The sequence below is a fragment of the Magallana gigas genome, chromosome 1, assembly GCF_963853765.1.
Source record: "Magallana gigas chromosome 1, xbMagGiga1.1, whole genome shotgun sequence".
In the NCBI taxonomy this organism is placed as follows: domain Eukaryota; kingdom Metazoa; phylum Mollusca; class Bivalvia; order Ostreida; family Ostreidae; genus Magallana; species Magallana gigas.
The window spans coordinates 9,644,324-9,716,412 of record NC_088853.1 but is presented as its reverse complement, the minus strand read 5'-3'; the positions used below and the strand labels follow the sequence as shown (position 1 = coordinate 9,716,412).

At 31.7% G+C, this 72,089-nt stretch overlaps 3 protein-coding genes and 1 long non-coding RNA gene across 5 annotated transcripts; all 4 read left to right on the top strand.

Annotated features, from left to right (window-relative positions):
* Positions 1 to 13,252: 13,252 nt before the first annotated feature.
* Positions 13,253 to 22,868, top strand: LOC136274800 (multiple epidermal growth factor-like domains protein 10). The gene is made up of 10 exons (XM_066082457.1): positions 13,253 to 13,388; positions 13,658 to 13,796; positions 13,926 to 14,066; positions 14,607 to 14,741; positions 21,037 to 21,162; positions 21,326 to 21,455; positions 21,621 to 21,724; positions 21,870 to 22,045; positions 22,156 to 22,243; positions 22,728 to 22,868. The coding sequence occupies exons 2-10, from the start codon at positions 13,664 to 13,666 to the stop codon at positions 22,820 to 22,822; spliced, it is 1,128 nt and encodes a 375-aa protein (XP_065938529.1). The 5' UTR covers positions 13,253 to 13,388; positions 13,658 to 13,663; the 3' UTR covers positions 22,823 to 22,868.
* Positions 22,869 to 23,077: 209 nt separating this feature from the next.
* Positions 23,078 to 40,109, top strand: LOC117688107 (receptor-type tyrosine-protein phosphatase alpha-like). Its single transcript, XM_066082448.1, has 13 exons — positions 23,078 to 23,110; positions 23,281 to 23,378; positions 23,786 to 23,914; positions 34,171 to 34,319; positions 34,604 to 34,739; positions 35,870 to 36,028; positions 36,214 to 36,307; positions 36,474 to 36,544; positions 36,833 to 36,967; positions 37,081 to 37,200; positions 37,645 to 37,793; positions 38,547 to 38,682; positions 38,937 to 40,109. The coding sequence occupies exons 2-13, from the start codon at positions 23,316 to 23,318 to the stop codon at positions 39,006 to 39,008; spliced, it is 1,413 nt and encodes a 470-aa protein (XP_065938520.1). The 5' UTR covers positions 23,078 to 23,110; positions 23,281 to 23,315; the 3' UTR covers positions 39,009 to 40,109.
* Positions 40,110 to 49,774: 9,665 nt separating this feature from the next.
* LOC117688045 (protein draper-like) lies at positions 49,775 to 58,346 on the top strand. 2 transcript variants are annotated; one of them, XM_066082420.1, is made up of 13 exons: positions 49,775 to 49,909; positions 51,206 to 51,424; positions 51,974 to 52,219; positions 53,028 to 53,165; positions 53,697 to 53,837; positions 54,097 to 54,237; positions 54,633 to 54,779; positions 54,953 to 55,078; positions 55,642 to 55,782; positions 55,870 to 55,995; positions 56,482 to 56,607; positions 56,718 to 56,856; positions 57,354 to 58,346. In XM_066082420.1, exons 1-13 carry the CDS (start codon positions 49,852 to 49,854, stop codon positions 57,514 to 57,516), a joined length of 1,911 nt encoding a protein of 636 aa, XP_065938492.1. In that variant the 5' UTR covers positions 49,775 to 49,851; the 3' UTR covers positions 57,517 to 58,346. The 2 variants fall into 2 exon arrangements, with proteins under 2 accessions (XP_065938492.1, XP_065938494.1); XM_066082422.1 differs by lacking the exon at positions 53,028 to 53,165.
* A 5,402-nt stretch (positions 58,347 to 63,748) lies between these two features.
* Positions 63,749 to 65,114, top strand: LOC117688115 (uncharacterized). Its single transcript, XR_010713258.1, has 3 exons — positions 63,749 to 63,879; positions 64,334 to 64,445; positions 64,641 to 65,114. It is a non-coding gene; the product is annotated as an uncharacterized lncRNA (long non-coding RNA).
* The last annotated feature ends 6,975 nt before the right edge of the window (positions 65,115 to 72,089 follow it).

Genomic DNA, 72,089 nt, shown 5'->3' with positions numbered 1-72,089 from the left:
AATGCTTAATTTGTAAAGGTTGTATATATAATAGCCTGACTGTTCTGTCTACTGTACGAAATGTGAGCTGAAATAAAGTATACAATTTTTGCATAGGCAAATATAGAAAACCATGATAAAAACTTGTCTATTTATTTATCTTTAATTTGACAAGGCACAATAAAAAACAATCGGTCACCATATTGATGTCTCAAATCACCACAAAAAAAATGTATCACTAAGTATAACAAATGAAAAAGCCATAGCTCTGCAGACAAAATACAAACAAGTGACATGGTACTAGATTTATTCGTGCGGATTGTTTTAAACAAAAAATAGTGCGATTTTTTTTTGTCCAATACAGAATCAATATCTGTAGTTAAGGTCTTCCGTTTCCAACCGATATAAACTTCATACATTTTTGTTATATTTTCGTAGTCACTTCTGGTACCGAATTTCCGGCCATTTTGTAATTTTTGACGACCCTTTTTGTGCAGCTATAAACTCAAAAACCATAAAAGATATGAATATGAAATTTTCAGGATAGGCAGACGATAGGTTGAAGGTTTGCAGCATGTAGTTGTTTAACGCCTGTTGCGCCATTTCTTGGAGCTCTCCTAGGCACGAAATTTAGGTTTGAATTTTTCATCAAAATGTTTATATTATTTGTATATTTTTATCAGTTGATATTTTGTTAAGACATATATTACAAAAGTGGTAGGTATTTAAAGTTTATTTTCCAACAAAATCAAGAATCATGGGGCTGACGCCTTTTTTAGGGGCCAAGAGACTCGTAAAGTCCATAACAAAAAAACTAAAGAATAATCAACATTTTGTAATGCATTATGGAAGCAAAGTTGTTGATCGTAACAATATCTATTTTTAAAAAAATGATTGCCCCACCCATTTATGACGTAAATCAGGATTTTTAGGGGCCAGAGTTCTCAAACTTTGACTCTATATACGTAGAGAAGTAGACATATTTTGTTAAGCATTATAGAAGAATAAATGCTTGTAATAATGATTTAAATATATTCCATTAATCACAACACCAAAGTATATCCCTATTAGGGATCTACAGAGCTGACCCCTAAAATATTCAACCATTTGTATCTCAACCAAAAAAAACAATAATTTTAGATGGGTTTAAGAACAAGAAATGTTATTATTTGTGATACCTTCCGTGTAAAATGAAGAAGAAAGGGCCGATGATTCTAATCGATTTCACTAATCAAAACACCAATGTCTGCACCCATGGATCTAGTTATTATTTTTTCCACAAATTTTGTGCACGCGATTTCTTGAAAACTGTTCGACATTTCAGCCCTTTTTTCACAGAAGATGGGACTTGATGTAAACTTAATAAATTTTAGCGATTTTTCCTTGTGTCATTTCCGGTACCAAATAATCGGCCATTTTGTACATTTTTACGACCTATTTTGTGCATAGCTGATCTCAAAAATATCAAAGATATGACTATGAAATTTTCATAATAGGTATTCTATAGTTTGAAGCTATGCACCATTATGATGCATTACACCAGCGGCGCCATTTCTTGGAGCTCGCCAAGGCACAAAAATTAGGTACGAATTTTCATTCAAAATGTCCATACGTTTTGATCTGTATCCTTTTATCAGTTGATATTTTGTTAAAACATATATGACAAAAGTGGTAGAAAATCAAAAGTTCTTTCCAATAAAAAAAGGGGACTGGCTCCTTTATCCAGGGGCCAAGACACTCGTAAAATCTATTACGAATAACTTAAACATGATAAAGATTTCGTAATGCATTTAAGAAGCAAAGTTGTTGATCCTAACAATATCTATCAAAGAAAAAAATAATTACCACACCCATTTATTACGTCATAAGAGATTTTTAACGGCCAAAGTACTTAAACTTAGACGCAATATATCTAAAGAAGGAGATACATTTTGTTAGGAAATGTAAAAGAATACATGTTTGAATGATGATTCTAAACGATTCCACTAATAAAAAGACCGATGGCTGTCCCTATTATGGATCTAGAGGGCTGCCCCCAAAATATTCAATCATTTGTATCTCAAAAAATGTACAACATTTTAGAATGGTGTAAGAACAAAAAATGTTAGTATTCTTAATGTATACGTTTATGAATGAAACAAAAATCCCACTGATGATAATGAAAAACCATCTATTGTGTCTTAAATACCTTTCATGGTAGTGCTGATTTTCTATTTTAAATAAGTAGGTCAATAACCTACTTTTTGAGATAATGGCCATTGAATAATTCGAAAATTTAAGAAAAGTCCCTTAAATTTTTTTAGTATCATTTAAGTTTTCTTAATTGTGAAAATAATACAAATTGCTAAACTCTTTAAGAAATGAAATACAGTTTATGAATGGCAATGACACTATACAGACACTAAGCATAAAGTTTTCATTCACAATTTTAATAAATATTCCAGTCCGAATTTCCTCTATCAGTTTTCAAATTCCTACCCTTTTTTGATTCAATTTTACAAAAAACTTTATGATGATAATACTAAAACATTTATAGCATTAAACTAGGTATATTGACCTAACTCTGCAGGCATAAAAATAATATGAGGTCAGTGATCAAAATTTTGAGTTATGGTGTCTTTTATCGTTCTTAAGCATTTTTCAAAATTTTTGTAGTGTGTGTTATTGGAATATCTAAATAAAAAGGTGAGATAAAACCAACAGAACATTTTCAAAATTATGTTGTCTAACAGATAGAATCTTAACTTTGAATATAACAGGTTACTACCAAAAATATTTAAAAATTGAAAATTTTAATCCGAATTTCCTCTGTTTTGCTAAAAGTCCAACTTTGTTCGAGCCTTATTCCAAAATATAATAAAAAAATCGAATGATTTGTCAATAATAATTCATTTCATGAAAACTTTTAGTCTTTAGAACAAATTTTACTCATGATATTGAACTTTTTCACAATCCAAATTTGATAACCAAAACCCTGAGTAAACAACAAGACATTTTCAAAGAAATCAAGAAATAGGGGTTGACTCCTATAATTTGGGACCAAGACACTAATAAACTCTATTTCAAATAACTTAAACATGATTAAGATTTTGTAATGCATTTAAGAAGCCCATTTATTACGTAATTAGGAAATTTTAGGGAAAAAGTACTTATACTTATAAAGACGCAATATATCTAGAGAAGGAGGCATATTTTGTTTAGCATTGAAGAAAAGAAAATGTCTGTATTGATGATTCTATTGTACTAATTAAAAATCAATGTATGTCCCCATGAAGGATCTAGAGGGCTGGTCCCTAAAATATTCAATCATTTGTATCTAAAAAAAACCCAACAATTTTAGATACGTGTTAGAACAAAAAATGTTAGTATTTGTGAGACTTTTTGAGAGAACTAAAAAATGAGGGACTGTTCCCTTAAGTTAGGGGCCAGCAGACTAGTAAAATCTTTTACACATACCTTAAAAACGTTCAAGATTTTGTAATGTATTATAAAAACAACGTTGTTGATCGTAACAATATCAGTTTGTAAAACTCCTTGCAACACCCATTGATGACGTAATCAAGGCTTTAAGGGGACTACAATCTTAAATCTTTACTGTGCTGTATGTTAAGAGGCAAAACATTTTGCTATGTATTTTAAAGGATATTGACAATCGTATACATTATCAGAAAGAAAGTGGTTGATGGTAAATTCTGAAGTTTCATTGATATTTTAATCGTATTGTTTAAAAATTGAACGAAAGACATACTCGTTACTCGTAACAAGATCGTATCTAGTTAAGGTATTCCGTTTCCAACGGAAGACCCTCTTGTTATTCTTCAGTTTCTTTTTATTATTATTATACTTTTTCTTTTTTTTCTGACTCCTTTTCGGCTTCATAACTAAAAATGTTTTTAACCGATTTTTTATGAAACTTTCAGAGATAATGTGCAATTATAATGCCTAAAAGATGTTACAAATTCTATAGCAGCGTCTCTTCCATTTTTACGTGACGTCATTTTTAAAAATTTCAAAAAGTCATTTTGTCCGCAGCTTTAAAAAAAAAACGCTTTAAGATAGAGGAAATTTTCAATGGTGATGATTTGGTCGATTTACCTCTGTAATAAGGCTGGAAATGAAAATCTGTCACTTCCAGTCGAAACCGGAAGTGAATCAAATTTTTCGAATCAAAAACGAATATGAGTTTTGTAGAGCTTTTTAAGCTAAATCTAACACTGAAAGCCGCTTAAAAATCGGACGATGCATCACAGAGATATTTTGCTTAAAAAATTGATTTTTCCGGAAATTTTGATTCCGCGTTTTTGGTTAAGAAAGTAGTATCAAGTTCTTGGTTAAATTAACTCGTACCTAAAGATTAATCGCTAAGTAGTACTTTTAACAAATTCGATTTTTTTTGTTAAGTCGTTCTTGAAATCGAAAAGAATTTTGTTAATTCGTACTTAAAATCATTCGGATTTTGTTAAGTCGTCCCAAGAATTATTCGATTTTTGTTCTTTTCGTTTCAGTTGAACTTGTTTTTGGTTTAAGAACTCTGCTTTCCCAAATTTTGTGCACGCGATTTTTCGAAAACTATTTGACAGTTTTCGACCATTTTTTCACAGATAATGGAACATTTGCTTGAATTTTATATATTTTTAAAATTTGTTGTCATCACTTCCAGTCCGGATTTACGGCCGATTTTGTAATTTTTATACGACCAAGTTTGTGCACGCATTAACTCAGAGACTATCAGAGATATAATCATGACATTTTCAGGATATCTAGACTACAGTTTGAAGTTGTTCCCATTTGCTTTTGTTTTACGCCAGTGGCGCCATTTCTTGGAGCTAGCCTACGTCCGAAAATTGGGTATCAATTTTTTTTGTTTTCTTTTCCACAAAATTTGTGCACGCCATTTCTCGAAAACTATCAAACTGATTTCAACCATTTCTTCTCAGGTAATGAGATGTATTCTGAATTTTATATGTTTTTGAAATTTTGTTGTCGTCACTTCCGGTACCGATTTATCGGCTGTTTTGTACATTTTTACGACCTATTTTGTTCCGAGTTGATCTCAGAAACTATCAAAGACATGACTATGACACGTTCAGGATAGGCAATCTATAGTTTATAGTCATGCACTATTATGTTGCTTTACACCAGTGGCGCAATTTCTTTGAGCTCGCCTAGGCACGAAAATTGGGGGAAGAATTTTGATTCAAATTTTTAAAACGTTTTGTTCTGTATCTTTTTATCAGTTGATATTTTGTTAAGACACATATAACAAAAGTGGTAGAGAATTAAAAGTTATTTCCACCAAAATCAAGAAAAAGGGGCTGGCCCCTTTATTTAGGGACCAAGACACCCGTAAACTTGATTACAAATAACTTAAAAACAAGATTTTGTAATGCATTATTGAAGCAAAGTTGTTGATCGTTACAATATCTATCAGAAAACATCATTGCCACGCCCATTTATTACGTAATTAGGGATTTTTAGGGGCCAAAGTACTGAAACTTTGACGCAATATATCTAGAGAAGGAGACATATTTTGTTAAGCATTGAAGAAGAGAAAATGACTGTATTGATTATTCTAATTGATTTCATTAATCAAAACAGCAATGTCTGTCCCCATTAAGGATCGAGATGGTTGGCCCCTAAAATATTCAAACATATGTATCTAAAAAATGATCAACAGTTTTAGATGGGTGTAAGAACAAACATTGTTAGTATTCGTGAGTCCTTTGAATTGAAATCAAGAAAAAAGGGGCTGGCTCCTTAAATTAGGGGCCAAGACACTCGTAAACTTTGTTATAGATAACTTAAAAACGATAAAGATTTTGTAATGCATTATAGAAGCAAAGTTGTTGATCGTTGCAATATCTATCAGGTAAAATCATTGCCACGCCCATTTATTGCGTAATTAGGAATTTGCAGGGGCCAACGTTTTTAAACTTTGACGCAATATATTTAGTGAAGGAGACATATTTGTTAAGCATTGTAGAAGAGAAAATGTTTGCATTGATAATTTTAATCGATTCCATTAATCAAAACACCAAAGTCTGTCCCCATTAGGGATCTAAAAGGCTGGCACCTATTCGACTGATTTCCACCATTTTTTCACAGAAGATTACACTTGATATGAACCTAATACATTTTAATAATTTTCTTGTCTTCACTTCTGGTACCGATTTATCAGCTATTTTGTTCATTTTTACGACCTATTTTGTGCACGCTAAAACTCTGAAACAATTAGAGACTTGAATATGAAATTTTCAGGATAGGTAGTCTGAAGTTTAGCCTATTGTTTTTTTATTCACGCCAGTGGGGCCATTCTTAGGAGCTCACTTTGGCTCCAAAATTGGATACGAATTTTGTTCCCCGTTTTCTGTCTACAAGATTTCTCAAAGATGGATCGATGGATTTTCTTGAAATTTGCAGGAGTAATAGAACAAAACTTAATCCTCAGAAAATTATTTCAATTTTTCCAAACTTCATTGACTGTCATCCGTTTCCTGTCCCAAAAAGCTTGTGACATTGAGGTCTCAATAATGATTAGGACTTTGGCATTCAGACTTTGTAGGATTATAGATCTGTAGTTGTAGATATCTTCAAACTATTTTGTTTCGTTCGTCATAACTTCCGGTCGTCACCGGAAGCACTTCAATTTTTTTTTAATTTTGAATTTAATTTGTTTCATATCGAATTGAAATATAATTTATAATCCTTACATATTTGATGTTTCCGATGTTAAATATAAACAAAAAACTCGACGTCCGGTGAGATATCTCAAATATCTCAGAAAGCGTTTTTAAATAAATGTTTTACCCACGAAATCTCATAAATCAAAGTGATCAATACACGAAACTTATATTGATAATAGACATTCGATAGCAAATGCGTTTACTCGCTTTCATTTTGTCAACCATCAGTTCCGGTCCTCACCGGAAAGGTTAAAGCAAATCAAGCTGTTTGAAAGTTTCACTGTTGTTTTTTTTTTGACAATTTTAGTTCAATTAAAGGGACTTGGACACGATTTGACTTAAAATTTTCAATTTTTTTTTCCATTTCCAATGTTTATATTGATAAATTTAGAAGTTTATAATGCTATGACAAAATTTGAAAGTACAATATCAAGTTATAAGCAAGATACAGAGTTCATAATTCTTTGTTTTGTAAACAAAGCTAGAATATTGTCATTTTTTACATTTGTATTGTACCTCTGTATCTCGCTTGTAACTTTACTTTAACATTCAATATATTGGTCAATCATTTAAAATGCACCAGTAAACCATTTCATACATATAAAATAGAAATAAAATTGTTGATCTAAAATCGTGTCCAAGTCCCTTTAATAAACAATAAAGTACAAGTGTCTAATGTTAAAAACATATTAAGTTTTTATTTTCACTGAGCATTTCCGTATGTCCGTTTCCTGTCAAGAGACAGAAAAACAATAACTCCACGATATCTCGAAAACATTGATCACTTGAACAACCAATCTTTGTAGGATGATAGCTCTTAGTATGTATCCATGTTTACATTATTTTGTTTGAATCGTCGTCACTTCAGGTCGTCACTGGAAGCACTTAAAAATATTTTTTTCCTTATTTTTTTTTTTACATGGAATGAATACCGGTATGTCATTACACAATCTTATATATGTTAAATAAGCAAACATATTCTTGAAATTTTATATATGTTAAATAAGCAAAAATATTCTACTCCCGGTGAGATATATCAAATATCTCAGGTACCTATCCTTTTTACAAATTTGATACCCGCGAGATTTTAATCACTGTGCGTGATTGAGACACGAACATGTATGAATGGTACACAATTGATTGAAGATGTGTTTAACGGGTTTCTTTTGTCAACCGTCACTTCCGATACTCACGAGAAGAGTTCATATAATTCATGTTTTTAACAAGTTTAACTGATTGTCTTTGGTGTTTCATCTAGGATTATAAACAGTGATGTACACTAGGCAAATGTATAATAAAAACCTAGCTTTTATTTTAATTAATTACTTCCGTTCGTCCGTTTCCGGTCTCGAGACAAAAAACCTAGTTTCACCAGAATCTCAGATTTGGCAGAGAGTATCGATATTTCATTGTATCACATAAAACAAAATCGGACGGAAGACCTACTCGTTACTCGTAACGAGATCTAGTTAAGGTCTTCCGTTTCCAACGGAAGACCTTATTGTTTTCGTACTGTTTCTTCTTATTTTTTTTCCCAACTTTTGTGCACGAGATTTCTCGAAATCTATTCGACCGATTTCGACCATTTTATCACAGATGTTTGGGGGTCTTCTAAACTTGATACATTTTTGTTATTTTTTTCGTAATTACTTTCCGTACCGAGATATCGGCCATTTTGTAAATTTTTGACGACCCATTTTGTGCAGCTATAAACTCAAAAACCATTAGAGATATGAATATGAAATTTTCAGGATAGGAAGACTAAAGTTCGAAGTTGTGCAGCATGTAGTTGTTTAAGGCCTGTTGCGCCATTTCTTGGAGCTCGTCTGGGCCCGAAAACTGGGTACGAATGTTCATACAAAAATTTCATACGTTTTGATGTGTATCTTTTTAACAGTTGATATTTTGTTAAGATATACAAATAACAAAAGTAGTAGATAATCAAAAGTTCTTTCCAACAAAATCAAGAAAAGGGGACTGGCCCCTTACATTAGCAAAAACACAAAAACAAAATTTTAAATTAAATTAAATCGTGTTAAAATGACCTCAGACTAATTTTAAAACAAGATATCTAAGTTTTGTTTACAATTTTGCGCCTGATTAAATCTTTGTCGAATTGATTGAATGAAAATTAAATTTTTAGAAAATTTTAAATTTGATTAAATCGTGTTAAATTGACCTCAGACGAATTTTAAAACATGATATCTATATTGTGTTTACAATTTTGCGTCTGATGACATGTTTTTTGAAATGATTGGATGAATTTTGAATTTAAAAAAAAAACCTGAAATTAGTTTGATCGTGTTAAAATGACCTTAGACGAATTTTAAAACATGATATCTAAGTTGCGCTTACAATTCTGCGTCTGATGACATCTTTCCTAGATTGATTGCAGGAATTTTTTTTTAAATTTTAAATTTAATGAAGTCTTGTTGAAATGACCTGAGACTAATATTAAAACATGACATCTATATTGTGCTTACAATTCTGCGTCTAATTACATTTTATTTTTAGACATTTGGATGAAGTTTAAATTTTTTAAAAATTACAAATTTAATTAAATCGTGTTAAAATGACGTAAGACTAATTTCCAAACATGATATGTATATTGTGCTTACAATTCTGCGTCTGATGACATCTTTTTTGAAACGATTGGATGAATTTTGAATTTTTTTAAAATATTTAAAATTAGTTAAATCGTGTTAAAATGACCTCAGACGAATTTTAAAACATGATATCTAAGTTGCGCTTACAATTCTGCGTCTGATGACATGTTTCTTGTATTGATTGGATGAATTTTAAATTTTTTAAAAATTTTAAATTTAATTAAATCGTGTTAAAATGACCTTAGACTAATTTAAAAAACATAATATCTAGACCCTCTTGTTTTTCTTCGGTTTCTTTTTATTATTATTTTATTTTTTATTTTTTTCTGACTCCTTCTCGGCTTTATATCTCAAAAAGTTTTGATTTAAATGAAATTTTCAGAGCTTTTGTAAAGATACCGTACCTCAACGATGTTAAAGTTTAAGCATTTACGTCATTACCGTTCAAATTTGGCGGCCATTATTAAATTTAAAAAAAGTGATTTTGTCCGGAAGAAATCTCCGTAAACTTCAAAGATATCGCTTTGAAATTTTTACTGATGATAGATGTATCAATTCTATAATGTACTGGGGGGTTTAAAATTTTGTTCATTAATTTTGCTCAAAACCGGAAGCAGTTCCAATTTTTGGAAATTTTCATTTTTTGAACAAAAAAAGACAATACTACAGTCTTATAGGACTTGCCATGGTGAATTCAAATCGGAAATCTGTTTGAAAATCCAACGATGCATTACAGAAATATCGGGGTTTGAAAATTGATTTTTCCGGAAATTTTGGTTCCACGTCCTTGGTTTAAAAAATAGCGTAATGTTCAAAGTAAAATTAATTCGTACCAAAATAATTGTTAAGTCGTGCTTGAACACATTCGGATTTTTTTTGTCAAGTCGTTCTTGAAATCAGAAAGGTTTTTTGTAAATTCGTACTTAAAATTATTCGGATTTTGTTAATGGTACCAGGAATAATTCGATTTTTTTTACATCTTTTTATTTAAATTACTCTTGTTATTGGTTTAAGAGCTCTGCTTCTTACAGGAACTTCCAGCTTTACTTCCGACATTAGCGGAAGACCCACTCGTTGCTTTGCAACGAGCTTTGCTCTAGGTATTATTATTTTTCTTTCAACAAATCTTGTGCACGCAATATCTCAAAAACTATTCGGCCGATTTCGACCATTTTTTCACAGATGATTGCCAGTGGTCATCATTCTAGAAATTTGGAAATCGTCACTTCCTGTTCCGATTTATAGACGATTTTGTAAATTTTTACGACCAACTTTGTGCAGATATAAACTCAGAGACTCTCAGATATTTGAATATGAATATGCGCCATTTCTTTGAGCTCGCCTAGGCTCCAAAATTGGGTACGACTTTCAAATCAAAATTGTCATACGTTTCGATCGGTATCTTTTTATAAGTTGATATTTTACTAAGATTTATATAGCAAAAGTGGTTAATAATTAAAAGTTCTTTCCAAAAAAGTCATGAAATAGGAACTGACCCCTTAAATTAGGGGCAAAGACACTCATAAACTCTATTACAAATAGCTTAAAAACAATTCAGATTTTGTAATGCTCTAAAAAAGCAAGTTGTTGATCGTAACAATATCTATCAGGCAAAATCATTGCCATGCCCATTTATTACGTTATGAGGATTTTTAGGAACCAAAGTACCCAAACTTTGACGCAATATATCTGGAGAAGGAGACATTTTGTTAGGCATTGTAGAAGAAAAAAACGTTTACATTGATGATTTTAATCAATTCCAGGAATCAAAACACCAATGTATATCCCCATTAAGGATGTAGAGGGCTGGCTCCTAAAATATTGAATCATTTATATCTCAAAAATGATCAACCATTTTAGATGGGTGTAAGAACAAATAAAATTAGTCTTCTTAAGACCTTTTAAATGAAATCATGAAAAAGGGACTGGCCCCTTTATTTAGGGGCCAAGACACTCGTATAATTTATTACACATAACTTAAAAACGATAAAGATTTTGTAATGCATTAAAAAAGCAAAGTTGTTGATCGTAACAATATCTATCAGGCAAAATCATTGCTAAGCCCATTTTTAACGCAATTGGGGATTTTAGGGGCTAAATTACTTAAACTCTGGCGCAATATATCTAGAGAAGGAGACCTATTATGTTAAGCATTGTAGAAGAGAAACTGTTTGCATTGATGGTTCTAATCGATTCCATTAATCAAAACCATGATGTATGTCCCCATTAAGGGTCTAAAGAGCTAGTCCCTAAAATATTCAATCATTTGTATCTAAAAAGTTAACAACAATTTTAGATGGGTTTAAGAACAAAAAATGTTAGTAATCTAAAGACCTTTTGAATAAAGTCAAGAAAAGGGACTGGCCCCTTAAGTTAGGGGCCAAGATACTCGTAAAGTCTTTTACACATAAATGTACCTTAAAAACGTTCAAGATTTTGTGTAATGCATTCTAGAAACAAAGTTGTTGATCGTAGCAATATCAGTTTGTAAAACTCCTTGCAACACCCATTGATGACGTAATTAGGGATTTAAGGGGACTAAAATCTTAAATCTTTAATGTGCTGTATGTTAAGAGGCAAAACACTTTGCTATGCATTTTAAAGGATATTGACAATCGTATACATTATTTGAAAGGAAGGGGTTGAGGAGAAATTCTAAAGTTTCATTGATATCGTATTGTTTAAAAATTGAACGGAAGACCTACTCGTTTCTCGTAACGAGATCGTAACTAGTTTCCTTTTTTATTTTCGTACTAAATTTTCAAAAATTAATTTAGGAAAATTAATAATTTCTCTGTCATAAACCTTGGTTTGCCAAGTTCATAATTGTCAACAGCTGAATGACGATGTAGCAATGAAGGAATGGATTGTCGTGGTCTATTTTTTTTTTACTATATTTGTTGTTTTTTTTAAGAATTAAAGCTATTAATACAAAAAAGGAAAACTCTAACTTTAAAAGTTAAGCAAAAAAAATTGTTTAGAGGTATCCCTACTTTTCAAATATACACATTTGACTTAGCCAGCCAAGTAAAAAAGATTTTGTACTATAAACGAATATTGGTTGGTAGTTCAGTGAATATATCTAGGATCATTTATCTAAAGTCTATCAACAGTTTTTAACTCTTGTGAACTTCTAGAATATTTTTATTACTTTAGAATTCAAATATAGTATTTTTTGGCAGTCAATCGCCAAAGAGGACGATTTGCGGGATTCTCTCTGTATGTATCAAACTCTGATGCTGATATAAAGAGCTCAAATTTGTGTTACAACGACACTCTTCCGTTACCACTCCTTAACTTTACAACAATATGCTTAAAACAAGGACGATATGTCATATATTACAACGAACGTTTGACAGGAGCTACATACCCTACAGGATATGAACTTAACAATGTCTTCACAGAGCTGTGTGAAGTCAAAACACAAGGTAAGTATTAAACGATATATCAATATAAATGTAAAAAAAAAGAGTTATATTGATCGCTTTGTTTGTCTTAGAAATGATTTCAACCTAAATAATGATTTTTTTAAAAATAACATTAATGAATGGAATATATCAGCAAAATGCTAAGAAATAGAAAAATGTGCTTTAAAAGATATATATGCAAATAGCTCAAATCAAATGCGCCTAACCCAAAGGAAAGGATCATCGACTCCATTTTTCTTTGTATGTTTTAATACTGTTTGATACAGGTTGTAATAATGCCAGTGTCTACGGTAGTAACTGTGACATTCCTTGTCCAACCAACTGCAAAGACAGCACGTGTCACATACAAAGTGGAGAGTGTTCTCTATGTAAACCTGGATGGACTGGAATAAATTGTAATACAAGTAAGATTGGAGGGAAATCGTACCATTAGTTGTTTTTTTTTTTAATTTTCCGTTTATTGTTTTGTATCATTTCAATTATTTTTATAATACCTTTAAAGAGTATTACATGTATTTTGCACAGAAGTATAAATGTTTTCCTAATAACAGAATGTAGAGAAGGATGGTATGGCATAAATTGCAGCCATCAGTGTTCAGGACATTGTAGAGACGCCACCCCGTGTAATCACATTACTGGTCAGTGTGAAAGAAAATGTGCTGCTGGATGGACAGGATTACAATGTAATAAAGGTAATTCAAGTACCTGTTATATGTAATAAAATTATAATTATCCCCGTATTGTAGCGCAGAATAACTAAAAAACTTACACATGTTTTCGACCAAGTCTGTTTAATATAAAACATTAAATGATTTTGTCTAAAAAAATAGTATGATGAAATATCGTTGTAATTTTTTTGGTCATACACTGTTGTTGAAGAAAATTTAAAGGGAGACATCATTTAATGACATTTTTATATGGTGTTACTGTATTGAAGTATATTACTCACTAATTATTACAGAGTGTGATGACGGGACCTATGGATATAACTGTCAACAACTGTAGTGGTCACTGTCTGAACAACTCTCCATGTAACAAACATACTGGACATTGTGACAAGGGATGTAACCAGGGATATACAGGCAATAATTGCAGCAACGGTGAATACACTTACACTTTCTATTTCAGGTTGTTTTATAATTAAAACGGATCACACATTAACCTTTGAATGCTAATGTTTATTGTTTTTATTATAATTTTGACGTACTGAATTCATCTTTTTTGCATAGAATGTTCCCCTGAATATTTTGGAATGCATTGCAAAGAACGTTGTAGCGGACATTGTATAAACAACAAACCCTGTCACCATGTAAGTGGAGAGTGTTCTAATGGTTGTAAGGACGGGTTTATTGGATCTCACTGTACTGCTGGTAAGAAATATTCATTTTTTTGGTAACGAGAGGTCTACATATTGGTAATTACAAAAATGTTGTTTGTTCACTGAACTAACTGAGATCAAAGTTATGGTTATATCAGAAAATATCAAACTGAGTTGACAAAAAAGGCAAGTTTTGCGAATTGCAGATTAGTCGATGTTTTTCTTTTAAACATTCTATCAACACAATGATATGAAAAAAATACATTCTTCATCAGTGTAAATCAAATCTACTATATTTAATGATTACTTGGTATTAGATCTAGTAGTCTAAAAGATAGCCTTGATAAAAATTGATAATTACTAAAGACACCAGTGTATAGGTCTTGTAATGATTGCTTAAACATAGAGGCTCTTTAAACAATTTTGGAGTATAAAAAACAAGTTATCCACGTTCGATATTTACGTTATATTTATATTTAAATGGATTTGTGTCGCCCATTTTTTCTCCTTCATAGGTTGCCCTAAAACGGTTCATACCTTTTTAATTTAATATGTTACTTATGATCTTTTTTGTGTTTATTTTGACCTTTAGCCTGCGAGGAAGGATATTTTGGGACAAACTGTTCCCGGATGTGTTCACCAAATTGTAAACCTGACACATGTCGACGCACAGACGGATCGTGTTCTTCCTGTACTGCAGGTTGGACGGGATATAATTGCACCACTGGTAATGCTTTCATAGACAAGTCAATATTTTGCAATTTTGTGTTGACGGTATAAGAATTAAGTAAAGACAATGAAACCAACTTCAATATTGGGTGACTCACAGGATGAATGATCATCTTAAGGTTTCTTTAAAGATAGCTTAAAGGTGTTTAAAGGTAGCTTAAAGACGATCTTTAACCCACCTTTAAGCTATATATGCTTAAGGACGTTGTTTACTCAGGGTCTGAGTTCTTAAATCCGGATTGTTAAAAAGTTCAATTTAATGAGTAAAATTTGTTTTAAATACGAAAAGTATTTATGAAATGAATGATTATTGACATAACAATCGATATGTTTACTAAATTATGGAATTAAGCTCTGACACAGTTTGACTTTTAGCAAAACATAGGAAATTCGGACTAAATTTTTAGTAGTACTGTAATATTTAAAATTAAGATTTTATATGTAAGTCAACATAATTTTGCATATTTTTTGTTGGTTTTATCTTGCTTTTTCGTTTAGATAATCGTATGGGACACACTACAAAAATATTGAAAAATGCCTAAATGATAAAAGACACCATATCTTAAAATTTTGATCATTGACCTCATATAAATTTTATGCCAGCAGAGAAAGGTCAATATACTTAGTTTAATACTATAAATGTTTTAGCATTATCATCATTAAGTTTTTTGTTATATTGAATCAAAAATGGGTAGTAATTTGAAAACTGATAGAGGAAATTCGGACTAGAATATCTATAAAAATTGTGAATGAAAACTTTATGCTTTGTATCTTTTTAATGTCACTACCATTCATAAACTGTATTTCATTTGTTAAAAAGTTAAGCAATTTGTATTATTGTCACAATTAAGAAAATCTCAATCTCAGTGTCATTTTTTAATGGATTTTCTTAAATTTTCAAAACATATTCAATGGCCATTAACTCAAAAAGTAGGTCATTGACCTACTTTTTTAAAAGTGAAGAATAACACTACCATGTAAGGTCTATAACACACAATAGTTGGTTTTTCATTATCATCAGTGGAATTTATTTTCATTCTCAGTAAACGCCATCCTTAAAGTTAGCTTAGAGGGGGTTTAAAAGGGGCTTATAAAGAAAGCGTAAAGATGGTTTAAAGGTGCTTAAAGGTAGCTTAAAAACTATCTTTTAGCGACCTTTAAGCCACCTTTAAGGACACATTATAAGTCCCTTCTTTAAGCCACCCTTAAGCCATTTTTTAAAAAAAAACTAAAAAAAAACAACCCTTTATTCAATATTGTGTTTAATTTACCAACAAAATGTATTAATATTATGACAATTTAATTAGCTGTAATCAGTGGAGAAAATATATTTAACCTTTATGCAAATTTTCTATTTAAACAAAGGATGACCGTGCGTCTGGACAAAAAACATACCTGTTGTGTATATCTTGTATATACCGGGTTAGTTCAAGGGCTCTTTTTAACTTTTTAACACGATCTCTTTGCAAGAAAAGAGTGTGTCTTCCGTTTGATTTTTGGGTAGATGATATAAAACCCTTCAGATATGAGATTGAAATGTTTATCAACGCAAAAATTTAGGAGAAAAAAAAATTCGGCACTCGGGGCTTGAGCCCGGGTCGCCTGGGCAAATGTCCACGACTCTAACGACTGAGCTACTCAGGCTCTCGCTTCAGGACATTGGGCTTAACATCTCGAGAACGCATTAATTGATTTTTAGAAAATTACATATTTTGAATCCGGTGCTCTTCCCGGGAAAAAATATAAAAACAAAAAGTTTGAATATGTTTTAAATCTGCTTCCAGTGACGACCAGAAGTGGCGGCGGACATTCACATGACCGTGGTACACTAGAAAAATGCGTGATCGATCATCTCTGAAACTGAACTTTATCTTAACTTGTTTTTGAAAAACATTGCAGACAAAATTGACTTTAGAAATCGTAAAACGATGAGAAAGTCCGACCGGAAGTAAAAACCTTGAACAATTGTTACTGCTGTACAAACTTCCGATAACGAGGAATTAGCCGTGAAAGTTTAAAGGAAATCAAATGAGCCATCTTCGAAAAATCGCCGGCACCAAATGTGTAGGGAAAAAGGAATAATACAATTTTTAAAAAAAATAAAAGAATAATAAAAGGGTTTTCCGTTTTCAGCGGAAGACCCTAATTATATGAACACAAAAAATAAAAGCTTGTCTAGACACACAACGCAGTGAATTATGTGCATTATGTCACATGTTTTAATGATTCCAAGGCACAAAAGGTACCAAAACGGTTTTTGCTTTAAAAAAAAATTCAAAACCCCAAGATTCCTAACATCGACTCGCTTCCACGGCGCCACGGCAACTCATGTCTGTTAGTGGGTTTTTATATTCTAAAAGATCATAAAAAACTTTTGATTACCATTAAGTTTGTAACCAACAATTATATCTAATTTATGAATTATATGCATGGATATGTTTGAAATGAAATATGGTACTTGATCTTCAGTGAAAAAAGTATACCTTATTTGAAACTGTTAGGCTTACTAGTACTTATTTATGTGACATGTTTATCCTAAAGCACATAAATATATTTCAATAATTATCCCCAATTATGATTTCAGGTATTGTAATTAAAAAACCTCTAGATTTTACTCTTACATGCATATATCTTTCATTTATAGACGTTATAATTTTAAAACCCAGGGTAAGGAAATAATATTTTGCGAATGAATTACAATGCAAAAAAAACCTATCATTCACTGGACTTATCGTATACGCGTACATACTAACTTCTCAACACGTTTAGAAACCCTGATGTGCACCTTGGCACACGGCACCGCTGTTGTGTATATCCTGTATATTATGTGTTGGTTCCAGGGGGTTTCTCAAGTTGGACAAACAGTATACTTTACTTAGATACTAGACTTTGACCCGTGCGGGCACGGGTTGACATTGCATATCGGACATTTACGTAATAGGTACATCGACACACCTTATTATCGACATTTACATAACAAAGCTATAAGCCTACAATAATGCTGTTAAATTTACTACACTTTCCTAAGTTTGAATAATCTAACTGTGTATCGGGAAAGTCCCTCACCTTAGTTAGAAAGCCTTCACAGTTACTGTTTTTCAGAACAGGCCTTCAACACATTTAAAATACCTCCCATATATCCGTACCCAAAATGTAGCAGGAAATCGCAGAATCAATCCGGAACAATTTTGGAGAGAGTTACTGAATTTGCCTTGAAAATAACACTCAAATTCATCACAACAAACCTTTCTGAGACTGCAAATACCTTTTAACTAAACATTTTAATCCCTAGAATGGAAGAATTCAACACCTTTTCACCAACGAACACGTATTTTCTTTGTAAAACATTGTCCGTAGGGCATTTTTCATTTTTACGATAAAACATATTCTATCTTCACTCTCCTAACAAATACAATGTACTTTTTTGTATGCAATCAAATATTTTTTGTCATCACGAAAGCAAAAGTAAGTACTTAGTTGAATTGTATATTTGTTAATTTATACTTTCTCTCATAAGAAATCATTTATATATACAAACACAATATATAGCAAAATTCCAATGAACAATTACCCGCATTTGTATTATCTTTATGATATAACAAAGGCTGTTGTGAGTCTTTTCATCTTTAACATGTATCAAGCAGATCTAGAATCAGACCTAGAAATAACTTAAATTGAAAATAAAAATACATATCTTAAACTGATTTTCAAATAAACTAATGTATCATTCGTTCATTTTTTATTTTGAAAGAAACCCATTGTCGTACTAAGTTTGTGTGAATGCGTGTCCTTTTACGAAAACAAATTCTAAATAAAACGAATTGCTGTAGATTTTTATTATTGAATTTTGAATCTGGTTAGATGAACATTTTGAATTTACCTTCATGTACCAGCAGTCATATATTTGATGGTTTCGACTAAATATCATTTGCTCAAATATTAAATATCAATCACTAATGAGAGAAAAGAGGAGAGAGAGAGAGAGAGAGAGAGAGAGAGAGAGAGAGAGCTTTTACCTATTAGTTATAATTGGAAACAAACATACTTTAATATAATTTCCTGCTCAGATTTAAAGACAGAGACTACGCTCGCCCCTACAATAGTTTTGAAACAAAATACAAATTAAACTTTATAACAACAATCTGTGTTTATCGAAGCGGTGTCGATAATAGCAATTTGTATTCAATGAAGCGACTACAAGTTTACAAAAGCAAAACCAGTTTCTGCATGGTGTGGGTTGAAATTAAAACCGCCTGGAACACCCCCCTCCCTTGCAAACTATATCATCACTCGGATCATCCCCTCCCTTCCTTACAAAAAAGATTTTGCATTTATTTAATGTATTTAAGACGAATCTGTACAGATTGATCAAACTTGACTTCAGGGGAACTTAAAAATGTGTAAAAACAACTAAAAGGGTGCGTAAGTGACACTTACAAATGCTTAAAGGAGGCTTAGCGATGGCTTAAAGGTAGACTAAAAAATTTTGGACATTAAGGACCTATACGCTTTAGCTAAAAGGTGACTTAAAGGTGGCTTCACAATCGTATATCCTTTAAGCTACTTTCACGCCACCATCTGAGCCACCATTAAGGACTTGCTTTAAGATGGTTTTTCAGCTTATGATTGTAAATAGTTATCCGGGCAATTCATGTGATAATGTTAATCATTTTATTGTTATGTTAATCAATCATCTAACTGTTTGAAATGTTTGTAATAGAAGTTAATTAGTGCAACATTGAACATATCTTTTACGATAATTATTCATCATTGTTATTTATGCATTAATTTGAATTTATGCAACGGTTTTTTCCAAATTGATTATAGTAATATATGTTAGAAATATCGCAACATTTCTGACCGAAAGAACTGAACGTAGAAATGTAACCGTTAAAGCAAAAGCGAAAAATAAAAACCAATTTCCAAACTTGAAAGATATAATAAAGTATTGGTGTTGTTAACCCTTGAGTTAAACGACTGTTTGAATTGAAGGCATGCATGGTTCCCTAGTTTTGAAATTGTTCACTTTGGTTCAATACTACCTGCTTACTCGTTTTGAACAAATACAGTCTCTAGCGTTTATCATATTTATTTTAGATCTAAACCTGATATTTATTTTTTCCAACAACAAAAACATGACATGAGCTTTGTTTACAATAACAAAGAATTATGAGCTCGAATCCAGCATATAACTCGATGACTGCCACTTACATGTTTCTTGACTGTTAGAGACGCCTAACTAAAGCAATTTAACATTAAAAGGGCATGGTCACGATTTTGGTCCAAAATTATTTTTCCGATTTTATTGTTTACAATGCTTTAGTAAGGCATTTTAAATAAGCAACACAAGTTTGAGTGTCATTCGTTGAGTTATAAGCGAGTTACAGAGCTAACAATTCTTTGCAATGTAAAATAGCTTTTGTTTACCGGTATATTTTGAATTTTGAAGTGAGAAATTCCAGTTTTAGACCTAACATGAATGTGTTAGACATTAGCAGCTGTTTATCGATGCTAAAAGTAATAAGTAGATAGACAGATCAGCCTAAAAAAATAAACTAGTATATTGAAAAACAAAAATCAGGGAACGAACCTTGTTAACATGACAAGGAATTGTGAGACTTGTGTCTTGCTTATAATTCTACGACTTACTCTCAAATTCCATTTGATCATTATAAATGCATTCCTCAAGCATTGAAAATAATAAAATCAGAAAAATAGAATTTGACCAAAATCGTGACCATGCCCCTTAAAAACGAAAGAAGAAAAAAATTGCAAAAGTTGTGACTATGTCGCTTTAACAACAAAATAACAAACATATTGTTTGAACCAATTTTATGCAATATTTTTTGTATTTTTGTCTTTCATAAAAAATACAAAACGCTTTTTTCTCTTTACAACTTTACTACAAGTGTATAGCAACTTTAGAATTAACGACAAATTTAATCAGCTAATTATAATATTTGATAAAGCCTATGAGCTACATGTACATGTGTACCATATTGCTGGGGGGTTTTCATTTTCCTTTATTTACATTATTATTATAATGAGAGAAATTATGTTTAATACATTGCATGCATGCTAAAAAATAGGGATGATCTTATACATTGGTTGATTCAGCTCCTAATTATTTAACTTAGAGTGTCCAATGCATCAGAAGTTAGATAAAATCGGGACTATCCCCCTTTAAAAACGAAAGAAGAAAAACAAACGGAACGGGCATACATCAAAATATGTGTTTTCTTACAGAAACGATATGCTGTTGATAGTAATAATATATTTAAAACAATATTCAGAATGCATGTTGACATATGGTGAAAATTGTCAGCATCCGTGCAATGGATTCTGCATCAACCAGACGTGTGATAGGAAAAACGGCACTTGTCTGTATGGCTGTAAATACGGGAAGAAATGTGATGAAGGTATACATGTGTCTGAATGACTTCGTTTTATTTTCAAACATGTTTTTAGATGTAAAACAAAAATAATAAGTGTTTAAATTTATAAGTTTTTATAATGTTATCTCTATTTAACAATACCAATAACTTCTTACAAAGTTAAAATTATTTTTCTCATTTAAATCAGTTTCTGCAGATGTTGAAAAATATTCTAAAACAGCTTCTTCATCAAACAATTTTACTGTCATCGTGGGAGGAACACTTGGCGCATGCGTGATTGTAGTAATCGGCATTGTATTGGTTTTGTTTGTAACACGGTATGAATCTTCGTAAAATGTTTAAGATCATTTGTTTATAACATTAATGTGTATCAAAGGTATTTACCTTTTTGATTTTATTAAATTTATTTTAAATGTGATCATAAAAAATAACCTTTTTTTTAATAGTTATTTACTTTAATCTGTTGTTTTGAATTAATGTAGGCTGAAAAGCAAATCAACGACGATGGCAGAACGTCAATCATTTATTTTGGAACCAAAAACCCATCGTACAAATGAACTTCAGACAGAAAAGTCAAAATTACCAAGTACATTGTTGCATTCACTTAGTTTCCAAACTTTCTTTGGTCTTTTTATTTTTGTTCTTATTTGAAAGATATGAATGTTATTTTTCATCTCTTTTTTTATTGATTCAGAATTCAGATAGAATATAATTAAAGATTTAATTTATAGTAGATTGTAGATCTCAACATGTTCGTGCTAACGACGTCGCAGAAGCAACATACGCTTTGCCTGAAAAAACAAAAAGGGGTCCTCCAACCAATAAAAACATTTCTGTCAGGAATATGAAAGCACAAATTGCAAACATGTCTATAAATGAAAATGCTGGATTTAAAAGTGAATACCATGTGAGACTTATTTTTTTTTATATGGTTGTATTTTCCTGACATTTTTGTAAACAGTTTAACAAATACAATTACTCTTATGTTGTAAAAAAAAAATATCATGTTTATTAAAGGACATACCTCGAGGTGAGCTTCATCCGTGCACAGAGGGAAAGAAACCCGAAAACAAAGTTAAAAATAGATACACCACCATATTCCCCTGTATGTATTTCAAGCGTTAGTGTTAATTTGCAGATCAATAAGGGCGCCGCTCTGCGGATGACGTATAGCTCTATATAAGCTCTACTCTTATATTTGTTTACAAGTAATGGAAAGTACAAATTTACCATTTCTTGGACTAATTGAATCGCGACAAGCAAGGTAAATAATTAAGTGTGTTCATAAATACTATTATCAACAGAAGGACACATATAATATATTATATCAATTAAAACCACATATGAACATTACCAAGGATCGAGCGTCCAAGTCCTTTAAAGTAATATGCCAACCAGAACATTTCTAATTTATTATTCAATGTCAAGACAGAATTATCAGAAAATGTTTTCTCCCATTTTTGTATTTTTGAGCGGGGCTTTTTGCGATGATTACCATATCAATTATGTCTTGCAATCAATTATAATTATAAGTCGATAACACTTTGCATCAAAACCTACAATATAATGTTCCTATTTTTCCATTTTAGATGATCATTCGCGAATTTTTCTAAAGACCACCGCCAAAGATGGAGAGGGGTACATTAATGCTAACTACATTGAGGCAAGTATCTTATCATTGTGATCTACATGTAAAAAAAAAAGTAATTAACTATCATATATGATTTTGTAGCAAATTTGTACATTGAAAACGTATTGTTAATTTTCAAAATTTCCAAATAAAAGGAAACAAATAAAAAAAAATATAGAATTACTCTTTATTAGGTTTCAATTTGAAACTGAAAATTACAAAAAAAGCGTAAAACTGTATGTTTCAGTAAGAGCTTAATAATATAATATGTCCTTCATATAAATGTCTTATTTTGCATTTAATAGGATACAAGACAAAGGCGGACATACATTGCCACCCAGGGTTACGACTTTTTAAAAATAATTTTTTTTACATATTTAATTTAATATTTCATCCCATGAAGGTTTACTACTTTTCATAATTATTATTATTATTAGAATGGTATTCTTATATTTGCAATATTTATGCTAATATTCTATCTTTAATCTTATTATCTTATTGATCTTTAAAAGGTCCAAAGCCAAAAACAATAGCAGATTTTTGGATAATGGTTTGGCAGGAGGAAGTGTGTAACATTGTCTGTTTGACCAACCTAACGGAGGGGACAAAGGTAAACACAGAACGTTTACATTTTCAAAGATGTCTATAATCCTTCTTACTTATATTGTTCCTGTTAAAATGAATACATCGACTAAAAAACTGCGTTTTGACATGTATATTAATATCCCCAAAACATACAATTAGTTGATAGTTTAAAAGTTATCAATATTTGTTACTGTTAAATACACTTAATGTCAAACTGATCGGCTAGTTTTTTTAGAAGTGGAAAACATGTGAATGTCAAAGGAATCACAACATGATGGTTTTTTTCGTTTAAGGGCCACTTTAATATAAAGATTCTTTAAAGATTTCAGATTTTAAGTTAAGCTTTTCATTAACTTTAATGAGATGAACATGATGATGTCTCTTTTTTTTATTCACATATAAGCATTAAGTAAATATTTTTCATTATGTTAGAATAAATGTGCCCAGTACTGGCCAGATATTAATGATAAACTACAAGGAGGGACCTTGACTGTCAGACATCTTGAAGAGAAAACCTACGCTGAGTACATCATCAGGCGATTCAAGATACACAACAAATCGGTAAAACACCAACAATTAAATATTGTATGAGCAATATAAGAAATATTGTGGAAATTGTTACAATAATAACAAAAACTAGAGCAAAGATCGTTGCAAAGCAACGAGTGGGTCTTCCGTTAATGTCGGAAGTAAAGCTGGAAGTTCCTGTAAGAAGCAGAGCTCTTTAACCCATAACAAGAGTAACGATAATAAAAAGATGAAAAAAATCGAATTATTCCTGGTACGACTAAACAAAATCCGAATGATTTTAAGTATGAATTAACAAAAACCTTTCTGATTTCAAGAACGACTTAACAAAAAAATCCGAATGTGTTCAAGTACGACTTAACAATTATTTTTGGTACGACTTAATTTTACTTTGAACATTACGCTATTTTCTTAACCAAGAACGTGGACTGAAAATTTCCGGAAAACTCAATTTTATTGTAATGCATCGTCAGATATTAAAACGGATTTCAGTTTAAAATTAAGCATAAAAAAGCTTCTTTGTTGCTTAATGATTAAGATCAAATTATTGGTGAGAAAAAAAGTTATTATAAAAAGACTTAATAGCCCTTCTGGCCCTTAATTTGAGGGGTCAGCCCCTTTTTCTTGATATCAAATAAAAGGTTTCGCTTATTTAAACATATTTTGTTCTACAAGTGTTCACAAATTGTAAAACGTTATCGAGATATCTAAACAACTGTGTTTTAGGGGCTGACCCTTTAACCACTTATCGGGGCCACTAACAACAATATTTTTGGTATCATTTTGTTAAGAACATTATTTTGAACAACTTTTGTTCTACATTGCTTTTCAAAATATTTCACCTTTTTCAGATATTAATGATCAAAGTTTTCAACTTCTGGCCCCATGAAACCCCTAATTACGTAACATATGACTTAGTTTGATACTGTATAGATAAACAGCTGTACAATGAGCATTTTTGCTTCTATAATTAATAACAAAATATTTTTCAGTAAAGAGTTATTATCAAAAGACTTAAGAGCCCCCTTGGCCCCTAATATGAGGGGCCAGCCCCTTTTTCTTGATATCAAATTAAAGGTCTTGCAAATATAAAGATATTTTGTTCAACAAGTGTTTAGGAATTGTTCACCTTACTCAAGATATCTGTATAAATGTGTTTTAGGGGCCGACCCTTTAACTCCTTACCGGGGCCATCAACAAAAAAAATTTAGCTTTCGTATTGTTGAAAACATTATTTTAAACAACTTTTGTTCTACAGTGCTATTCAAAATATTTCTCCCTTTTCTGATATGAATGATCAAAGTTTTGAGCTTCTGGTCCCTTGAAACCCCTAATTACGTAACATATGACTAAGGTATGGTACTGAATAGATAAACAGCTGTACAATTAACATTTTTGCTTCTATAATTAATAACGAAATATTGTTCAGTAAAGAGTCATTGTAAGAAGACTTTAGAGCCATCTTGGCCCCTGATTTGAGGGGCCAGCCCCTTTTTCTTGATATCAAATTAAAGGTCTTGCAAAATTAAACAACAAAATATTTATACATCAAAAGATATTACAGAAAATGTGCAAAAATTTCGTGAAAAAATGTGGTGCTAATTTTCAGGTTCAGCCGAGCTTCGAGGCCTTGAGCAATTTTCATAATTGGAAGCATGGGGGTACATCTACATACATTCATCTACAATCCCTGAAAATTTCAAGCTTCTATCTTGATTAGTTTTGGAGGAGATGCGTGGACAAAATGACCCTTAAAAATTTACAAAATCGTCAATATCTGAAACCGGAAGTGACGTCATCAATTAAAAATTTATTAATATGTAGCGCCGATCATGCTTTATCCGTCCCGGTAATTTTTGTGCGAATCGGTTGGATAGTTTTTGAGAAATAGCGCTCCAAAAAAGTCAGAAAAAGAAAAAAAAGAATAACTAGAGCAAAGCTCGTTGCAAAGCAACGAGTGGGTCTTCCGTTAATGACGGAAGTAAAGCTGGAAGTTCCTGTAAGAAGCAGATCTCATCAACCAATAACAAGATTAACGAAAATAAAAAGATGAAAAAAATCGAATTATTCCTGGTACGACTTAACAAAATCCAAATGATTTTAAGTACGACTTAACAAAAACCTTTCCGATTTCAAGAACGACTTAACAAAAAAAATCCGAATGTGATCAAGTACGACTTAACAATTATTTTTGGTACGAGTTTATTTTACTTTGAACATTACACTATTTTTTAAACCAAGGACGCGGAATCAAAGATTCCGGAAAAATGAATTTTTAAACCCCGATATCTCTGTAATGCATCGTCCGATTTTAAAACAAATTTCAGTGTTAGATTCAGCTTATTAAGCTCTACAAAATACGTATACTTTTTCTATTTGATCAGAAAATTTATTTTTTCGAAAAATTTGATTCACTTCCGGTTTCGACAGGAAGTGACGGATTTTTATTTCCAGCCTTATTGCACATGTAAATTGCCAAGTTCATAACCACGGAAAATTTCAAGACTCTATCTGAAAGCATTTTTGAGAAATGCCGCGGACAAAATGACTTTTTTAAAACTTTAAAAATGACGTAACGTTAAAACAGAAGTGACGTTGTTATGGAAACTTTAATATCATTGAGGAATTGTAATTGCACATAAAGTCTGAAAGTTTCATTGAAATTAGTTGAAAACTTTTTGAGTTATGAAGCCGAAAAGGAGTCAGAAAAAAAAGAAAAAAGAAAAAAACTAGAGCAAAGCTCGTTGCAAAGCAACGAGTGGGTCTTCCGATAATGTCAGAAGCAAGGCTGGAAGTTCCTGTAAGAAGCAGAGCTCTTAAACCAATAACAAGAGTAACTAAAATAAAAAGATGAAAACAATCGAATTATTCCTGATACAACTTAACAAAACCCGAATGATTTTAAGCACGATTAACAGAAACCTTTTTGATTTCAAGAACGACTTAACAAAAAAATCCGAATGTGTTTAAGTACGACTTAACAACTTAATTTTTGGTACGAGTTAATTTTACTATAAACATTACGCTATTTTTTAAACCAAAGACGCGGAAACTAAATTTCCGGAAAAATCAATTTTTAAACCTCGGTATCTCTGTAATGCATCGTCTGATTTTAAAACGGATTTCAGTTTTTAATTAAGTTTAATAAAAGCTGCTTTGTTGCTTTATAATAAGTATCAAATTATTGGTCAGAAAAGAGTTATCATAAAAAGACTTAATAGTCCTTGTACCCCCTCATTTGTGGGGCCAGCCCCTTTTTCTTGATATCATATTAAAGGTCTCGCTAATATAAACATATTATGTTCTACAAGTGTTCATAAATTGTAAACCGTTCTCGAGATATCTGTACAAATGTGTTTTAGGGGCCGACCCTTTAACCCCTTACCGGGGCCACTAACAACAAAAATTTTGGTTTAATATTGTTCAGAACATTATTTTGAACAACTTTTGTTCTACATTGCTTTTCAAAATATTTTTCCTTTTTCAAATATAAATGATCATAGTTTTGAGTTCTGGCCCCTTGAAACCCCTAATTACGTAATATATGACTTAGGTATGGTACTGTATAGATGAACAGCTGTACAATGAACATTTTTGCTTCTATAATTAATAACAAAATATTGTTCAGTAAAGAGTTATTGTAAAAAGACATTAGAGCTCTTTTGGCCCCTAATGTGAGAGGCCAGCCCCTTTTTCTTGATATCAAATAAAAGGTCTCGCTAATATAAACATATTTTGTTCAACAAGTGTTCAAGAATTATTAACTGTTCTTGAGATATCTGTACGAATGTGTTTTAGGGGCCGACCCTTTAACTCCTAAATGGGGTCATAAACAAAAACATTTAAGGTAGCATATTGACAAGAACACCATTTTAAGCAACTTTTGTTCTACATTGCTTTTCAAAATATTTTTCCTTTTTCAGATATTAATGATCAAAGTTTTGAACTTCTGGCCCCTTGAAACCCCTAATTACGTAACATATGACTTAAGTATGTTACTGTATAGATAAACAGCTGTACAATGAACATTTTTGCTTATATAATCAATAACAAATTATTGTTCAGTAAAGAGTTATTGTAAGAAGACTTTAGAGCCCCCTTGGCCCCTAATTTGAGGGGTCAGCCCCTTTTTCTTGATATCAAAGGAAAGCTCGTGAAAATTGAAACAACTTTTGCATTACATGTTTTAACAAATTATGTGCACATCGAAAGGCATTACAGAAAATGTGCAAAAATTTCGTGGAAAAATGTGGTGCCAATTTTCAGGTTCAGGCGAGATTCGAGGCCTTGAGCAATTTTCATTATTGGAAGCATGGGGGTACATCTACAGACATTCATCTACAATCCCTGAAAATTTGAAGCTTTTATCTTGATTAGTTTCGGAGGAGATGCGTGGACAAAATGACCCTTAAAAATTTTCAAATCGTCTATATCTGAAACCGGAAGTGACGTCATCGTGTTAAAATTTAATAATACGTAGCTACGATGATGTTCTATTACTCCTAAAAATTTCGTGCAAATCGGTTGGGTAGTTTTTGAGAAATAACGCTCCAAAAAAGTCAGAAAAAGAAAAAAAAGAATAATAAGAACTAGAGCAAAGCTCGTTGCAAAGCAACGAGTGGGTCTTCCGTTAACGTCGGAAGTAAAGCTGGAAGTTCCTGTAAGAAGCAGAGCTCTTAAACCAATAACAAGAGTAACGATAATAAAAAGATGAAAAAAATCGAATTATTCCTGGTACGATTTAACAAAATCCGAATGATTTTAAGGACGACTTTACAAAAACCTTTCTGATTTCAAGAACGACTTAACAAAAAAATCCGAATGTGTTCAAGTACGACTAAACAATTTTACTTTGAACATAACGCTATTTTCTTAACCAAGAACGTGGAATCAAAATTTCCGGAAAACTCAATTTTTAAATCCCAATACTATTGTAATGCATTGTCCGATTTTAAAACGGATTTCTGTTTTAAATTAAGCATAACAAAGGCCTCTTTGTTGCTTTATGATTAATATCAAATTATTGGTGAGAAAAGAGTTATTATAAAAAGACTTAATAGCCCTTTTGGCCCCTAATTTGAGGGGTCAGCCCCTTTTTCTTGATATCAAATAAAAGGTCTCGCTAATTCAAACATATTTTGCTCTATAAATGTTCACGAATGGTTAACCGTTATCGAGATATCTAAACAACTGTATTTTAGGGGCCGACCCTTTAACTCTTTACCGGGGCCACTAACAACAAAACTTATGGTATCATATTGTTCAGAACATTATTTTGAACAACTTTTGATCTACATAACTTTTAAAAATATGTCTCCTTTTTCAGATATTAATGATCAAATTTTTGAATTCCGGCCCCTTGAAACCCCTAATTACGTAACATATGACTTAGGTATGATACTGTATAGATAAACAGCTGTACAATGAGCATTTTTGCTTCTATAAATAATAACAAAATATTTTTCAGTAAAGAGTTATTATAAATAGACTTTAGAGCCCCCTTGGCCCCTGATATGAGGGGCCAGCCCCTTTTTTGATATCAAATTAAAGGTCTTGCAAATATAAACATATTTTGTTCAACAAGTGTTCACGAATTGTTAACCTTTCTCAAGATATCTGTATAAATGTGTTTTAGGGGCCGACCCTTAAACTCCTTACCGGGACCACCAACAACAACATTTTAGTTTCCGTATTGTTGAGAACATTATTTTAAACAACTTTTGTTCTACAGTGTTATTCAAAATATTTCTCCTTTTTCTGATATTAATGATCAATTTTTTCAACTTCTGGCCCCTTGAAACCCCTAATTACGTAACATATGACTAAGGTATTGTACTGAATAGATAAACAGCTGTACAGTGAACATTTTTGCTTCTATAATTAATAACAAAATATTGTTCAGTAAAAAGTTATTGTAAGAAGACTTTAGAGCCATCTTGGCCCCTAATTTGAGGGACCAGCCCCTTTTTCTTGATATCAAATTAAAGGTCTTGCAAAATTAAACAACTTTTGCATTACATGTGTTAACAAAATATTTATACATCAAAAGATATTACAGAAAATGTGCGAAAATTTCGTGAAAAAATTTGGTGCTAATTTTCAGGTTCAGGCGAGCTTCGAGGCCTTGAGCAATTTTCATAATTGAAATCAGGGAGGTACATCTACAGACATTCATCTACAATCCCTGAAAATTTCAAGCTTCTATCTCGATTAGTTATGGAGGAGATGCGTGGACAAAATGACCCTTAAAAATTTATAAAATCGTCAATATCTGAAACCGGAAGTGACGTCAACAAATTTTTTTACTAAAAACATTTATCCCCTCCGATGTCCTATAAGTCTGGAAAATTTCGTGCAAATCGGGCGATTAGTTTTTGAGAAATAAAGCTTTAAAGAAGGCAGAAAAAGAATGTTAACAATAATAATAATAGAAAGAAACAGTAGAAAAACAAGAGGGTCTTCCGTTGGAAACGGAAGACCCTAATAAAGAAAAAGAAACCGTAGAATAACAAGAGGGTCTTCCGTTGGAAACGGAAGACCCTAATAAAGAAAAAGAAACCGTAGAATAACAAGAGGGTCTTCCGTTGGAAACGGAAGACCCTAATAACAATGATAATTATACAGGATAACATTTTTAGAGCTGCTTGGATGTCTAAAATATTTATCAGTCAATATAATGTTAATAGTAACACTCAATGACTGATATCGAAATAATTTGTACAATACATTGAATTTGATTAAAACTAGAACTAGGTTTTTACGTCAAACTAAGTAATAAATCGACACGAATAAAGAACAACCACACTATACAACTGTTTGCTAGTAGAACAGATACAGAAATCTGTGATATATGATTGTGCAATACAATGCTTAACGTTTTCAAAAGAAATTTTTGTTAATGAAGAAACATAGCAAGATTCTAGTTGTGTTAGTAAAGATTTAGAAAAAGAAATATATGAAAAAATGTAGTTTTTCTGAAGAAAAACTTATATAGGAATAGTAATAAATTGTTATTCGAACAGAATTTACCGTACATCTGTTGTTTTGTTTTTAAATAATAGTTCATAGGTATTATGTGCTCGTGATGGAAGGAAAATTCCATCTTTGTTCTGTACAGAAAAAGTAAATAAAGTATTTCATGAGTATATACTGTAAATGAAAAATATGATTTTGACAAAATATTCCAATAGTTTACAGTTTTCAAGGTGTAAGTTACATTGTACATAGATCGTCAAAATGAGTTACTGAAATAAATGGTGCTTATATTCGATCTTTTTTTAATGAAATGTACACACAATATGGAATAATATACTTACTTTGTCTGAAAGTCGAGTCCATCCCGTGTTTCTAATCCACACTACACGCGGTGATAAACATGAATATCTTACCCTATGAATACCTATTTCGACCAGTAGCGTTCCCTGTCATCTTAACACTGATATTGTCTGCTATACATGCATACATTTTGCAAATTTGTAGATGTGATGACATATGTTAGAAACTCTAAGCACACGCCCTTAAATAAATTCGGTGATATGAAAATTTGGATTAGTATTTTAATTGAAAAAAAAATATATGCACACTATAACGCCCCTTATGTCTTAAAGCACCAATCAAATGAGACTTTGTAGGAAAACGTGCTTTAAGAAATCATAGATCTTGCTTTATCAAATTGGGAAAGCATGAATCAAATTTAATAAATACTTATTTCGAGATTTATGGGTTTTTTCTTCTCAAAATGTGTATATGTGTATAGAAACTACAAACATCTGTTTCTGTTATTTATGTAGAATCTGTTTTAGTAAAATATTGACTTAAATTGTCATTTAATCATAGATTGGATATTTCAAATGTATATCATTTTGTAACTGTAACAGTTTTGACTAAAAAGAAACAAATATCAATATTTCTAAACATGTTGGCACAGCTGAATAAATATGGTATCACACTATTTCAAATAATAGTATGTAAAATGATCAACTAATGTTTTCTTGAATGGTTTTTTAAAACAATATTTTCGTAAAAACATTAATTTAGCTAACTGAATCATTCTTTCTATTGCTAGATATTTGTTCAACCAAACATATCATGTACGTCATCTTTTTTTTGATCATTATTTTTGCTATTTTTGCTATTTTACTACTATCATTTTACTTTTTAGTTCTAATTTCATTATACTACTTTTGGTACGAATTTCATTAATGTAAGTAAGTAAATGCTTATTATAGTGACACTGTGCATATATCACTTTCTTATAGAAAGTATGTGTCGAAAAAAAGTAATTTGCACACGGCCCCTGCGATCTACAAGTCATTTTAATGAATTGATTACAAAGGCCTGTCATGGTCAAAAATCCTATTTAACAAAGCGAGTTTAAGTTCTGATTTTTTTCACATTTATTTGTATCTAGAAATTTGTTTGCATTTTCAAAGCCAATTTTTTAAAATTCAATTATAATTTTACAAAACACATGTTCTTATGCTAAAAAAAAAATATGTGTTTTTGTCGAAAATGGACATCCATAATTGTTGATGCATATTCGAACACACTTTAACAAAAGTTTAACACATTCAAATAAAGATGAAAAACAATATTTGCTAATTTATATTTTCATGTAAAACGATGCGGAAACGGAAACATCGAAAAAATAAGATTTCTTTTTCAGAGATACCACTGATACTTCGATATTTCCTTACGGGATGGACTTTCAAGTTTCAAGTTTCTTAAAGTGAAAGAACAGGTCCTCTTTAAATAGTTGAGATAATTTGGAATAAGTGAAAATAGTGTGGTGTAGTTTAAACATATTCTCCTCAACAAACAAATAACATGTGATATCTAAACTTTATCACTTGCTTTCAGTTGAAAAGGTAAATATGAGTTCAAATATTGACCCTATTTTTGAAATAGACAAAAGAAGAAAACGACACTTACAGTTCTAATCAAACCAAATCAAACATCAGAGTAAACCCGAACTTAACCGGGTTTCGGGGTTTAATCGGGGTTTACTCTTGGTCTGCTTATTCAAAATTTGCCTTCTCTTGGCGTGAACTTTAGCTTTACTCAGGGTTTACATTGGGTTTACTCAAGGTTTGCTTTTAGGGTCCACCGTACGCACTAAAGTGTGAATCACACTTTTTGTTTATCGTATTATCTCACTGCGTGTGATATCTGCACATTGTATAGTCTAAATACACAAGTACCGTCCACTGTCATGGATAAACTTCTGCTCGGGGTTTACTCTGTGGGTCACTTATATGTTTACTTTGGGTTTACTCTGCTTTCACTATAGTAAACCCGGAGTACACCGGGTGTAAACCCAAAAAGTAAAACCATGATTAGTTGAGATTTACTTACTGTTATGTTGGACCTGATTGACACTGTACATATTTTTTTTATGAAGAACTAAAAGGCTATAATTTGTGGAAATGTTGAACAAAAAGCTAATATTATTATTTTTGTATATCTTCTCGAAAATTGCAATGCCACACCATGTTATGATTACCTATGCAATAATTCCAGATGATTAGTGAAGATTCCAGATTGTGACTTTTGGACATGAACCCCAGGAAGATGTTCAATAAATATATAGTAGTGTATTATAGAATTATATGAGTTGTATCCCCTAAAAACTTAAATTGGGTCTAAGGAGAGTTTGAAAATCAGTATAGAAGAGTGTGGATAGAATCTTATTATTATTATTTTTTAAATATTTTAATTTAGAACTCTAAATTGCTACAATATGCAATATCATTCTATAAGTTATTTCATCCCGATTTTTTGTTGTTGTTACAATGACAACTAAATAACATTCACATAAATAGAGTAAGCTTCTTTGAAAAGACGTATGGCCGATGATACGGTGAGCTGTGTGATCCTTTGATCTTGTTACTGATTATTGTCACAATTTTTAAGTAGAAAACGACTGTTGACTTTAAAATCTTAACCCCTTTTAGTATTTTCTATCAGATTTAAAATTAAAAAAAAAATATGTATAGTTTTATACAGAACAGGTTTTGTATCTTACGCCCCTATAGCTACATTCGCTACGTTTGTGTTTAAAATGACACGAAGGAGGTCCAACAAAACACCAAAATGTTGCGTACTCTTTTCCTTATGGCATAATGCGAAAGAAAAAAGGTTGTTTGTGATAAGTAGATCATTGCCGACTGTTATTGCCAATGATCTATTCACCTTGATGAAATACGTATGTTTTTGATTTTACAGAAAATCATTTCATACATGGCATATTTGATATCTTTATTTCCAAATTTTATCCGCATCTGTTGTAGACCAGAACAGACCGTCAGGTGACGATGTTCCACTACACCACGTGGTCAGACCACGGAGTGGCCGACCCCCTCAGTCTGGTCGTGTTTCATCGTCACGTGATCAGAGCCACCGCGAACTCGGCTGGAAAGTACACAGTGGTACACTGCAGGTAAAAGTGTAGAAAATAAGAGAGATTAAATATGCTCTTGTTTAAAAAGGACAATATAGCAAAATACTTTTAAATAAATACATTACAATGAATCAATTTAAAAGTATGGCATTAAAAAAATACACCCCCCCCCCCCCAAAAAAAAAAATAAAGTTGCAATGTTTCAAATATAACATGGCATTGGAATGAAAAACATACAGATGAAGTAATGATATTCATCATGATTACAAAAACGCATTGATCTAAAAACAACCACATTTGAACCATGTAATTTGGATTTGTAGTGCGGGAGTTGGTAGAACTGGGACGTACATTGCGTTGGACGCCCTCTACCGGGAAGGGAAGACAACTGGTAAAATCAATGTCCCGATGTACGTCAGGACAATGAGGAAGGACCGGATGAACATGATACAGGGAGATGTAGGATCTTTCATAGCTACAACTAATTCAAAAAGTCAAAAAAATATTTACAATTTTTTATAAATCTGATAAAGAAATGTAAAATGGAAAACATTTATATCCGTTTTTGTTTTTATAATAGTCAACGTTTATTTGTAAGGATCATGAAACATTATACTCGAAAAATAACTATTCAACAAATCTTTGTTTTATCCTTAATCAAGATATTCTTATAAATTCATCATGGTCGCCTGTTTATTTTGAAAATTTAAATTATTATTTATCTTAAGTGGTTTTCAACCTTTTGCACAGTAATAGAAAAACGCGCATGAAAGAATTCAGTTTTTAAGAAATAATTCAATATCAATATATAGTACAATAAGTACATATTTTCCAGAAATTTATGATCTTAAAATTTATTAATACACACATAGTTACGCTCGGAAGAAAAATGATATCTAAAAGTTGGGTATAATTCCTTCCTTGTCGCCTCCTACTGAATAGCCGTATTGAAAAAAAAGTTTTTAGCACAGTTTAAATGTGTTTACTTTGCTCTTTTAGCGGAAGAAACGATGATTTGTTATATAAAATTTCCTTATAAATGATGTCCTTATTGACAAGATATTGATCATTTGTTCTCAAAATGTATAAAATACTTCCTATTGTTAACAATACAAATACACATTATGTAAGAGGCATGTTGTTTACGCGGTATTAATTGGGTGATAGAACAAACATAATAAATCCTGTATGAAATCAAGGAAGTTACCTTTGCTTTCATAAAGGAAAACCCAAAATATTTATCATTAAAAGCTTCCTCTCACATTTGTCTTATGAATAATTATATTATTTCCTCCAGTGACCTATCTGATATTGAATCACTTGAAACGCAGTTTTTCAGATGACAAATGTATCTCGTACAGCGAATGAAAAAGTGTTAGTCGGAATCTTATAAATGATGTCATTTTTGTTCTAGATCAAATCAGCAAATCTTTTTTTGGCAAAATAACATTTTGTTTATTCAATTTGATTAATAAGCTGTTGTTTTTCGTTATTGATTAGAATGTTATTTCATAATTAAAAGCATATTGATTTTTTAATTTACAATTTAACGAACAACTTATATTTATCTAACCAAAACATACTTTTAGGACCAGTACAAATTGCTTTACATCGCACTGAAGGACGCATTTTACGGCCAAAAAAAATGTTTGGAATCAGAGAAGTTTTTAGGAGAATACCAAAAACAGACTTGTTATACAAATTGTGGAGACATTTCACAGAAGAAATCCTTGTCTTCTGAACTTGAGGTTAATCTAAATTGTGATTTATATTGACAACAAATAATCTTTCCCAAAAATATAACTTTATTATTGAATAAACAATTCATATTTGAAACATATATTTTATCATTGCAGTTATTGATTTGAAAAAAAATGCAATCCGTTGCTTCTTGAATATCCATTTCTCTCTTGATATTAAGAAATAATTGTAGGAGTTACTGTCCTTGAGAAAGGAGTATACACAGCAAGATTACATATCTGGTCGGGCTCAGATATCAGCTAACTACACAGAAAGCGTACTTCCTGGTAACATGATATTGTTTGTAAACGTTGTATTTATTTCATTGAAGATTGAAAGCTTAAAGATTTTGTCTATCTGATACACTGAATCGTTTTTGTCTTTAAAATAATAATTCACATAACAATAGATTAATGTTTATTTAATAATACAATCTATCCTATGTTGTTGCAGTTGAGGAGTTCATGTGTCATCTGTACTATATGAAGGGCTATAACACTTACTACAATGCTGTACTTATTCAGGTTAATAAAAGCACATAAATATATTTACTGTGCAAATCGTACCCTCTGTTTATGCGTAAGGGTATTATTGGTTAACAGCAGTCACATAAAGACCATGTACATTCCATACACACTCAGTACAAAATATTCTTGTCATTAAACACTATTTTATAGCTTTTATGGCGTAATATTTTGCACTTAATTTAGAATTTCAAGGATTAGTATAAAACGTTGCCTAATATGGTAGATATTGTCATACCTAACTTCTTTGTCACTTACACTTCATTATTCTATGTATATCTTCTTTAGTCATATCTGGAGAAGGAATCCCTGATCAGCGCCCAGTATCCTCTTTCAGACACCACTGAGGACTTTCTCAGACTGATCAAGGACTTTGACGCACGTGTTGTCGTCTTCCTGTGTCCACTCAAGGACATTGAATCGGTATGGACGAAATATTTCATCAATCTATTTATCTACCTGTCTGTCTGGTTGTGATGTCTTTCTCTTTCTAATAATGGACTCTATGTGTATTCTTATTTCCAATTTTTTGACAGACATCCAAATGGTTTCCACCAGAAAATCAACACAAATTCGACGGGATCTTCTACGTCAAGAATATGTCATCAAAAAGGAACAATAACGTCAAAATGACCAGACTCAACATACAACCGACGGTTTCATTTTCCTTTATTTCAATTCAAATAAAATTCAAACCAACACATTACGCCGTAATGCTAAGTAACTATTTTTAGTGCAGTTATTGAGTTATGGATCTTTGCATTCTTAGCTGCAAAAATGCAATGCCTTTTGTTGAAACTGTAAAAGTAAAAGAATATTATATTTAACACTTCACCTATCTAATCAGAGGAATGTTCAACTCTTGTCAAAACAGACCGTCTTGACCCATCAACGGCAATTAGAATGTTCCAGACGTCTAAATGAATTCACAATTTTTTTTACTCAGTATTTATTTTTGAAAATACATTTGGATTCAAGCCCATAAAGTATTTTACATTAAAACAGTAATGATTATAAAAAATAGAGATTTAAACTTTAATAAGATTTTCGAAACAAATAACACTTCTATTTATTCTCAATTGTACATTTCTAATTTTAAGGGCTTCAATGAAATGGATATCACTCTTCTGGAATGCCCGACTTGGGGTGAGAGATTGAAAAAGGGGGACAAAAGAGTACTTTTGGATGTAGTTAAGGCAGTAAAGACTGAAAAGTCTGACCAAAAGGGCCGAGTCCTCGTTCTGTCAAGGTAACGTAAACAATATCACACCAGTCTTCATTCTTTCTTTCTGTATCTACCTGTATTCAGTGAATACCCATTGTTTTCAAGAAATGATTAATAATAAGTACACTTTTGTATCATGCAAAATAATTGATAAATATAACAATACGTTTAAAATAATAATTGTTACAAAGACACGCGTATCAGTTTGATTTCTAATAAATGAGGAAATTTTTTTTTAATTTTGACCTTCCGCTATAAAATAAAATGTCCTTCAATATTATTTTGTTCAATCATTTACTGTAAAATAACAGTCGTTTACAGCGATTCAAGATGATTTTTATATTTTGAAAGTAGTGAAATTGTTCATATTTTTGCAAAAAGTGCAAAGTGTCACATTTAAGAAAAAAATATGTCCATTTCGTTGGCACAGTTTGGCTATAAAAGGGACAAAGAGATCCACTGCACTAACAATGGATTGTTTTTTTTTAATACTAGTTCTTGTAAAGACTCTGACTATGAAAATAACATTGTATCAGGAATATTGTAAAAACGTTTAATGACCAATTTTGTAAGATGAAATAGAACTGCAATTGAAACGGCATTCACAATCACAAAATGTCTCGAACTATCTATTACACTTTGCCCAAAAAAAATCATATTTACAGAAACAAATGTATTCAAAACTTAAAAAGTGTACAGAATACATTCACATTTTTTATGTGAGAGAAATGTGGAAACTTTCTCTTTTTATATTTCATGCTTATAATGTGTTTCTAGAGATGGAGCTACACGCTGTGGTCCATTCTGTGTTGTATACAACGTGTTGGAACAGATCTCCATGGACAGAGAGGTGGACATCTTTACAGCTGTACGTCAGATCCAGATACGTAGACCGGAGTGTGTCTCCACTGTGGTGTGTACAATGTGTCATGACAACTGTAAACTAAGGGCCATGGGCCATGCCAAATATTAATTTAATTTTGCTAGTTTAACCCTTTACCGAAAATTATGTTGGAATTGTTCAGTGAACATGAGCTTACAACCAGTGTTGTTTTGTTAACTGCACATTAAGACTGTCGTTGAATGAATTGGATCGCAATAAATTGATTTCGTTTGTTACGTAAATATCACTGATAAATTATTGATACCATTCTTTTGCTTCTTTAGGAGGAGTACCAACTTTGCCACGACGCCATAGCGGAATTTCTCCTCAATGACTGCGTTTATGGAAACTGTTAAGTAGACATTGTAAAACCCTACAACAAACACTGGAGAATTCCTATAGAGTATATGTGTAACTGTAACAATCTTGTTCAATTTCTGTTTTTGTGGTTTTGTGCTGATATAACGATTGTTTTGAGCTTGAATTTGTATGAATATGATTGTTTAAAGAGTAAACTTGTTAACAGATTCTAACCGTTTTGAATTTTAACTGATATGTTGATTTAAGGAATCTATAAGTGTTTTAATAGCAATATTTTACTAAACAATGTTTTCTTTGTTTTACAACCTGTTTGATAAAATTAACCATGTTTCCATGTTTAAGGAATGAATATTATTCTATTTTTTTAAAGCACATTCTCTTATTACTAATATATGGTTTTCAAAGTTATGACAACTATTCTACGTACGCAAATCAATTCTAAGAATGTAAAAAAAAAGTTTTAGGTCTTTATCGAAGCCCTATTTGAATTTTAATTTGTTTAGTTTGCATTCAAATATAAGTTATTTTTTTAGGTTTATATCGTTTGTTATAAGTATAAATTATATTCAGGTTCCACTGTCTGGCATAATGACTTTAATGTGATTTTAATTGTATTGTTCAATTTGAATACTTTAGTGTCCATGTACTATTGAGATTTGTTTTTTAGTGAACATAATTGTTTTCGGAAGTGTCATATTTCCTCTAATATACATGTACAATTTAAAGCACAATGTTGATTGTGTGGTGTTTATTGTTTAACTTTAAAGTTCGTTGATTTAATCATATTAAGCCTATAAAACTGTTATAATACTAGAATTTTAACTATTTTAAGCTTTAAATGTTATTTTTAACAATAAACTATGCTTATGATAAGTTTGTTATCCTTTGATATACTATATTGTAGGTATTGTTTATTTACCTACACGATAAGTTTTTTTTATCAATATTTTTTTCTCATTGGAATATTAGATTTAAAAAAGTACAATACAAACACCTGGTGAACACCCTTTTCATTAGATAATTGTTTGACAATATGTACCTGTTTCGGGAATATACTAAAATTACGGAAAATGAATAATGAGCAAAACATGGCTAACGGTGTTTTATTCTGCAAAAAAAGTAGTTTGTCAACTTAATATGTTATCAAAACATATATTCTTAATAGAATTCCAACTGAGCTTGAACTACCAGCTTAGCGTAGTATTCATTTTTCAACCAATCTTTGAGTAAGGGTGACGGGAAAGAACACACTCATTATAAAACCATACATCTGATACTTTAAGGAGTATTATTGGAATCAATTTTTTTTTTATAATTTATTTCTTTTTCAAGGAACAAACATACAGAAAAGACATTCAGTCACACACACACATACACACCCACACTTATGAAAAAACACCTAAATGTATTATTTAGTGGTTACTTGCCTACATGAAAAGAAAAAAGAAAAGTGACAAAACAGAAATAGAAAAAATAGTCATAATGAAAATAGATTAGATGTCAGCACCAAAGATACCTTTCCAACTATCCCATAATTTTTCAAAATGTTGTAATTTACAAGTGTGTATTGCAGCATATCTGTCAGTATTGTATTTTAGTTTTAAATGACAAAGAAAACCAATTAAGCATGGAATCTTATTTGACATAAGACAACATAATATATATTGTTTCACATAAACAATTATAAAATTAATGACTTTGTTATGAAACGACAATGGAAGTTGGCCAAGTATAATATTAGACATATTAAATCCGACTCTTTCAGAGGTCTTTCTGTAAATGTATAAACTAAGTTCACTCCACAGGGTATGTATTTTCTCACAAGAAATAAAAACATGTATAATAGTTTCAACATTACTTTTACAGAACCCACATCTGTCAGTAGTTTTGACATTATTTTTTTTAAGGTAGAAGCCAACTGGAAGAAGCCATTGTACAGAAGAATCTTTGGAAGTATTAAAACAAATCTTAAAAATGTCACATACAGTAAGATCTTCAACATTATAATCCGTTAGATCTGTTTTTCATTTGGTTACAGCAATTGGAACAACTACATTTTTGTACACTTTTCATGGGGTATAATTGTTTGGAAAATAATGGTATACGTCGATTAGGATTTCTTTTAACAGAAGTCCTGTCAATATTAGCCATTTTGAAGAACTTAAAAATTGCTGTTTTTACACTATTTTATTGCATTGTACATATACCCTTGAGACTGTATATACATTTAAATTCCTCAATATCTAAATAATTACAATTTTCATCATAAAAATCTTGTATAACCTGTGTTTCTGTCAAATAATGGGCTGGTAAGTGGTTACTTGCTTAATTCTGAGTCATTCTGTATTATGTTATTTTGCACTGTTTTTTATTTCATTACTTTCCACGATGCCACAGTCAGATAATATTACAATAGCTATGGTGAACTGTCAGGGGCTTGCAACTCTAAATAAACGTAACGATGTCATTAATTACTACAAACAAAAACAATACTCGATAATTTGTCTTCAAGATACGCATTTTATACCTGAGCATGAACCATTCATTGAATCTCAGTGGGGATATAAATGTTTCTTTAACTCATACATGTCAAATTCAAGAGGTGTTTGTATACTTCTTAAGAACAACTTTGAATTCAAAGTCCTCAGAGAAAAAAAGACACAGATGGTAACTTACTTGCATTGGATCTAATCATTGAAGAAAACAAGGTAACACTTATAAATATATATGGGCCTCATATGGACACCCCTAGTTTTTATGAAAATATTAGGGATATTTTCTAGATTTTGATAATGATTATTTTATACTATGTGGTGATTTTAATCTAACTCTAAATCCTTCTCTTGATACTTTTAATTACACAAGAGTAAATAACCCTAAGGCTCGTAGTAAAGTTTTAGAAATTATGGAAGATTTGCAACTTATCGATTATTATAGAGTTCTGAATCCAGATAAAAATGTCTACACTTGGCGCAAGAAAAATCCATTGAAACAAGGCCGTCTTGATATTTTTCTTATTTCTAATAGTTTGTCAAATTTAGTTGAAATCTGCTCTTTTAAACCGGGTTACAGGTCTGATCACTTAATTGTTTTGCTTGAGTTAAAATTTAATCCTTTTACCAAATGACGTGGGCTTTGGAAGTTTAATAATACTCTTTTGTCGGACAAAGAATATGTGGTAAAAGTTAAATAAATTATTCAGTCAGTCAGTAGCCAATATCTAGACAATGTAGAGAGTTGTAATTTTCAGTGTAAAAGTGGTATTGACGAAAGTCTTTTTCTTTTAGGTGTTAATGATGGAAATAAGGGGGGGGGCAACTATTTCTTATTCAACATATAGAAAAAAGGTCAAAAACAACACTGAAGAAAAGCTTATTCAGGAGATAGAGTATATTGAATCAAATTCTACTGTTGATATTAATACTTTGGATGAAAAAAAGTGCTTTGGAAAAACTACGCAAGGAAAAGTTACTTGGGCATATGGTTAGGTCTCGTGCCCAATGGTTGGAGAAAGGCGAAAAACCTTCAAAATATTTTTGCAATTGGAATCTAGGAATTATTTAAACAAAACAATAAACAAATTGAAGCTGAGGTAATTGGAATGCTACATGAACAAGGAGAAATACTAGATTATGTAAAAAAGTACTATGAAAAATTATATGCAAGTGTGGATACAAATTTGGTAAAGATTGATTTAGATAATATTATTTCTAATTACAATTCACCTAAGTTAGAAAAGGAGTTATCAAATGGTTTAGAAGATGATTTCTTAGAAAAAGAGGTATTGAATGTCATAAAACATATGAAGAACAACAAATCTCCTGGAAGTGATGGGTACACTGCTGAATTTTTTAAATTTTTTTGGAAAGATATTAAAATTTTTGTTGTTCCAACCATTAACTGTATATTTCTGAAGAAGGAACTCCCCATCTCACAGAGGCTTGGAATTATTGCCTAAAGGTGATAAACCTAGACAGTTTTTAAAAAACTGGAGACCAATCACTCTTTTGAATGTTTTGTATAAGATTATTTCAGGGTGTGTTAGTTTCAGAATCAGGTAATTTTTGGATTATTTAATATCTGATACACAGTCTGGATTTATCAAGGGAAGGTACATTGGAGAGAATACTAGATTTATGTTTGACCTGTTATCTTATACCGAGTTCAAAAACATACCTGGTCTTTTAGTACTTATAGATTTTGAAAAGGCGTTTGATTCTATGTCGTGGTCATTCATATACCAAGTCCTTAAATATTTTGGCTTCGGAGATAATATTATTCAGTGGATTAAGATTTTAAATACAAACTTCCACCTTGCTATTTTACAGTGCAGCCATTTATCACAACAGTTTGTTGTACAAAGGGGATGTAGGCAAGGAGACCCTGTCACAATTGCATTCAAATTGTATAGGTTCTTATTAAAACATTTCACCAATCTGGTAAAAGGATAGTCCTTGTAAGTCAAACAAAACAAAAAACAATTTATTTACAAATATACAATAATTAGGAGGTTGTTGACATCAGTTCTATCGGATGGAATAGATGGCATTCGACAAGACATCTCACATAAGTTTTTGGTTTGGATATTAATTGTCCCACCACGTGCACGTGCCCACTCCGTGGTCACCTATTTAAATATCGAACAACGTGGCATATTCAGTTTTCTTATACACATATTTGAAATTAGATACATATACTGACTCATTAAACACACCGCTGCAGTATATTACAATTCTGGGCTACCGTAACATAACAGCTATTTAAATTACAATTTCACATACCTGTAGTCTAACTCTTCTCACAATGCAGAATTAATATCAACCATAAAAATAGAAATAATGTACCACTTACTGGGTTGTATCTCTCTCACACAAATAAGCCCACACAGGGATGCCGTTCCCAAGATCACACAGCATGGGAAACGCCCAAGATATCTCACCAAGAGTACAGACACGTCCACACAGCTTGTCACCCAGAATACATCTAACCTCACTTTTCAAACCACTAAGCAAGTTTATTTAAAAATAATACCTGTTAAACAGGTTTTCTCCAGTAGTATTACTACACCCAGTGACCACTCATGCAAGCAAAAATATATAAATAACTCAAAAGTATGGAAATACATTTCAAACACAATTTAGATACTAGAACTCAACCAAAAGTATGGGGGTATGGTTGGAACATAATTGTGACAATACCTCCATTCCTAAGAACAAAATACAACTTTGTAACTTTTTATCGTAAATGAAATGTGTCGTAAGTTAAACAGTTCATGCACTTAAAACTAATCTATTCTGCAACATGTCGACTCAGGAAATCTGCTCCAATGTTCTCTGATCTGTTGCTCCATATTTATTCATCATGTGTGCAGAAATCCTAGCAATAATGATTAAACAAAACAAAGACATTAAAGGCATATTTATCAACGATTATGAACATAAGATATCACAATATGCAGATGACACTTCACTAGCCCTTGATGGTTCACCAAAATCTCTTTTTGCAGCTCTAGAAACCATATATTTTTTTTCTAGTTTTTCTGGTCTTAAAATAAATACATCTAAGACAGATTATTTGGATTGGATAAAAAAAAAATCCGGTCCGGTTTATCATCACACAAGATGGAAATTTGATTGGGGGTCAACAACATTTAACGTTTTAGGAATTCAGTTCTCGGTAGATCTTCATAATATTGTCGATATGAATTATAATTCACTAATTCCAACAATTATAGCTATGGTCCAGCAATGGAAACGACGGGTTCTTACTCCCATTGGTAAAATTACTGTTATTAAAAGTTTGCTCATTCCAAAACTAAATCATTTATTCATATCACTACCAAATCCAAAGAAAGAAACAATTTTATACCTTAACAAAACTATTTTTGAATTTTTGTGGAAATCTAAGATTGATAAAGTTAAGAGGTCAGTCATTACTCAGGACTATTCGTCAGGAGGGTTGAAAATGGTTGACATTAACAATTTTATAACATCTCTTAAGTGTTCTTGGATTAAAAGGTTTACAAAAGCACACAAACCTTGGATGGATTTTTTATTAACCATTTATGGAAATGATTTTTTACAGAAATTGTTTGATTTTGGTGATAGTTTTGTAATTGAATGCTTACACAAGGTAAACAATGATTTTTGGAAAGATGTGTTAAATTCATGGTTATATTTTATTACTACCTATAAGAATCACCCAAAGGTAAAAGATAATTTTTTAAATACTCCAGTGTGGTATAACTCGAATATACACATAGCAAATAAATATGTTTTTATTAAAGCCTGGTACATTATTGGAATCATTAACATATAGCGTTTACATTGATTTTGAAGTTTGATGAAATGTATTGAAAGATACACACATTCATGATTTGTCCTCCATACATCTATTTGTTTTTATGACTATTAGTGTCATTCTCATCAGAAAATACTGAATCAGAAAATATCAAATTGTTTTTTTTTTTTCTTACTCTTTTCTCCTATTCGTGACTATTGCCTATTTCTTGTGTGTTTATTTAATTCGGACCTGATGTACCATTTGACTCAAATATAAAGCGTTCCAAATTCTGTTAATGACAGAGTCTTATTTTTTTTAAAGTTGAAAACCGAAAAACGGTAAACATGTTTCAAGAATGAGAAGAAACGAAAGAACAAAAAATCGATCGCATGGTACTATGTGGGTTATCTTTCTTTGCATTGTCACAACTCGCTTAATTACCGAAGATACATTTTAAAACTCAACGAAATAAAAAGTGACGTAAAATCATACATGTTGTCTGTATTTCCGTAATTCACCGACCTGATAAGAGGAAAAGTATGGATCAGAAATCGACAGAACTTAGTAAGGAATCTAAAAAAAAATCATCATTATATCATTCAAAGTTGGCAAAATGAATTATTTGACAGGTTTAAAAATTTAGGATTTGCAATGTAAAATATGTATAAAATCAATATCCATTCGATAAAAAAACGACTTCAGTGCTTTCAAAAGGCCTGCCCGTACATCACAAAATAGTTTTGTAACATAGTGTTTTTGATAGAAGGACAAAATGATATTCCGTTCAATTTGATGCATATGCCTATTTATTAATGTAAGCCATTAAAAAATACTTTTGATTATCGGAAAATGATTTTGATATTCAAAATGACCGGCATTATAGAGTGTATACTATTGGTCATAGTCTTTACTTTAATATTAATGACTACCTGAAAAACTGCTTAATTGTAAAAAAAAAAAAGATTTTTTTTTATTACAGAGATGTGTGCCCCAATTTTCAATTAACAGGACAATTGGGAAAAGTCCCTTAATAAAAATGTGATAATTTGCATGGATATCTAACTAAGATTCAACAAACCATTTTGACCCATATACTGCAGCATATTCAATGGAACCCGAAACATCTATGTACATATGTAGCTTATGTGAAGACAGCCATTCATCTTGATGACAGATAAATTTGCTTTTAATATTATCTATAAACAGTTGCTACGCTTTTATATCTGCCAGCTTCTCAGAAGTAAAGTCTATTTCCCCGAATGGGTCAGATACATAACACGTTATATCTAAAAGACGTCTAAGAAATGGACGACCAGAGGTGACCACTTTGCAGGCAAGGTTGAGTGAGCCTATTAAAGTATGTAATTCCTTCAAATGTACTTTTCTTCTATGTACCGTCTTTGCAATGAATTGTCTCAAGTTGACAAGTTTATCATCTGGTAATCTGCTTATCATATGTACCGAGACTACTTTTTCTCCATAGTTTTAGATTGCTTAAGGGGCACTTCATTTCTTTGACATAAGTTTTCAAAGTTATTTACGTCAGAGAGACATTTCTGAGATGACGGTGGGCATATAAACAAGATATAATCAATAAAATGAGACATACCAGAGACCTTGTATTTTTTCAACATGATCAACTGCAGAGATGTGCTTAAGGTAGTTCGCAGGTTAACTGCTTGCGAGAAACCCTACCCTGAAAATTTGTCCGCGTGATCGATAGGTTTCAGATATTTATTTCTTAAATTTATTTGATATTCGTCTGCGTAGTAATAATGTTATCGTGATTCAAACACAGTGTCGCTGATAAAACCAAGCAACGCCATTTCAATGAAACATATAGTAAAATGCATATCTTAGTTGAAAACCGCATTTCAAAACTATGCTCCAAACTTTTAAACGATTTAGACGAACTTAATTTTAATCAACACAATAACAGAAGAGATAATTTTGAATCAATTCATAAAAAAAAATCAATATGTGTTCTCGGCAAATTGTTCTTAAAACAACTTTAAAGATTTAAAAGATTCCACAAAATCCTATATTTTTATCACGACATTAGCCCGACGTCATCAATTTCTTTCGTCTGAGAACCAAATATGAAAATGCGCTGGTTGACCAGACTAGCTGATTAACACATATTAGAACATGCAATTCTAATTAACATTATTATGAATGTTTTCCAATGCATAAAGGAAATTAATGTTAGGCTGTGAAGAGAAGAAACATGGCTACTTTTCTTTTCAATGAATCAGTCATGCATTCAATGCAAAAATAATTACCATACAAGTATTGACAGATAAATAAGTTTGTAATTGCATACGATAACTAGCTAAAGCCAAAATAATTTTAATAGTTAGATCGGTATTTGAAAATACAGAATTCATAATTGTGAAACGAGCGAAGTTAATGCATACGGTTCAATTTATTTACAATGTACTTGTCTAAACATAAATTAGATTAAAGAGTTCCAACGCACACTCATACCTTATAGAACTCAATGCGACAATGTATGTCATCTTTTAGCACTTGATAATTATAAATGTTTGTATAAACTGCAATTTAGCTTTATAAAAAAAATGGAATAAAAAAAAATTATTTTCTCGAAAATACATAACCAGACCCTACAAAGTTGTAAACTGGATCTTTAAGCTGTTCAGCAAATGTCATATTATTCCTCAAACGCAGAAAGAAAAAAAGTGTGGAAAACTCAAGTGGGACAGACAGACGGACGGACGGACAGGCAGACAGACTGACGGACGGAGTGACGGACGCAAAGGAAAGCTATAGTCCCTTCCGGTGAAACCAGTAGGGGACTAATAAACAGACTTCCCGGCCCCCAACCCAAAAACAAGGATTCAAGATAATTAATCTTGCTGTCGCACAAAATATAATCATAACTGAAGATCAAGCACAGGTGCAAGATCATCAACATTTTCAGGCAACCATTTTAAACAAATAAACATACTCCCTGACATGTTCTAAGAAGTCTTGGAAGGTGAAAGGAAAACAAATCTGTGCCCCACATAGTGCACCTTGTAAAATTAACGATGCTTAGACAACATGAATCAACTGACTCATGTAAATAACATACATGGTATAACTTGATATGCCTTTATTATAGGCTTATTGTCAATTGGCCGTTATAAATGGATTGACATACATTAATAATTTGAGATAAACTAACCTAGTTGCCACTTTATGTTAATACAGTGATACGTATTTAAGGGAATGCACAATAACGACATTCCTAATGCTTCTCCAATCCTTTTTTATTGGCAAGGGGGGGAGGGGGCTTCAGGCTCTTCAGAGGGGGGTTGGCGAGGTGCACGTCATGTATGCCTAAGTGAGACATATCCATCCAAAATCTCCAGTATAATATGTTGCTCAATGTCTGTGTTTTTGTGTTAAGATACCAAGAATTTCAGTCACGTTATCGTTGTACGAGAACACTCACAGAAGGATCCCTTCGCAGAAGCTGTCCGATAATCACCACTCTTGTCCCGAGGCCATATATCAGATATTCGGAAAACAAAACAATGTTAGTTGCAATTATTTGGTTTGGTAAAAGACCAATGTCGGTGCCACCTATTTGCATAATAAAAATTGTGGGGGTCCCTGCAACGTCCCTTATTATTTGGTGCAGGTCGTAGGTTCGTCAACCTCCTCTAACACAAACTGAGATTTTATACCGGTCATCGTCCAAATTTATGTTTAGCAAATTCTTGTTAGATATCATAATATCAGACAGTCTTCTGATATACGAAAGCCCGAGGAGACAGACGTGTGTTTTTATTGAGTCGGGATCCACCACTGCCATGTTAAATGGAGACACAAATCAATATATAAACTTACTTTCTTATTTCACTGCATTAGTTTTGCACCTCGTAATAAAAACCAATTTAAGCGCAAGGTTTTAGCTTCTGGAAGTTTGATCCCGATGGAATTAAGAAGGGACAATAAACTAGAACTCAGAAGAGTTGAAAACTTAGATAGCCGATACAACAAAGAAATTTTGTATATAAAACAGTATATTGAACATAACATTTTATTTATTATTGTAAGCAATTAAATTCAAAAATACTTTTGATTAATAGCACGTGGTTTTGATAAATAGAATGATTGGCATTATAGTGTGAATACTTTTGTTCACAGTCTTACTTTATTTTACTTCTTTTTATCAATAATTTTGGTCTGGTGTTTGCTCCTTTTTATTATTTAAAAACTTTCATGATGTATGAAACAAATCAATATAAGAATGATAGCAAAGACAGGAGGAATTTTTTTAAAACACAATTCGTGTTTAATCATTTAACTTAGTAAAGGTACATGTACATTATGTAAAATTAAATCATTATACGCAACGAAGATGTTTTAACAAGTTGTATAAATCACATTTGCTTATTTCATTTACCCTTTAATAGTTTATATTGCTTTTTCTGAATGACTTCATTATTTTTACTAATGTGTGTTGTATTTTTATCTTGTCATACTGTAGACATAAAACACAACTTTATATCACTGGTAAGGTTTCATACACATGCTTTTCCCGGTTTTTCTACTTGACTGGCAAATCACCTTCCTTGAATTTCAAAAATGAACGTTTACAGATTAATTGTGTGCTTATCAAGGATTTTGATAATTACTGCTTTTGGTAAGTAGCATAATAAAAATAAACATTTTATACTTACATATACATTTAAAATGATGAAAACAAGATCAAATACTAGGACATTGCTGCATGTTACTATTTATAGATAAGTTTATATGAAGGAAAAATTCCAGTTTGAAGCCACTAAACCCCACATGGTTGATAATCCCACGAATAATTTACCTTTTATTGTACATTTAAAAGACTTTAAAATATTAACATTGTGCTTAATCCTAAAACATTTGATTTTATTTTGTCATATTTATTAGCATATGTTGTTCTTCATAACCCCTATTAGATTATTTGTCTAGATTTGAATTAGATTATTAACTATATGTGTTTTATTTCACTGTAAAAAACCAGACTTTAAGAAAAAAGCATATTAACATACGAGACGAGATTTTAATGTTTAGATGTTTATCCATTTCTTTTGTAATTATAATTGTGTATAGTCAATACACAGCTTCAATAAATAGTCAATAATACGGAAGTCACACTTATTATGTTGATATTTCAAAACATAAATCTTAATATTTTGAATAAAACTCAAAACTACTTTATTATAGATAAGGAAACAAATGTAAGAAAAGAAAAAAAGGGTCTGCGGGCCATATTGGTAACATAAGCACTTTGCTTCATATAAAAAAGCTAAAGTTTTAAATTTATAGCGTAGTACTTAAATGTACGAATATCAATTTCATCTATACCTACAAATGAACAATTATAATGAAGAATAACATAGTTAAACCAATAAATAATTTGTTTTGGTAATGCTTGATCAAAAGACTCTCTTTAAATGTTAAGGAGACGATGACTTGGTGATACAAAAAGCATAAACATAGATAAATACATGTAAACTGCAACTAAACCTCGAGTTTACTTTTAAGGTTTTACGAGGAGTTTACTCTGTGGTTTTTTTTTTGAAAACCTGGGTCCACTTAGGGTTAACTTTGGGTTTACTTTGAAATTCCATTGGTGGATAACTGTACTCATTGAAGTGTGAGGCAGACCCATTTGTTATTGTACCATCCTACTATCTGCAATTCCTACCCTTTGTGTATTCTGAATACACAATAAGCGTATCTTGTCAGGGGTATAACTCTGAACGGGTTTACTTTCTGTGTCCACTCTGTGTTTTCTTTGGTTTACTCTAAGTCCACCCAAGTAAACCCGAGGTAAACCCAAGGTTTAGCTGGGGTTTACTTTCTGTTTGGTTGGGTCTGATCTCTACTGTACTATTGCATATCCCAGCTATATTAGTGATCAACATAATTCGTCGATACATATTTCTTTTTAAAGAGGATTTGTCATACAATAAAGTTGCAACTCAAACACCAATATATCCTGGGAACTCTTATAACGCAAGTAATGCACTAGACAGACAAATAGGAACGTGTATGAGGACAGAAGAAATAGGACTTAATTCTGCATACCACAACATGTGGTGGAAAGTGGATCTTGGCGGAATATACAACATTTATAGTATCAACATTCTTTTCAAAGATTATACAGGCTATGGTATAGTACATGTCTTTAAATCCACGTGTTAAAATTTTAAGGGTCAAGTTTGCTATGTTTATAATTTGTCACGTGAGTTTTGATTAAATGGATGATCATTATAAACAAAAATATTACGAATATTTCTTTGAATAATGAACATCATCATTATTCGCCTTCTTCACTATTTTTTATTAATGGTGTTATAGTGGAATGTTTACATCATATGTGTCTAGGGGAATATATGAAAATACTTACATATAAGAACAAATTTAACATTATCATAATTATTAATGAAAGTTTCATAGAGTAGTGCATTATTTTTTCATAATACATTTATTATTAATTTAGTTTTATAAGGTTGTTTTGCTTTTTAAATCCTAGTTTAAGTGATCCATCCATAGTATATAGGGTAGTAGATAACCATATTACTACTATTGGCGAATATATCATTTTATTAAAGTGTTTTGGGTTTTTTGGTGTATAATATCCCTATATTTTGAAAACGTTTTTACTGATATCGATAATTTAATAATATCGAGTAAATATTCTAATTAAACCCATTTGTAGAAACCCGACAGAGGGGACGATTTGCGGGGTTTTCCTTGTATATATCAAACACCAGTGGTATAGAGGGTTCTACTTTGAGGTGTTACAAGGACGGACCTCAGTTGCCGCCCCTGAACTTTACAGCAGTGTGTACGGTATCTGGACGTTATGTGATATTTTTCAACGAAAGACTGGATGAAACTCCCTACCCAAAAGGATATCAGCTACAAAATGTATTTACCGAGCTGTGTGAAGTTATTATTGAAGGTAAATTATTTCATAAAAATAAGATATGAAAGTTTCTTTTCTTACCTTTATATCAGTTTATTACTAAAAAATAAAGTCAACCAGAACTACTAAATTTAGTTTGCTATGTATATTACGGGAGGTCTTTTAGTTTATTTTATATTTATTTGTGGCTGAATCAAACATGAAATAATAATGTAATTATTTTCTTTTATTCGCATTTTCATTGTGACAGTTATTTGCTGTTCGAGTAAATAACATTCCAAAAAATGCATGTTAAAGTAAACATGCAAATACAAAAACTCGTTTAGTACGAACACGGTTCTAGTGAATTCTCAGATATAGCAAAGTTTTTTAAGTCCCCGGTAAAATTCTTATCAAATCTTTGCAAAAAATTTCGGTGATAACGAATTCGGATATAACGAATTTACGTATATTGCGAACTGATTTTGAGTCTTGTAGAAGTGAAAAATAACAAAGTTTAACACTTTTATAACGAATTTCTTTGCAAATTAAAAAGTTCGCACTACCATTTAACATAATAGTTTGAATGTATTTATTTTCATATAACTTTTCAATTCATAATCCGAAAATTAAAGGTATCAAAGTAATGCATTTTTATTTTAAGCCTCAATTAGTAAAACTTATAGTCTGGTGGAAGAATTCATGTATATAGTCAATTCGCTATAATTACTATTACGAAATCGTTATACGAACATAACAAAATACGGATATAACAAAGTAAATCCATTAGGACTTCGCTATAACCGAGCTGTACTGTACATGTAAATCATGCTTATTTAGTCCTATTTCTATTAATTTAAATCAGGCTGTACAAACCATAGCGTCTATGGTAATGGATGTGATACTAAATGTCCAATCAACTGTCAAGATAGCCTTTGCCACATACTAAACGGAACTTGTTTTGCATGCAGACCAGGATGGAAAGGGGACACGTGTGAAACAAGTACAAATATGAAATCATCCAAAGCATTTGATTTAATTTGTCTACTGTGGTCACCTGCTGTCCATTTTCTTTTCTTCTTCAGTCAATTTGGCGCTCCATCTGTTCACTTGCTATCCATCTTTAAACAGTCTGTTTATTCGTTCATAGGTTGGATAAATTTTCTGTTGTTGTAAACCAAATATGACAAGAACGAATAAGAGTAGATCTCTACTATTAATAAAAAGCAATGTATAAGCAACAGTTAAGGGAAATAACAAGGGAACTATAACGTAATTATAATGAATAAATGCATCGTAGATTGATTTATTTTTAATAGAACGAGAACATTGTAATTCGTGTTACAAAGGAAGTCCACTTCTGCTAGAAAGGTTATACGGTGGTTAAAGCTATTCGTAATTTCTACTTCCTTCAAGGCTTTTAGGCCTTTTACTTGATTTGTTTTGTTCGAAATGAAGTTATATTCTTTTTTCACTATTTTTACTCTGTATTATACCTTGTGCAAAATTATATATTGATATTATATACATGTAGAGTGCGGGATTGGTTTGTACGGTGAAAAATGTACGCAGCAATGTTCCGGAAATTGTAAAGATAATGAAACCTGTAATCACGTGACTGGTCAATGTGACGATGGCTGTACTACTGGATGGAAAGGAGATATGTGTGACAATGGTAATACCTGGTATCTGTACTTCAGTCCCTTTATAAAGTACTTACTTGTGTATTTCATACAACACAATTTAGACTTTTCTGTCTTCTCACTTGATATATATAGAGAAATGGTATATTTTGAACATTATCAATTATGGATAAAAACGCTTAAAATATAGTTTTGTAGAATAGAATGCCAGAGAGTACCTAGATAAATGATTCAGCGAGCAAATATAGCATTTTCAGGTGACAATTAATCAACAGGTAAAATGTATTGCAGAGTGTGATAACGTAACCTTCGGATATGATTGCACAAACAATTGCAGTACTAATTGTTTGAAGGAGTTACCGTGTAACAAAAAGACTGGCTATTGTGATAACGGATGTAACCCGGGGTATACCGACAGTGACTGTAATACACGTGAGTTTTGTCATTGATAAGCTGATTAACCATATGAAACACCTTTTGTATAACAATTAGTCATCTGAATAGTATTTTAACGGTCAGCAATAAAACTATTAATTAAGTTTATTGAATGGTATATATATAACGGTATGTAGATGGATCATTGATTTAAACGTTGTTAACACTAAGATTATCTAATTTATCTTTTTAATGATTTCTGAAAGACATTGTGTTACCCCAAGGTGTCTCAAATAATCAATGTTGCCCTCAAAAATCAAACAGGTTATGTTCGTAAGGAATATTATCTAGATAATCTGTCCAGCTAGCTGACATAAAGCACAATTATTTGAACACATGTTGGTCTATTTATTTCGTTTGTGATTGATGTATTATTTGTTTCTTGTCCGTAGGGTGTCCGTTTGGACATTTTGGACGTGCCTGTAAAGAAAGCTGTAATGAACATTGCTTACAAGAAAACAGTACACTTTGCAATCATGTGGGCGGTGAATGTTTAAATGGATGCAAACAAGGCTACATTGGAACACACTGTAACAACTGTAAGAAAGTTGAACCAACCCATTTAATTAAAAACATATATTGTTGATTAACTTCGGTTAAGTCATTTTCTTTCTCGGACAAATGTTAAAAATACTTTTTTCCTTAGGCAGAAAAACATTGTCATTTTCTGATTTAATATTTTCATACATTAACTTCTCTAATATCAATCAAGCTTGTGAAGAAGGACACTATGGTAGAAGCTGTTCTTTTGACTGCTCTCCAAATTGTGACACATGTAGACACACTGACGGCTTCTGTACTTGTAAGGCGGGATGGTTGGGCTATAATTGTACAACAGGTAAATACCCCTGAAAAGGAAGATTTAAGAATAAATTGCGATCGAAAAACTAGCAATCCTTACAAATGTACTGTATTAAACATATACCTGACACCTAATTGAATCTCAGTTGTTTAGATTTATCTGAATATACAATGTCCAGAAGAAGCTCATATGTTCTTTTACACGGAAAAGTTTCATGATAAATGTTTTAACAAAGCTCTATAGTAAGCGGTTAAGGATAAAGTAGCGTCAATGTTTACTTTTAACGAAATTTGTTCATACAATCCGATTTACTTTTACGAAACATATTTTCAGATATATTTTTTTCTTGTGCTTTATCACCTGTTCTTGTTTCGTCGCTTTCCAATTAAAAAGCATAACATTTTATTTTACCTGATTTTTCAATTTTCATATTCCCTTACTAACAAGCTAAAAATAAAACCAAACAATACATGGCATTGTTAGGTAACTTTCATTTTTTTCATTTTATTTCAAGATTTCTTTTTATCTAAATAACTGACAAGTTAATGTTTCATATTGTTTCTATTATAAAAAAACAATCAGCATTTCTTTTTGTAAAGAGTGTCCACCGGGACATAATGGATTGGACTGCAGGGATAACTGTAGCGGACACTGTATAAACAATGAACCATGTGATCATGTCAGTGGAGTGTGTCCAAGTGGTTGCCAGGATGGGTACACTGGAGCACGCTGTAATAATAGTAAGATAAAGAACAGCTGCTTTCACAAATACTATGCTTTTTTTTCTTTTTAAAAATGTACTTTAAATGACTTCATTTGTATACTAGCTTGTGAAGAAGGGTATTACGGCGGAAACTGTTCCAAAGTTTGTTTCCCTAACTGTAAGACATGTCGAAACACAGATGGGTTGTGTTATTGTGTTGCTGGTTGGATGGGCTCCAACTGTACCATAGGTATATGTCTTTTAAAATTCTTAAATAGATCTTTAACCTTAATTATACATGTGCGTATAATCATATGCTAGATTTTTCTTCTGAATTTGTAAGTATAAATGATGATCGGTTTACATTAAAATTACCTTCGATTAAAAGCGTGTTCACCAATCTATAAGAAATAATAATCAACATTTTTTCAAAGTTTCTTTTAAAATATTTATCTGGTTTTTTTTTATTCTTTTTAATGCAATGAAGAAATTATCTATGTCATATTTTTTCATAATTTAATTGCTGTTTTGACTTAGCTATTATATGTAATTTAGAATTTGTCAGAAACTCATCAAAAAATAAGTTTTTGTTACTTATCCTTTTTTTTTTTTTAATTTTTTCTTTAAACAATAAGATAAACTTACGTTTTCTGCTGAAATTAGAGTGTACTAACTTGTTTTTATTAAATATTTGTCCCAAATAAATTTAAATGTTATCATTAAACACCAACAACAGAATGTGACCAATCATATGGGGAGAACTGCCGGTATGCATGCAGTGAACATTGTGTAAACCAAACATGTGACAGGTTCAATGGAAGTTGTTTGTTGGGTCGAACGGACGAACACAACTGCAATAAATGTAAGATATTCTTAATCTTGTGCAATCTGTTCAAACTCTAATGAAAAAAATGCATTCTAAAACTTACGGCAGTACCAAAAATAAGAGTCATAATAAATTTCGTTTTGAAGATAGTGAAAAAATACGTCTAATGACAGAAGAATTAGTTGGATCTTCAAAGCAGTTAACACTGTGGATCATTGGATTCTCGGTGGCACTTGGAGTCAGTGTTGTTTTTATCATTACCACCTGTATATTAACGATATTGCGGTAAAAATATATTTCATTCCATTTTAAAATTTGGTTTAAAAGTACAGTTATCTAATGTACTTATACTGTCATTTTTCAATGAATAACGTACTGGTATTTTCGTAATTCATTTGATTTACGTTACAGGCACGTAGAATCAGGGGGGGCCAGGGGGGGCCTGGCCCCCCCACCTTTTCTCGCAGCAACAATTTTTTTAAAATTTACATATAAAAAATGAAAAAATGGAATTATCATAGAGTTGCCCCCCCCCCCACTTTTTTGGGAGTATGTAAAAAATTGATATGAAACACAGCCCCCCCCCCCCCCCACGGATTAGGATTTTGAAGACTTTGGGAAACTTAAAATTTCCTTTTTTTTTTTTTTTTTTTTTTTTTTTTTTGCTTGTCAAGATTTTTTGGATGAGTCTACCCCCCCCCCCCCCACTTTCAAAAACGATGCTACGTGCCTGCGTTAACGACTTGATTCTGCGAATGTTAAACCATAATCATTTAACGTAGGAAAAAATCCATAAAGACGAAAATTAGAACTGATGACAAGCAGCCCTGTCTGACGTCAACAACAACCACTGAACATCCGGGTACATCCAATATGGCGTCTAACTACCAGGAACTTGTTACAGATGGAGAAAGAAACACATATGAGTCGATACTGCTAAAGTAGTTACAAACCAGATACCGTGCGATGATCAATACACTTTAGTGACTAGCATGTGTTATCAATAATGATACAAAGTAAACCAGGGGCTGTTTTAGCATAGTTTGTTTACCCTTTGTATATGTTCTCACTGTTGTTCATGAAAATTGTTACTAACAATGTTATTTACTTGATATGTCATCCAATGGTATTGAAAGTGATAATATTTTTCCGTTTATTTGCATTTTGTTATTTTGTTAAAAGATCGAGAAAATAAGCCCGCCTTCAAATTACTTGGCCAGTGTTCCCCTAACAGTCACAAAAAAATACACTTACATTTATTGTATTACAAAGTTATCTTACCGTGTTAGATGTAAAATATTACTGATCTGTAGTACATCATGTAAACCGGTTGAGTTTGGTCATGATTCAGATGTACATGTACGTCTGAAATATTTTGTGTAGTACATAGTTAAATGGTCCTTGGCGTTAGGCCAGAAATCACAAGTTCAACTACAGTCAATTGAGGTTGTGTATTGTGTCATTGTCAATAACTTTTGGCACATTTTTAAGTCCACCTAGGAAACGGTACTCGCGATGGTTGATGTCCAGGAAGCCATATACTTTCATGTCTTTAGTATCATGGAAACTGTGAATAAGCACATATCTCATGCACATTAATAGCTTTGAGAAATATTTAACTGTTATAACTGTGTTAACAAACCATTTGTTGCTCCTTTCTTTGCTTGTTGAGTCACGTTATAATAATTAACAATATTTGTGTATATATAACTGATTGAGATACACCGCAAAGATTAGAATAAGATTGCAATAAATCGTACAGATAACAATAATAATTTATCGGTCCAGTTATATGAATTTGACGTCTTTGATGAGCAATTGTAAAACGAAACATGTGATAAATAGCAAATAAGGACCATTTTCAAAAGATTTGATTGTAAGCAACGGTATCATTGATGTACAGCTAAAATATATAGAAAACATTAATGTTTTTTTTCCATAGTACACTTTATATCAGCATGGCATCAAAGTCAGCCAGAGGGCTGAAAGTCTGATGCTCAAAATTCATCAAAGGATAAAACAGGGTATTGTATGGAAAAGAGTATGTAATACGATTTTTTTTACATACTTAACGATTTTAACTTACGGAACGCATCTTTCGACATCCTTAGAGTCAAATTTGATAATTGTTTTTTTATCCTATAACATAAATTTAAAAAGACATCTTACAGAGGGGCTCGATATTTTAATAATCAAGAATATGTGCAATGGTGTTTCTGTTCAAATAATATATATGACCATTATCGATTAGTATTAAAGTACAATAAAACATTTTTTACTGTTTGCGCGCTTAATAAAACTAGCCAGATTTTTCTGATGTTCAGGTTACAAAAAGAAAACACCAGTTGCCAGAGTTTCCTAAAATACATCCATTTGAACATGTAAATAACACATGCTTTCGGAACGCCTCGGGTCTTTTCATCAGAACTTGAAAAAACAACTCAATATTTCGGCCGGGTAACGTAGTTTCATGTAGAATACATCTATTTTCGTCAATTTAACATATTTTTCAAATATTTCTGATTGTTATATGTATTGAGCACCTGAGGTTTATTAATGGTCTACAAGATCAAACCTCAGCAGGAAATGAACTGTCTTGTATCTATATTTAGGTGGAAGGGGTGTCATTGACAAGGTCGTAGTACTTTCTATGTTATTTTTCCGCTGACGGAAACCCCCCATAAAATTGCGATGGAAGGACCCAAGATAACTTCCTTATGAGTGATGAAATACTGCACACGTGTACAAAAAACTCAATAACATGGTCACTTTTTATTGTGTTCATTAGCAGGGTTGTTCCTAGCAGAAAGTTATGGTACGTTTTATGCTATTTTATGTAATTAAGGACTGTTGACTTCATTATTCTCGGTGCAGAAAATACACTGAATTGTAAGATATTTTTTCCCCTGAATTTGTAAAGTTTTATATTTGATATCTTGAACAAGATTTTTGCATTCGCATTATACAATTATTATCATGTACACTGTTCTTTAACGACTACCATTACCGATCAAAGATTGAATATTTCAATGCAAAAAAAACCTCTGGATTTAAAACGACGAATCCAATTTGTAATCAGATATCATTTTTCAGGTATTTCATATTTTATTGATGGTCATTGTTTAACAACCTCTGGTGAAAAATTGTATTTCGAATAAACAAATGTCAAGAAAATATCGATCAATTATGTATTACGGAATATGTTTAACAAAAGATTAGAATTTATGGTGACCAAACTTTTTTTTTTCATTTGGCAAACATCATGCCGAATTCTGCATGCGCCTAAGAAGCAACAATAAGCAAAACAAATAAACAAACAAGCAAACAAAAAACGAGACGATTGTCCATACTAGTATGAACCATCTGAATACTCAATATAAGGTAGCTTGATAATGTATCGTTATATGTCATATTTCAATAGATGACTTATCCTACATGAAAGTTGCCACCCAAATGCACACTTATCATCCCAACCCGCAGTACGCCGCCAGAAACGCAGTTGACGGAAATACAAAAACATGTTCGAACGCTCAACAAATTGGACTTGGGTCACCGTGGAAGGATGTGTGGTGGAAAGTGGATCTTGGTGGAGTTTACAGCATTTACAATATTACCTTACAGTTTAAAACACACGGCGACGGTATTTCTTATTCTTTTTGTGTTATGTAATCTTTATCAAAATGAGGTATATTGAAATTAATATCATAAATTTTATTCAAACCGGCCTGGTCAGATATTTTGGTACCTACAGTATGAACAATTTCCATACAAACCAATTATCTTAGAAAGTTATAGACTTTCGCCTATTTACACCAACATATTTCCTTTCAAAGTTAGAAATAATCAAGGTAGGAAACGGAACCGTTTGGTGTCGTCCCGATTGATCAGGTTTATCCAACCCTTATATTATGCATCGATTTTAAACAAAACAAACTTCAGAAAGATTATGGATGTTGTACAAAGGACTATCTATGAACATTATAGAAATCTTACTTTCTTTATTTTTAACGAATGTCAAAGTCGTTATACAATCACACCCGCCTCGACGTCGGGGACCAATCTTAATAAGGGCTTTGGAGACACCCTGCATATTCAAGTTTATGTAGGAAATAACAGCCACATTTTGACAGCGTATTGTGTATAATTTGGCTATTGTCACTCCTATCAATCAACTTTCACGGCAAAATACCAGCAGTTATTTATCACAAACATAAAATCAAAAGAATACCGATACTTTCTAAATTTACGTGTCAATAATATAACATAAATGAAATTATGTTTAAAAGCTATTTAAGTAGGAATCGGGAAGTAATTCAGGTCTTCTCTCATTAATATTCATTAAATACAATCCTCAGCAAAAAAATTGCGACGCAATTGTCACTCCTATTATATATCAATCAACTTTCACTACCAGTTATTAATCACAAACATAAAATCAAAAGAATATCAATGCTTTTCAAATTTACGCATGAATAATATAACATAAATGAAATTATGTTAAAAAAACTAATTAAGCAGGAATCGGGGAAATAATTCAGACCTTTTCTCGTTAATATTTATGAAATAAAATCTTCAGCAATAAAAATGCGACGCAATTGTAACCAAGGCACGGAAGAAATCCCTGCTCAAACTGTTCGTTTAGCATCAATTGTAAAACATTGGTGAACCAAATAATGAAAGATGTCGATCTTTATTGCGAGTCATGATTATCAATTTTTTTGTGTAAAATTTCAATGTTCTTCTCTGAATTAGGCTTTTAATAGACTTGAAGCATTTCTCCGAGTAATGGAAAAAGGAAATACATATTATCTCAAAGTGAACGGGACAAAAACTACACTTTGAATATTCAGGGCAAGCATGTACCTTCATGTAAGCTAACTTGCAAAGATATTTACTTGATTTTGCTCAACAGCTGCAAGGATTCAACCCCTGTATTAAATATGTTTGGAAATTTTTAGTTTGGAAATTCTTACTTCTTATTACAAAAAAAATATTCAAATTACCTTTCCATTGCTGCACACCAACTAGTATACTATCTCTTCAGTTAAAAATATTACACACAATGATAATACATAGCAAGTCTCTTTGTAATATGAAACTCATACCAAGTCCTAATTGTAATACATGTATTTGTAATGAAATTGACAAATGCAGCAGCAGCATTTAAGTATTATGGGAAGACTTAATATATTGGTGGAATAGCATATAGAAACTGTTTATCATTTGACTATGAAAGATGTTATTTGGATTGATATAATATCAACAATATTCCACTAGATTTCTGTATTATGCTTGGAATTTTTTTTATTTATTTAACTTGTACAAACTCACCTGGCACACAAGTTCAGTTTACTGTTTTTTAAACTATCAGAAATTATAAGATTTATGCCAAAAAAAGTTACCTATGTTCAACAAACCAAATGCATATATTTTTTAGAAATCTGGCAGCCATTACTAGCCAGATTGTAACATTCATAAAATGAATGTTTCTGAATAATAGACTTTGGATTTACCGAATATTGTAATTTAAGTTTTGAAGTTTATTAAGTCAGATTAATTTCCATATTGTTGATCAGTCTGGTTTTTTTCTTCATTCTTAATCTATGAGCAATATTTTTTCTTTTGTTTTTTTTTTCTCTCTTTGTATTTGAAAGAGTTCTATGCAATGATCTCGATTATATACTTACATATATACAAGGATGACGTGTTACCAAATCCCTTCTATTGCACAATGTTTAATATTATTATGTACCATCTGTTGAGCCAATTAAAAAACTCACTGAGCAATAGTTTTATATTTAGACGAATTTAGAAAATAGAACTTCATTACAGATATGGTCGAGAGAAGCCAGGTTGCAGGGTTTTCTCTGTACGTATCAGAGACAAACGTGTCCTCCACTAAAGAAATAAAATGTTCCAACCTATGTTATAAGGATGGACCACAGTTACCTCCCCTGATTGTGACGAAGACGTGCATGGTACACGGGCGCTATGTTATTGTCTATAACGACAGATTTGGCAAGGTTATCTACCCTGCAGGGTATAAGAATGATACCGTGTATCTGCGCATTTGTGAAGTCACTGTAAGAGGTACAAACACATAACTTTAAAACTACGTAAATATGGGAAAAAAATCTCGTGAACAAACTTTTAATAATAAAAAAAAAATCTTTATCGCTGTTGATTTTCAAAAATCTACCATGAATAATTGAACATGTATTTTTAACCAATTCAAATGTTGATGTTGAAGAGGAAATCTTTGAATGACATAAACTAAATTTAATAAATATAATTTCAGAAAAAAACCCAGTTCTGTTGATTAATATTTATTCTTCAATTGTTTGCTATAATTTAAAAAACTAACCGCTACATTTCAAGACAAATAATGTTTATTTTTTTACATTTACAAAATATCTTTAAATAATTGATATAGGATGTGAGAAACGCGGTATGTATGGCAGTAACTGTGAGATTCCGTGCCCAAGTAACTGTAGAGACAGCTCATGTCATATACAAAACGGAACGTGCATTCAATGTAAACCAGGATGGCTTGGAATGTATTGTGATATTGGTATTATTATTTAGTATTTCTTATAATGCATTATGCAAAGTATGTATAAGGATAATGCTGTAAAAAGAATTCATCGGAAAAAATAAATTAAAGTGACAACTGTCATGCGTATATGTATTTGATTTAGTTTTTAACATAGAAGTGATGGGATGAACAGTATTTTTATAGGCTAAAATAAAAATTGGCAAAAATGTAAATAATGTGTCTTTACAATAGTGATTCTAAACCTTGACTTTATACCATAGACTAAATGTACTCAAATACAATCAAATTAACCCTGCATTACACATATCTTTTCACATAAAGTCGTTTATTATAGCTTGTAACAGGAATTATTACGGCGAAAAATGTTCCCTGTCATGCCCTCTGAACTGTAAGACATGCCGACACACTGATGGGTGTTCCACTTGTAAGGCGGGGTGGATGGGCTCAAATTGTACATCTGGTAACAACAACAGCATTTTTTTCATTTAAAGCTTTGTTATAAAAATAAAAGCCAAAAAAAAAAAGACATTTAAGATTTTCTGAAGCTGAAAATTCAGTTTCATATATTTTTTTCACTTTAAATATATTAGTAAAAAGTGATTGTCATTTTTTAAAAGCATGTTTTAATTCATATGGAGAGAACTGTCGGTACTTATGCGGTTTACACTGTACCAACCAGACTTGTGACAAATTTAACGGTAGTTGCCTCATAGGCTGTGCTGACGGATTTTACGGCAAAGCTTGCGATAAAGGTAATGTTGGCTGAAAAACTGTAATGAGCATGACACATTTCATGTAAATAATATGATATTATTAGAAATGCATTGGATTTGGTACAAGTCAGTTGCCCAAGTGAGCTAGATAGTGATTAGGTAAACCAAAATGAAGTGTCTAACTCTTTATACTTAAATACAGAATTTAAATGAAAAAAAAATACAATTCGATGTAATAAAAAAATGTTTACAGAGCGTTGTATTCAACAGAAAAAAATATACACTTAATGTGGAAAGGAAAAGCAAAGTCATGCAAACAATGGCCCATATCAGTACAATGAACACATTAAGCTTCTTCGTCTGAATAAAGGCCATTATTCCTATCAAACAACGCACATGCTACACTCAATAAAGGAAACGAAAAAAAATAAGAAGTTAAAGCAAGAAAAAGAATCTATGAAGAACATCACAAACGTTACTTTTTTCTGGACAGAACGTTTATTGATAAACCAGGATATGTCCAGCTCCAGTTTAATGGTCAGTGGATTGTCAATCTCCATAGTTATCAACGTTATCTTCTTTGTGTGTGGATTCATAATGTGAAGGTACATATTTTATCAAGATACATGCCAAATTAATCAAAGACGTGACGCCTTTTTTTATTTGTTCAACCAAGAATCGTGCTTATAATGATGTATAATAATCCGGTCTTTTTCCTTATACATGTATGATGTGCATATATGCATATTCTAATTCTGATATGATATTTTTTATTATTCTACAATACAATATTTTTGTAGAGGAGTTATCACAAAAAGGGTGACTTTCTCTGGTAGTCTCGTGGCTTGTTGGAAGAAACCAGTTTACGAAGACACATGCGTGAAAAATGATGAGGGTTCAACTTATCAAGAACTCGATCTACCTGAAATCGCATATCAAAATACTACAGAAAACTGATGGACGAGACTTGATCTTTCTGTCTATCTGACTGCATCCCTCTCTCTCTCTTCGTTAGATACAAATTCTCTCTCTCTCTCTCTCTCTCTCTCTCTCTCTCTCTCTCTCTCTCTCTCTCTCTCTCCGTTAGATACATTTATGTTCGACAATAAAAATGATCTGCTACATTGTGTTATTTATAAGAAGTTGAGACCCTTTATGTGCCTTTTTGGAATGATATGAATTATCGTAGGATTATAACGTTCCAATCATCAATAGATTGTTATTGTCTTGTTGTGTTTTTAATATCTAGCCAAAGAAATCGTAACAACAGGTAATCGGTACTTTTAAAACCGTCTTTTGGTTAAATAATATCGAATACAATCACTGTTGTGCATCATAAATAGTTAGCCAAAAAAAAATAAAAACGGAAAAGAAATCAACCACATCCTTTTATGTACGTATATGTAAATTATATTTCAGTTTGAATTTAGAATGAAAACATTTTATTATTTTTTTTTTATTGTTGCCAATACATCAATATATCCCATCAGTTGTGAAATTGTCATTTATTCAATTTGCATAAAACGTGTTAATATATTGGGTTACAGAAAGCAATCTTAATAAATAAAATATTTACATAATGTGTTGATAAGCTAACAGGAAAAAAAACACCTCATTTCCATTTGGTTTTAAAGAATCCTGAATATATGCTACATAATAATCACATTTAATTTACATTTTTAAATACTTATAGTCAAATCATTATATAAATTTTTTAATGTGAGTAGCAAGCAGCGGGAAATGAATCTTTCAATGAAAACAATGTGGTAACAAAAACAGTGCACAACTCTTTTTCAACTTATTGTTAGGCACGATCGACCCTGTCATTTAATTACTCGAGCTAGCTGCATAAACATGATAATAAACACACGGTGTTTGTTTTATTTAGGAGTGAGGGACATTAGGAATGATTACAGAGATATATTTCTTCTTCATATTTCTTAAATGCACTTGTCATGAACATATATTTTATTGAAAGAGGTAATAAGATTTTGTTTCATTGGGATGATATCAGATGTGGTGTGTAATGGAAAACACTACTTATATTCGACCGAAAAATTGCCCATTATTTTTATAGAAAAAGTGTTAAAACAAAAGTCAGGGCATTTAATCTAATTATTACTGACCCTCTAATTACTTTTTTAAACAAGACACTGTCTAGTTTTAAAAAAGTTGTTATCTTATCATAACATGACAAAATCCGCAGTTTAATTTTAACGAGAAAACTCATGTATGGTGTTATATTAAACCTTTAATTTTATCTTATGACATATTTTGATTTTGATACCGAAAGGGACACATAAAATAAATACTCTCTTTGCATGTACTGACTATGCATAACTTAAACCAACTAATTGTTTTCATTTGCCATCAAAAATTAAAAACTCAGACAAAATGCATGATTATATTCTACAATGAGGTATGCATTTAAAGTATTGTTTTGAATGTTTTATAAAGAGTTGACACGTTTCGTAATATTTGTAAAGTTGAAGTTGCAGTGCAGGTATTGTAGGCTATGCCTCATTTTCCATAATAGTTTTTAAAATTGTATGCGTCGTATAGTAAACATTCTCTAAGCAACAAACTAAAATAATGTAAATCGAGAACATTTGGCTTACAAGTATTTAAGTTGAAACGCAAGTGCTAATACATTGGCGCAAATAAATTGTAGCGCACATACTTTTTGTTTAAAACAATAAAGTAAAATGTTCTTGTTTGATCAACGCCCAATTTTTCTGTTCATCCAAACACGTGAACAAGATTTTTTTTAATTTAAACTCACATACACAGGTAATCTGCCAACAAGGAAAATAAACTTGATTTTTTCCAAACAGTTGAGAAACTTCGTTTGTAGGTGATACTTTCTTTGTTGTTGGTGAACAAGTTTCAGTTATCGGACTTTAAATATACAGACACTGGGATAACGCCAATGTGATAACGAAATTAACGCGAGGGCAATCGAATGATAATTTCGATCACCACAAACAACAAGCAGTAAAAATAATATTTGTTATATTTGTACATTTTGAAGAAAAAAAAACCCACACAAACAGTAATATTGTTTTATTGTTAGAATGTTTTGATAGCTTTTCTGAGAGGTAGAAATGAATCGATCACGATTTCATCTCAAGGCGCAAAGGTAAATAGAAGTGGCATGGGCCATGATGGGGATATGCTTAATATTAATGACAATTATAAGTGCGAATAAGCAATACATTTGAATCAATTTATACAGTTTTTACATAATTTAACCAGTTACCCAATTCTCAATGAAAGGAAGCAAACGTGTTTATATTGGGTTAAAGTAAGTATATTCAACTAAACGCGATCCTGTTGCAAGCAGTAATTGAGTTGTTTGATGATAACAATGTACATTTAGGCAAGGCAACACAAACAGCCCCCCGAGAGAATTTAACGACCATAAAAGATAACTATTTCATAATTTGAAAATGAAACAGTTGCAAGCGGTTCTAATCATGGCATATATAGAAAACACTCTTGAAACCAAAATATACTGATATGACTGACATTAACTGCCAATCATTTGCTTACATTTACTGAATAACCACTGTAACCTACTAAATTCACTGTACATCTACTGTACAAGCTACAAAGAACTACTGTTCTCCAGTACATGGGATACTGCCCAGCACTGTATCAAACTGTACTCCGATGTACATTGTCCTGACTATATAACACTGAACGGTACTGCTACCAACTGTGTGTATGCTTATGTTAGTAATAACATTAATTAAAGATTTCATTTTTTTAGATGACCTAAATATGAATTTGTTTTGAACTATTTTTACTTATATTGTTTTTTGTTTACCCTTATAATTACAACTACGGATTCAGAAATATTTTCCCGGCGCTGGGAGGGGTTGGTTGGGAAGACAAGACTATATATGTTTTTTTCTTGGAAAGTTTGGGCTTAAGGCCTACTGTGGAACCATCAGTATTTGTTGGGGACAAATTGTCGTGGCTTTAGTAATTAACCCTTCCATGAATTAACATCCCTACGAAGGTACATGTATAAACCAGCATTTGTTGAATATTTATTAAAATATCGTGAATGATTATCATACACTTTCTTAAATAAACCTATTCATATTTAAAAACTGTTATTATAATGTGGTATTTGTTCCATTACTATCATTTGTTCGTTTTCGTAACTACCATTCCATGTTTATACCTTCAGTATTATAAATGTCTTAATTATTATTATTATTTTTTTGTTAATTTAATCACCTATCTAAAATATCACTGAGCCATGACCATATTACTAATAGAGAGCGCAGCTCGCCGGTGCGCAGTGCCGGCGAGCGAAGCGAGCACTAAGAACCAGTGTGCGCGGGATAAAGAACGAGCTAAACCTACAGTTCATCAAACAAAACTTTTTGCCTACGTCCCATAATGATCTCTAATGGCTTCACCCATGGTGCTATGCCAAAAATGGCCGACTTTTAACTCGTAATTTACGGTGTCTTAAAGTTTGAAGACACGTTTTAAGTACTGCATATGCTTTTTTTTTTTTTTTTTTTTTTTTTTTTTTTTTCTATAAAACTTTATTTATTTTACAACGATTGATAAACAAGTTCTACAACTTATATTAATATCTCTCGTTGGCACGGATGTTAGCGCGAGGGGGTCATTGGTGTGGGAAGAAGCCGGAGTACCCGGAGAGAACCCACGTGTCCAAGCGGGCGACCACCATACCCTATCACATACGACCTCTGTCGATCACGGGGATCGAACTCGGGTCGCAGCGGTGAAAAGCGAGTGCATTGTCCACTACGCTACCTGGACACCTCTGCATATGCTTTGGAGAGACTCAACAGATTTGTTTCATGCCTCCATACCTTCGTATTGAGGCGAGATACGTAAACACAGACGAACAAATTCATGGATGACGTCACAGTGCCCTCGCACTATATTTCCCGCGATAAATTTAGAGGTGGATCAAACATCTGTAATGAGCGTACTAGTTATTTCAGTATAGACTGCGAAAACCTCATTGATATATGATATGATTTTTTTATAGATTATATAAATATATAATAACAAAAGCCATCATGATACTGTAGTGTTATGTTGATCCATTCTTAAGCTAATTGTGCATGCATGTACCGTAGGCAGTTAAGTATATGAGTAGGGAGGAAATAAAGGAATAACATGAAAAAAAAGTTAAAAATTAAAAAAATTACACACCTACACAAAGGGACCGGGCTCTCTCTCTCTCTCTCTCTCTCTCTCTCTCTCTCTCTTGGGGTAGAAGGACTGCTCTGTGTGCTTCATAACTATTAAAATTAGTACCTTTGGCATACTTATTGTAGAGAAAGACTCTAAAAAATTAGTTTACATTCGTTGATACCTAAACAACACTAGGTTGACAATGATGCAAGGTATGTGTAATTCTTGCTGCGCTCGCCAGAACGGTAGCACTGTAAAACATATTAGTAAAAGTTATCCGAGTCGGTGTTTCAAACTCTCATACAAATAATAATAAAATACAAAGTCAAACTCGTTTAACTCTAGTTGGAACTGGATTTGAATGCAAATAAAACAGGGACTGTCTCTGTACAGTGCAAACCTTCCCTCCTTCACGTGGAGATGATACTCTATAAGAGACAACTGCCAGGTTGAAAAGATCATACATGCATTTAACTTAAATTGGCTATACGTTATCGGAAACCGAATATATTTTTGTTAACACTGTAAGTTTAAAGGAAATGAAATACTAATATCAATTGGTTATAGCACAGGAAATAAAGTAGAAACCAGTGTTATATCGTTGTTTTAATTAATTTTTGACATTTCGGTACATTACATGCATAAACTAGGTTGTTGAGCTTGTGTCTAAAGCTGCGTCTAGTTTTAGACTAAGTACTATGCCACGAGAATAAACTATATTCTAAGGGGATAAGTGTTTTTATACGAGAGGCAAGTGAAAACGGTTTACTGATTTTCAGTACTTGTAGTACTTTGTTCTGTCTATTGCGTTAGATAAAATGGTACCCTGATGTATCGACGTAAGAAATCTTGTTTTCACCCGCTCTGAAAGAAGAAAAAAAGGAAACAGTAAGCAAAAACGATTTATAATTTTTTGATAGGGAAACAAATATAAACTTCCTGCTAGTTTCTACAACAAAGGTGTAGATGGTTTTATTATGAAGAAAATGAATTGTACATGTAATCACTGTTTCTTGTATGTATCTGGATTAATTCTAGCATTTGCATACGGTATGTTTGATTGTGTTAAAAACATAACAATTCTTGAGTAAGAAAAACAAATCCTTAATAGTGGCATATGAGCGGTTTATGATGCTTGTGTTGTAAAAACATTTTGCTATATGATAAGAATTTTATTTGAATAAAAATGTGTCAATTTTGACTATCTTCAAGATGATATATCCTACAAGAAAGTGGCTACTCAGTCACATACCTATCTGGGTACGGGGTATGATGCCAGCAAAGCAGTTGATGAAAACAGGGAAACGTGTATGAGGACAGAAGCAATTGGTTCTCACTCAGCTGACAAGACGGTATGGTGGAAAGTGGATCTTGGCGGGATCTATAGCATTTATGATATCAACATCCTGTTCAAAACATACGACGGTTTCGGTGCGTAACCATATGATATGTTTTTGTGTATTTTACGCGAGTAATAAATTCTACGATTCAAACTTTTTTATTAAATTGCAAGAATGTAAAATCACAAGCACCATTTTTTATTACAATTTTTTAAAGTTTAAATGGGTTCGTTTTAAAATCCGCGAGATGCTGCTCGCAATTTCACATGGATAATACCTCCCTGCGTTTAATTAGTAATCTACATAATGTGATTATCCTACACAACAACATATTTATAATACTTCTTTCTGGAATTAAATATAAAACGTTGGCAACAACTCTTATGATTACCACAATCAATAATACCTAAACTTGTACTGGTAGTATAACCAATTTTTTTTTTTATATCTTATATCATTTGTTTCACTTTATTAAAAATATCAGTCTCAATATTTTGGCTGAAAAGATATTAAACTTTCTGTCCTCTTTATTGTGCAAATAGTTACATGTTCAATGTCAAATTTCAACTTTAATCTTATCCAAATTATTCTAAAATAAACAATTTGTTACAATCAAAGAAATTTATACTAAAACAGTTAAATAATTGGGTATGAAAAAAATATATCAATTGCATTCAAAATGTTCATATTTATATGTTTAAAATAAAAGACATCCTGTGTATTTGCCTTATATACAAATTAGGAAACATTTTAAACATCTGAAGGAATGCAATGCGTTTTTCCAACTATGATTTATGCAACGTTCATAACGAACAAATATAGGGTACTTATATGTTTAAAATCAAGAATTCAGCTCATGGCTTTTCATTTATTTGCTTAATTAACATGTCGCTTTTAAGATACCATGATAAAAATGCCAAACAAATGTCGCTAAACCTAACACAGTTAATATTGCCTGAATCACAAGGAAATGTCTTGAAACAAGGGGGGAATCTCAAACATGAAAGCTTACAAATGACTCTCATTTGCATGTAGATAATCAGTAGTAAAAGGAAAGTGTGTGAAAAAAATGTATGATGATATTAATTAATTGTTTCTCTATATCTGTACTTATGAATTGAGGCATTTTGCAGATAAAGTACAAAATGCCTCCACCAGAGTACTTGCTTACACATTTGGTATTTCAACACATGTGAGATGATGTCCGTAAAGTAAAAATATATTTAGTGTGAGTCTATTTAGAGAATACATAGAAGTTAAGAATTGACAACTGTTGAATAAATAAAATAAGTCAATCCGTTTCTTTGGTTGGCGATTTTAGTTTTGATACTCATTCGTATGCCAAGCAAGACCTCTGGTGAGAGAATGAGATATAATTTTCCAGAAAGGAGTAACCAAGAACGAGGATTGTCTAATTAACGAAGAGTGTAGGATGAGTTCATCATGCATCGCGGGCAGATACCTTGGATCGGACTTCGGTTAATACAAAAAGTTCATAATTAAAATGAAACAATTAATATTATTTTAGTATTAATGGAAAGAACTTTCCAGAACGGGATGCCTAGAAACGGGTTGACTTATTGACATCATGGCGGAAAATGTAGGGCGAGTTAACCTTCGGCTTTGACCAGCTACTTTGAATCTGATAACGTTGGATTAAAATATGCATGCAAATGGATAATAATGCATTATCTAGTGTTTTTTAACTTAATGAATTAT

Coding starts and splice junctions, on each gene's coding strand:
- LOC117688107 (XM_066082448.1), top strand. CDS start 23,316: ATGGTTTGGCAGGAGGAAGTGTGTAACATTGTCTGTTTGACCAACCTA. Junction 34,320..34,603: donor TACACAGTGGTACACTGCAG/GTAAAAGTGTAG, acceptor TTGGATTTGTAG/TGCGGGAGTTGGTAGAACTG. Junction 37,794..38,546: donor CGAGTCCTCGTTCTGTCAAG/GTAACGTAAACA, acceptor ATGTGTTTCTAG/AGATGGAGCTACACGCTGTG.
- LOC117688045 (XM_066082420.1), top strand. CDS start 49,852: ATGAACGTTTACAGATTAATTGTGTGCTTATCAAGGATTTTGATAATT. Junction 53,166..53,696: donor AGGGGACACGTGTGAAACAA/GTACAAATATGA, acceptor ATATACATGTAG/AGTGCGGGATTGGTTTGTAC. Junction 54,238..54,632: donor CGACAGTGACTGTAATACAC/GTGAGTTTTGTC, acceptor TCTTGTCCGTAG/GGTGTCCGTTTGGACATTTT.
- LOC136274800 (XM_066082457.1), top strand. CDS start 13,664: ATGACGGGACCTATGGATATAACTGTCAACAACTGTAGTGGTCACTGT. Junction 21,456..21,620: donor TTGGTTTTGTTTGTAACACG/GTATGAATCTTC, acceptor GAATTAATGTAG/GCTGAAAAGCAAATCAACGA. Junction 21,725..21,869: donor AGAAAAGTCAAAATTACCAA/GTACATTGTTGC, acceptor TTTAATTTATAG/TAGATTGTAGATCTCAACAT.